Source organism: Phoca vitulina, unplaced genomic scaffold, assembly GCF_004348235.1.
Source record: "Phoca vitulina isolate PV1807 unplaced genomic scaffold, GSC_HSeal_1.0 scaffold56, whole genome shotgun sequence".
NCBI classification, from domain to species: domain Eukaryota; kingdom Metazoa; phylum Chordata; class Mammalia; order Carnivora; family Phocidae; genus Phoca; species Phoca vitulina.
The window spans coordinates 7,463,229-7,535,317 of record NW_022589759.1 but is presented as its reverse complement, the minus strand read 5'-3'; the positions used below and the strand labels follow the sequence as shown (position 1 = coordinate 7,535,317).

At 42.1% G+C, this 72,089-nt stretch overlaps 1 protein-coding gene across 1 annotated transcript; it reads left to right on the top strand.

The window, feature by feature from the left end:
- Positions 1-43,455: 43,455 nt before the first annotated feature.
- On the top strand, positions 43,456-50,674 carry DYNLRB2 (dynein light chain roadblock-type 2). The gene is made up of 4 exons (XM_032389776.1): positions 43,456-43,558; positions 45,768-45,843; positions 49,337-49,504; positions 50,370-50,674. Exons 1-4 carry the CDS (start codon positions 43,556-43,558, stop codon positions 50,411-50,413), a joined length of 291 nt encoding a protein of 96 aa, XP_032245667.1. The 5' UTR covers positions 43,456-43,555; the 3' UTR covers positions 50,414-50,674.
- The last annotated feature ends 21,415 nt before the right edge of the window (positions 50,675-72,089 follow it).

Genomic DNA, 72,089 nt, shown 5'->3' with positions numbered 1-72,089 from the left:
ACTTAATGGTTTGCAGCAAACAGCTCCTAGTCACGTGAGTTGTGGAAACACTTTGGGTTGTTGGCACAAGCAGAGATCTCCATTGTGTCAAGAGCAGGAATTCTGCCAACCAAAACTATAGTATGTATTTATTTTTTCTTAAAAATACTGATGCATGAAAAAGCCTCCCGAGATTTTTTTTTCTTCCTAAAATATTCTGGAAAGGAAATCAAACTTGTTCAGTAAACAAACCACTGAGAGGCAAGGAAGCCTACTGAAAGCACCCTAAAGTCAGATGGGTCTGGGTTCAAATCCAGGGCGACGATTAGCGGAGGGCCCTCCTTTCCCTCTTGCTCTGCCCACACAAGTCACTTGGATTGGTGGGGGTTCATTGTCCCTGCTGGATGACTGGGTAGTCAATCTACTGAAAGAGGCAAGCTCTGGGAATTCATATTCTCTTCTCTCCCTCCTCCTTTCCCTGTCCTTTTCCCTCACCTCCTTTCATTTTCTCTTTGATCCCAGATCAATGTGGGGCAGCAAACTGTTCTTTAATCCCTAATCTTCCCTTGAGTGGGCTCTCCCAACATCTTAACTCAGGAAAAGAGAAGGTGTCTACAAACCACATTTTTCATTCAGCTTTAAAGAACTAAAGGTAGTATTTTATCTTTATCTGTTTGACTCTTGTGTCTATCAATTAGTTCTGAATTTGTGAGAGCAAGAAAATATTGTTATTTATTGACCTGCTAAAAATCCCCAAACTTAACAGCTGTGTTACTTTGGATATTTTGCTTAATCTCTCTGAATTCTAGATTCCTCAACTGTCAAAGTGGTGATAGTAGAATACTTCTTTCATAGGGTTGTTGGAAGAATTACAATGCATTTTAGCCACTTAATACAGTAGCAGGTACCTAGTAAGTGCTCAGTACACAATTACTATTAATAGCATGTTCCCCACAAACTAGGGGAACAAAAAAGAACAGTGGAAGGTCCCAGATCTCAAGAAGTTCACAGTGTTACTTCCAAATGCAGAATGTTTTCATACTGATTATTCCACCAAAGTCTGCCCCTTAAGGGTAAGTGATATTGAAGATATAAACAGTTCATATTTCACATCTCCTTCATCTTTGCAGTGGTGTCCCTCTGCCCCATTTCCTGAGGCTGGAATGGGGTGGAGGCTCTGAGAAGGGACCACCTCTCTGCACTCAATGGAGAACTCACTGGGTATCAAGTCACAAAGGTAGGTTTTTGTCTAGGGAAGTTAGGCAGGGAGAGGACGAAGAGAAGACCTAAAGCCCATTAAAAATGGAAAAAAATGTTAGTATATTCAGGAGAGAGCGAGCTGGATGGGGTGAAGGGGCATGAGTAGCTATCCTATGAAGTCACTCCCAAAAGAAAAAAAAAAGAGAAGACTGGGACAGGGGATCTGACACATGCAGCAGCTTTAAACTGCCACAAGACTATCAGTGTCAGGGACAAGTAATTCTGTTCCAATAAAGTGCAGACATTATCGTAACTGGAGCTGACTTTTAGTGAGCTCTTACTATGCACTCCACATTACTTGTCTTGTTTAATATTTCTAACAACTGTCTGATGTGTGTTCTCTTTTATTGTACACGTTTTACATGAGGAAAGTAAGGACCAGAGAGGTTAAGCCTTTTGCCAAAGGTCACAGAGCTGGTAGGTAGAGAGGCCAGGGCTCTACAGTCAATCTATCTGACTCCTGGACCCCACGTTCTAAAGCAGATTCTGGATCATTGTGTGGAAAAACATTTTATGATGGATATTTAATCAGCTCATCAGTGGCTTTGTGACATAGTGAATTCCTAGTTACTGTCCAATAAAGAGGCTGGACCACCCAAGGGGTGAGGTGGTTACAAATGGCCCAAATAAAGTGAGGTTGGGGTTTTCCAAAACCTCAACTAAGTTCTCTTCCCACCCTGAGAGTCCATGACTCTAGGAGCATTCCTCATTTTTTCTCCCAAGAAAACCACAGACTTCACTGTTAGAGGTACAGTGCAGGGAATATAATCCCCCCAAAGGAAAATACTACCAAGAGCATCATGTCAATCATTAGGCAAGGAGACTGAATACTCTCTCACAGTGGAATATTATTCAGCCATCACAGATAATGCTGTAGACACATGAAAATTTACCTTCAATCTTAAGGGGAAAATTTATGATACAAAATAGAGTATTATATACATAGTATTTTATACACATTTATAGACTCACATACATATAGGAGGGAAGATGAACAAAGAGAAGGAAGGGAGGAAGAGAGAAAAAGACTCTATCAAGTTTATCATAGTGATTTATCTCTACAGAACAGAGTATTGGGGGGTTGTCTATCTATATTTTCTTTATTTTTATTACCTACATTTTCTGATTTTCTATAATTACCATGGATTTATTTACTAAGAAGGAGGGGGAAATTCTTAAGTTTCAAGATAGGCAATTTCTTATTCTAAGGATACAAAACAAGCCAGATTTGGAGCCTATTTTACTTAGTTTGACCACTTAGCCACCGTACCTTCCGCCATGTGATTTATTCTTCACACTTTGCAAACCAGGCTGTGGACACTTCACTGGTGACCGATGCCCAGGACTCCCTCCGGCAGCCAGTCTGACAATCATGCTGGATGCTGCACCTTGCCTTGCACTTGCCTTGCACTTGCCTGAGTGGGCCCACCTCCCTGAGGACAGCTACCCAAACTCACTCCTCTGGGGCTTTCTGTCCCAGGAGCCTCGAGGGTAGGTGCTGCTCCAATCTCCACTCTCCAAAAATGGTAGGAATCAGGGCTCAGACACCCCTCTGCAAATCCAATCCTCCGCATGTGGGGCCCTTTCCCTCAGATCTTCCAGAATCCTGCTGTCTGCAAGCCCTGTTCCGGAGCAGCCTAAGAGTATCTTCAGCCTTTTTGCTTTGCCAGCCCAATCCTTTCCCAGTTAAGATTCTTGCTGCTAGCCCGAAGCCCCTGCCCCCTCCCTCTTTGTTTTTGTCCCAGTCTTGCCTTTTGTTTGCCTCTTTGCTTTGGTTTGGGGTTTGCTTTGGTTTTGAAAGTTTCTTAACTCTGAACCTAACCCTTCCCCATGTGAAAGATGTGGAAAGGCTTCTATTGTTTACCTACAATGGGATGTTTGAGAAGAAACTATAACTAAGTCACGTGGAGAAACTCTAGGCAACATTAAGGATTAGGACAGCATTATGGGGCAAGTTGGAGAGAAAGCCCCCTCCCAAAGCAACACAGGGCCAACCGTGCAGGCTGACTGCGTGAACTTGCTCCAGCGGCCTGGGCTGGTGGTCAGAGTGGGGACATGGTTCCTACTGTCCCCAAATTGTATGGTTACTCCCTGGGCTGCTCTGCTGGGGCACCAGCACTGAAGCAACAAGAATGTTCTGACCAGAGAGCATCCCTGGACCCAATTCTGAAAGGCTACAGAAGCATCAGAGGAAGCCTGTCTGCCAGCATCTGTTCACAAAGCTCTCTTTCCCTCATTGCAACGTGGTGCTGCCTCTGCCACAGCTCCACACTGGCCAGGCAGAAGACCTCTACAGCAGGACAGGACCCACCCTCACCCCCTCGGAAATAGGCAAAGACAACCTGGGAGAGCAGTGGCTGTACAGCCATTTGCCCCGCCCTGCGGTCTGAACTTCTGGAAACTTCTTGACTTCAAACAAAGATCAATGCCCACACAATCTTCCCCATTGGCAGCCCACAACTTCTGGGAAGCATAGCAGATGTGCCTGGGCTGTTTCACGTCACAAAACTGTCACATGTGTTGGGTCAATTTTTTTTTTAACCCACAAGAAAACAACTTGATAGTTGTTATGAGTTTAAGAAACAAGCCTTATTAATGACATCAAGCTATTGAGCGGCACTCACCAACTGTCGATTTACACTATGTAATGGAATGTGAAGCTCGATTTCCTTGTGTCACATGTATAATGATTAAATTATCAGCAGATGGAAAGTCGTTCTGAGCTATAACAAGGTCCTATAAGGTGCTAATTAACTTGGCACCTTTCTAAAAAAAAAAAGAACTCTGTCACACTTTGATAGGAAATGTTGCCACTTGGGGATACTTTCTGGTCCTCATACTTAGGACCTATCTGGGATATTATTTTTCTTCCTTATTGTTAGTTCCTGAGAGGTATAATAATATCATAAATACTGATTCTCCCAGTTGGGTCCAAAATCCATACGGCAGCAAACCCTTTCGATTCTAAAATAGAAGAAATCACCTTTTATTAATGATACAATGATTACTAACAACTGGTGAGAGGGTCAAAAATTGCAGCCCAGCAAACATGACTACAAGTCTCCAGAAACTTTTAGCTCCCTGTAAGTAATCCTGTGGGGTGGAAATTCAGAAATACTATGTGGTCACTCCACGGACTTTACTTTTCTCCTTTTCATGATTTTAGAATTTGCCAAATTCTTTTAATCTGCAGACTGGGGTAGAGGCCAAGATCACAAAGTGCTCAGGCTTAGCAAGTCATAATTTCTCAGTCTGCAACGGCCCAGTAGTCAATCTCTACAATCTCTACCAGTTTGCCCTTTCCCCCATTCAAAATAATCGGCATATTTAAAATTATTTAAAAAATTTTTAAATGCGACCATTGCATTGTAGTTAGATTTCTACAAAGTGCCTTTAACATTTTTGAAATATACATAGTGAAATATTCATAGATGAAATGGCAAGATGTCTTGGACTTGTCCCTGAATCATCTAACAGTTAAGAGAAAATAGAAGATACAGATCAAACGAGATGGTCCATAAACTGGCAATTATTGAAGCTGGGTGTGGAGTACATGACACTTGGGCAGAAGAGATGAACAGACACTTCTCTGAAGAAGACATACAAATGGCTAACAGACACATGAAAAAATGTTCATCATCATTAGCCATCAGGGAAATTCAAATCAAAACCACATTGAGATACCACCTTACACCAGTTAGAATGGCCAAAATGGACAGGGAAAGAAACAACAAATGTTGGAGAGGTTGTGGAGAAAGGGGAACCCTCTTCCACTGTTGGTGGGAATGCAAGTTGGTACAGCCACTTTGGAAAACAGTGTGGAGGTTCCTCAAAAATTTAAAAATAGAGCTACCCTATGACCCAGCAATTGCACTCCTGGGTATTTACCCCAAAGTCAAAGATGTAGTGAAAAGAAGGGCCATATGCACCCCAATGTTCATAGCAGCAATGTCTGCAATAGCCAAACTGTGGAAAGAGCCGAGATGCCCTTCAACAGATGAATGGATAAAGAAGATGTGGTCCATATATACAATGGAATATTACTCAGCCATCAGAAAAGATGAATACCCAACTTTTACATCAACATGGATGGGACTGGAGGAGATTATGCTAAGCGAAATAAGTCAAGCAGAGAAAGTCAATTATCATATGGTTTCACTTATTTGTGGAACATAAGGAATAACATGGAGGACATTAAGAGAAGGAAGGGAAAAATGGGGGGGGGCGGGAATCGGAGGGAGAGATGAACCATGAGAGTCTATGGACTCTGAGAAACAAACTGAGGATTTTAGAGGGGAGGGGGGAGGGGAGATTAGTTAGCCCGGTGATGGGTATTAAGGAGGGCATGTACTGCATGAAGCACTGGGTGTTATACGAAAGCAATGGATCGTGGATCACCACATCAAAAACTAATGATGTATTGTATGGTAACTAACATAACATAATAAAATTTTTTTAAAAAGGTATTAGGCATATAAGACTCAATCTGGGGCAATCTTGATGTATTTGAGTAAAATAACTCAAGAGTTTATCTCAGGTGATGACTGACCAAAGATATTCTGAAATAGTCAAATGGTACCTACTGTTTGTGGACATCACATGTTCAGACAAAGTGGCAATAGGGCAGTGCGCTAAACTGAAGTGAACAGCCACCACCGGCTGGTATGGGAACAAGTGTGATCTATAGAGGAAAGCAAGCGACATGAGCAACAGAGGGATGCAGGGTCATAACCTGGCTTTGGATCTTCTTGCATCTCAGCTTGCAAAGACAAGAGAGAGAGAAAGATCACAACATCCCAATGAGGTAGGTATACACTAACATTCTAATTTTGCAGGTAGAGAAACTGGGGTTCAGGAAAGTGAAATCTTTTCCCAAACCCACAGAGTTAGTAAGAAATAGAGCTCCGTTTGTTCCTCACCCCACCCTTTCTACATCGCGACTCCTCGAGCTGCCAATTTTAAGGATGAAAGGAAGAAATGAACAGTCTTTCCAGGCATTTCCAAAAACAGGGACAGAAACCACTGTTCGTGAAATCAGCTTACAAGCCCAACTCTAACACACCATAAATAGAAGCTGAGGTAGGTGTGGTGAATTACTGTGTTTAAAACTATTCCTACATTCGAATATGATTGAAAGGGTTCAGCAGAAAAAAAAAGTTAGCCTCCTTCTGAGCTAAGGTTTGAGAGAAGAATCCATCTGGTAAGTGATGGAGGTTATAAAATTCAGCATTTAGTGAAATAAGTTCTTTCAATGTTAATTGCTGACTCATCCTAAATGAGAAGTAAGAACTGGAAGACCATGGCACACACCTCATTGTGTCTTGGGCCAAGCCAAGATTGTCTCTTATTATAAAATGAGAAGCTTGAGATATTCTGCCTCCCAAGTGAAACAGATATCTGGGAAGAAAAGATGTTTCTAGAAGTCATTTATCAAGCAACAACAGAAGAGTAACATATCTTCCTCTAGAAAACCAAGGAGTCCAGTATTCCGGAATAAAGTCTATGGAAAACAGGTTAAACAAGATAATATATGAAGCTATATACTATATCCTCCCTTGGAAGAATAATAGAAGCGTATTAAAGGCTCTGATAAGTCCTGCACTATACTTACTGAATTTAGACTATTTCATCTAATGCATGAAATAACCAAATATGTTTTGTCATAGAGCCATATTTCATAACACTTACTAGTATCCCATGAAACTACAATTCCTGGAGACATCTTTCATAAAAGGCAGAGGTATGTTGGTGGAATTCCTAGAGAGTTATATACAGAATCTACTTTGTAAACCAAAAAAAAAAAAAAAATGTCAGGAATGGGTATTAAGCTCCTTAGTCCCAGATGCTATATCCAAGTAGACCCATAACCCAAAGTCAAGTTGTAACTCCAATTAATTTCATAAAGAGACAATAAGTAGTATATAGACCAAGTGGTAAACCTAGACATGTATTCAGAAGAGGATGGGCTTGATTCTGTTGTAGTATTCAGAAACAACTACTTGAAGGAAATAGAATTTGAAATTAAGTATTAAAGGATAGGTTAATCTAGGTAGTAGGGGAAAGGAGGAGGAGACAAAGACTCATTTCAAGCGACAGAACGATACGCTCAGACTGCTTATGGCTTTACTCTCAATGAGCAAGCCATGTAGAGGACTCATTTTAATTATTAACTGTATTAAGTCTGGTAATTTTGTAAAATGGCAGAATTCAGGTGAAAACAATTCTGTTACTCAAAAGCAATTACAGAGAAACATCTTTTTCAGCCATGCAAAATGAAGAAGAGCATACAGTAAATGTGATTGATTTCCCCCAGCTTCTGTGAGTGTGCGCTAATAGATTAAATTGAACTTCTGATTAGGGGTATTTTCTTCTGTCACTTCTTCTGTGTCTATCACACTTATAACTTCATCCCAGAAGGCTGTTAAGTGATTCTTATGAGCTAGAACTTTCCCAGTAATTTTTGCTTTGTAGAGTTTACTCAGACGGCCACAGTCTTGTGGGTACTGTTTCCAAATTAATTCTGGCCACTCCAGGGCAGTATTTTTCCAATAGAAGAGCCTGGGCCAATCACAATGCCCACTGTATAGTTACTTTGCAGAGGTAGTTTCCTTAGAAATTGTCTCCACAAGCCTTTGTTTATATGTTCCTTCTGCCTGGAAAATCTTACCCACCTCAGCTGCCATCCCCATTTTACCTGATCAATTCCTATTCATCCATATGACTCAGCTCAGGCATTATATATTCTAGAAAGCCTTTGTACTTGCAGATAATAGAAATCTATCTTAAACTAACTTAGGGGGGAAAAGGTGGAGGAGGGAAGCAATTCATTGGGTCATATAATAAGATGGACAGGCTTAATGCCTAGCTTCAGGCATGGTTGGATCCAGGAGTTTGGATGATATTAGGCTTTGTCATTCCCTCCTTCTCCTGGGCCTGCTTTCCTCAGTTCTTTTGTTTCGTTCTTAGGCAGATGCCCCCATAGTTCCAGACAATGTCATCACTGGAACAGGACAGGAACATTCTAAAATTTAAGGGTGTATTTTCTGATTTTAATACAAATCTTTGTAGCCAAATTTTAATTACCTTCAATTGACTGGGGGATGGAGGCGTATCTCTTCAGCTGTCTTAATATATGTTCCATTCACTGACAAACTTTCTCCAAATGATAGAAAAGATGACCAGTGGCCACTCCAAATTTATACCCCATCAGATTATCAACCCTGAGAAAATGAATCTCTACCAATGGCTGTATGGGAAAATTCCTAGGGGAAACAATTATTTGTCTGGGTCACATGCCAGGGTTTGCTAAATCAGTCCCACGTGGAACAGGATTTATTCCCCTCTAGAAGGAGGGCTGTTACCTGCAGGGAGAGACACAAACAAAAGCTGTCCTTGATGCCTGTCCTGAACCACCTCACCTGGTACACAGCCTCTCTCCCCAGCTCTCACACAATCCTGCGCAGACCTCCCCTTGTGCAGCTAACACAAGACATTGCTGTTGCCTGTGTGTATCCAGCACTAAATGGTCGTGTAGCACATATTCGTAGAACGAATGCATGAATGAATAAATCCCACCCATGAAGCACCTGCCAAGCAGAGGAATCAGTAACCAGAGAAAGAGGGTGATGGCCCTGCTATAACAAGATGTGAGTCTGACAAAGAGATGGAGAGAGGGTGCTGTTGCTGGATGTGTTGAGTGTAAGAATGGAGGAGCCTCCACTAGTGCAAACCTTCTCTTACTTACATGCAGATGACTCTGTAGCATGGAAGCCACTTGCCTGTCCTTATCCAAATCCTGTCATAAATATGCTTTCTTACATCCCCCCCAAAATTAAAAATAGAACTACCCTACCACCAGCAATCACACTACTGGGTATTTAGCCAAAGAATACAAAAACATTGATTTAAAGGGATACATGCACCCCAATGTTTATAGCAGCACTATCTACAATAGCCAAACTAGGGAAGCAGCCCAAGTGTCCATCAACTGATGAACAGATAAAGAGGTGTTTTATATATATATATATATATATATATATATATACACACACACACACACACACACACATATATATACATATACAATGGAATATTACTCAGCCATAGAAAAGAATGAAATCTTGCCATTTGCAACAACATGGATGGAGCGAGAGAGTGTAATGCTAAGTGAAGTAAGTCAGAGTAAGACAAATACTATATGATCTCACTCATATGTGGAATTTAAGAAACAAAACAAATGAGCAAAGGGAGGAAAAGAGAGAGAAAAACAAACCAAGAAACAGACTCTTAACAACAGAGAACAAACTTATGGTTACCAGAGGGGAGGAGGGTGGGGAAAATGGGTAAGATAGGTGATGGGGATTAAGGAGTACATGTATCATAATGAGAAAAGTAAAATAATTTAAACGATGCTTTCCTACTGTCCCTGAAACTGCACTAATACATATCCGACCACGTATATAAATTCAAAGTTTAGAAAACACCATCCCCATGGCACTAGGCCCCCTCACTTTTGTTGCCACACAACCACACAACCGCTGGGTGACCTCTTACCACTTCCTTTCATGGACACGCAAATTATCAGGAGTACGTGACACCTTAAATTTCCTTCAGTATGCAGGCCCATCTTACAGGTAAGGAAATGGACTCAGAAAGTTCAGTCTGGCCATGGTTATACAGCGGCTTTCCTTTTGAAAGCTATTCTTGTTCCTTGTCCCTGTAAGTCACCATAATCACAACTATAGTGACTTAACCGTCAACTATAATTGAAGATTACCCACGTAAAAGAGGGGGGCTGTGCAGAAATGTAACAAGGGATCACATAGTTGACTGCCGCATCCTGTGCCTTAAAAGGTCCTTAATTCCACGAGCTCCAGGCTTTGTTCATGTGGTTCATCTTAAACATATATGGCATAATAACATTTAACTAGAAGGTAAATGTCATAAGGGCAGGACTTTTTGCCTATTTTTTTCACTGAGATGCCCCTAGAGCCTAGAATAGTACTTGCCACACAGTAGGTCCTCAAAAAAGTACCTGTTGAATGAATACTTACTGAGCACTGCTTTAAGTACTTTACATGGATGAATTAGTCCTCACAAACTGCCTTTTAAGATAAGTGCCAGTATCCTAATCTTACAGATTAAAAAACTGAGGCAGAGAGAATTAAAATAATTTACCTGAGATTACATAGTTACTAAGCCTTGGTGGCAGGACTCAAACCCAAGCAGCCTGGATCCAGAGCATACACTTGTAACTTGAGAGGAACCACAGATGACAGATTGACAGATGTACAAGTTACTCACTGCCGTGTAACCAAGCACTCCAAAAGTTAATGGCTTAAAACAACTATTTTATTTTGCTCACAGTTGTGTTGGCCAGGAATTCAGAAAGGGCTCAGCCAGGCAATTTGTCTCTGATTCATGGGGCCTTAGGTGGGACAACTGAGGCAAGAGGGATCTGCTTCCAAAATGGCTTCTTCTTTCCACATCTGGCATTGTGGCAAGAATGACTGGAAAGTGGGGCAGTGCTGGAGCCCTCTCTCTCTACATAGTTTTGAGCCAATCCGCATAAAAGTTAAGGATCCCAGAAGAAGATTTGAAGAGACAGGAAATGGAAACTGTCTTAGCCTAGGTCTGGAAGCTGGCACAGTATCACTTCGACCATATTCTATTGGTCTAAGGAGACAAAGAACCCATCCTCTCAATGGGCCCCTACCTCTCGCTGGGAAAAACGGTGAGAATTTGTGGCCATTTCTCATCCACCAAAACGGAAGTCCCACTAGTTTGGAGATAAGTGTCCACTAACTTCAATGAAGCATCGATGGTATCCATGTGTTAGAACGTTGTTTTGTGACCAGACTTCACTATTACAGAATCTAAAGAAGCATTTTCTGATCATAACACAAATCTTTGGAACCAAACTTTAATTACTTTGATTGAGAGGAGGGGGGTCTCTTCAGTCATTTTAATGTGTGTTTTATGTTTCCAGATGCTCTATCCTAGTTTTAGAAGGAAATGTTTCTCATTATCATAAAATTTACATGCTCATACATTTCACTGAAAGACTTATTCTTTCTAGGTGATAATAAACAATTCAGTAATTTGGAGGGAAAACGTCACAGAAATAATTGTGAAAAGGTACTACAGAAGTCTCCAGAAGAGAGGCAGCATGGTAAAGTAGAAAGAATGAAATTCAGTTCTGCTCCTAACACACCCAACTTAAGAAGTTCGTGCAGACTCTGGGGACCTAAGTAGAACTATATGTAAAAGACTTTTGTGCACAGAATCCTCCACTATGGCACAAAACTCCTATCTTGCTTCTAGTCCTAATTCTGCCAATAACTCATTCTGTAAACCTAAACAAAAGGTATTCGCCTCTTTGGATTTGATGATGATGATGATATTGGCAAAGGGAGACCACCATGGGTGACGCCATATTTCCCAAACTCTCCTGCAGTTAGGATATGGCCATGTAATTATTTCTGCCCAGCAGACCATGAGTAGAGGCAACAGTACCAACTTCCAGACCAAGGCAGAGGAGAAGCCAGGCCTATCTAAATTCAAAGCCCAAATTTTTAAATTCTTCCCACTATGGTTTCCTTCATTTCTTTATCTAGATAATTAGGAGTTTGTTTCAATTGATCTATAAAGCCCTATCAAAATCTAAAATATTTTGTTAACTATTATAGTTTTTCTGAACAAATCTGGAATTCTGAAATTGGTGTTCAATGTGTCAGAGGTTTACACTGACAATAGGTATAAGAGTAATTGGATTTATATTGATTAAAAAGAAATTACACATAATTTTTTTTTCCCAACACAACCATGTTCACTGAGCTTAGGATTTTTCTTTGCTGTTTGTTTGATTATTTAATTGATGATTATTAAGCACTCTTAGGTTCTATAGATTCCAAGGCAGTGAGTTTGAATTGAAGGAATCAGATGCAAATGATTCAGATTTGTTTCATCTTTGATCAAAATTCACTGTTCTTTATAGACACAGTTCCTACAGATTCAAACCTAAAATTCATGTGAATGATGTGAGGGTGACCCAACTCTTGGTTACTATTAAAATACCCACATTTGTTTTCCAGTATTTGTTGTGTTAACCAACTTGTTTGAATTTCAGATTGGTTAGTAAGCATGTGAGTATCTCTTGAAAAATTCTGAGTTTTGACCACTCTATCTCAGAAGAAGAGAAATCCAGTGAGGTTTGGAACTCATAAACATTAGGCCATAAATGAGGATAGGAAGGAAGAAAGCAGGATTAATTGAAGGTCTACACATGGAATAGTCAACTCCCCTCCCTCATGTTCAGAACATCACAAAGGTAAGTGTTTACCTGCAATGAAAACAGCCACACACACACACACACACACACACACAAGCAATAACAGCCACAAGGACTTTTCCTCTAAAAATACTGCATAAACAGAGAAAAACCAGGGCAGCTAGAATGAGTGTGGATGTGGACAGCACTCCACAAGCATTAGGAGGTACAAAGCAGGATGTCCAGATTCTTGCCCACTGTCTCAAAAGAAAAACCCCACAGTCAACCATCCCACCTATCCCATAGTTCCCAGTCTTCCTGTAGCCTCATTCTTACATATGAGTAAATGAGAACCAATATGCCTACAGCTTGCCTGGAAAAGATCAAGATAAATAAAAGAAATGTGGTAACAGAGAAAACAGAGATAGGTACCCCCAAAGAAAAACCCTGAACACTATCTTCAAAGACATTGGGAAAATATTTATATCCATAAAACAAGAATGGGATGTTCCACAAAAGGAATATTCCAAGAACATAAAAAGACAGAGTAGAGGAAATCCCTCAAAACAAAGTAACAAGTAGAGAAAATCTACTGGAGAAGCATCTACTGGTATCTATGCTTAAAAGTAAAGAGGCAAGTATCTTGAAAGATAACACACCTGAGAGTGAACTATGTGTCTCTGGAGAGAGGGACTGAATGAATTACCTAAGGGTATTTCATCTTTTTTTTTTTTTTTTCCCCAAGCAAACAGGCATTTGGGCAATTAGAATTGCAATTTGGGAGACACAGATTCAGGTAGAAACCTGAATTGTCTTCCAAGGAAGAGAAAGGGAGCAGACACATGAAGGTGAAAGGCCATGAGAGTGGTTCTCACTTAGGTCCTCCATGCAAAACAGGGATTGAGACTAGGTTAACTGGAATTTGCTGGGTTAAGAAGCAAACTTGTCAAATAGAGTTGGCTCCATTTTAAAAAAAATTATAGTTGACACACAATGTTACATTAGTTTCAGATAAGAGTACTTCAACTTTTATGTTATACATTTCTATACTATTTTATAAGCATTTATTAATTTGAATTAAAAATATAATCCTTGCATTAATTCAGCCTCATCAAACAACTTTTAAGAGACCGTTGCCACATAGACCTCTTAACAAAGCATAGAATATGGTGACCCTATAGAATAGACCTCTATTTCTGTTTATCAACTGGTCTTTCTGAGGACTCTATTAGACTGAATTAATGAGTCAGAGCAGAGCTTCTTGAAATAGGTTTGTTGGGTTTTCTTTAAAGATTTTATGTATTTATTTGAGAGAGAAAAAGAGGGAGGGAGGGAGAAGCAGACTCCCTGCGGAGCAGGGAGCCAGACGTGGGGCTTGATCCCAGGACCCCAGGATCATGACCTGAGCTGAAAGCAGATGCTCAACCGACTGAGCCATGTAGACACCCCTCGAAATTGGTTTTGTCTATACACTTATCATACCAGAATTCCTAAAGATGAGGCCCTGGAGACTGCATTTTAACAAGCCTCTCAGGTGATTCTGCGCACACCAAAGTTATGCAAACATCAGGGCCCAGTTCCGTCTGAGACAACTGCCAATACTGCACCAGCAAGGCACCGCCCTCCTCAGGAAGACAGCAGCCTCCCTGGTAGATACGTGCTGGAGCTTCAGACGGCAGCTCTGAAGCACAGATCAAGTTAATTATTGCTTGGCAGTATCACCAAATCTAGACGTGCGGACCTTGAACTCTAAAGGTATTGGGGGAATGAGGGACACTCAAACATGCACCCGATTTGGATTTTCCAGATGAGGAATATAGCAAAAGCATAATTATAATGTTCGAGATAGTTTTAACTCCAGGTGACCCAAGGTCCTCCCCTTGTGGCTGGACGGCTAAATCACAAACTTCCCTTCTCAAGATCGGCACCGTCACCTGACATTCTAACAGAAACAAAACAAGCTCCCCCAGCCAACCTAGCCTGGAATCCAAGCTCTTTAGATGCTGAGCTTTTGTTTACTCCGGAATAAATTCAATAAAGTGCAGTAACCATTATAATAAATGTAGATGTCACTAATTACAACACTAGATTTTAAGTGCAACACTAGTGTCTCAAGTGGCCTGTAAAACTGAGTAAAATCACAGCCAATTCAAATTTAATTAAAACTATCAGTTTAATTTAGTTTGCTTTTACAATAAAAACTACACTAACCCATTAACTGCATTCTCAATCTCCCATTACGCAGAACAACCAGCAGTGTGAGGGCCTCCACTTTGGTGAATGGTGCAATGCATTCATTTACCTTGTTATCCAGCAAAGTTTCAGTTGTTCTAGATCAAATAAACGACCAATTTTTGTCTTTGAAAATGAGGCTCTTAGATTCGTTTAGGTAATTCACCATGTGGTTTGAATGGGCTTTTGTCCAGCTTCTTGTGCTTTTGAAAATTCATCCCCAAGGCACCTTCTAAGGACTTGATCATGGTATCCAATCGTGAGGTGAACTTTCAGTGGCCAAGAAGGGGTCCTTGGAAACCAAATGAAAGAACATGGGGAACCTGGGCAATCGTGACCTGACCCTAGTCCTGTTTCTACAAGCTGAGTTTCCTTGGACAAACTTCCTCCCTTTCCAGAGCCTCCATTTCCTTTTGCTGGAGGAGATCAGAGCAGATTGGTGCTTTCAAAGATGCTACTTTCGTGATCTTTGTCACATCCAGGTAATACCTTCTGGGTAGCAGCAGGCAACAACAGGCTTGTCCTTACATGTTTTTGGTAAGGGCCTGCCTTCACTTGGTTTCTGCCCTGAGGGTCACATTAAATGAAGCAAATGCCCCAATATAGGCTTCACATTCACCAGGGTAAATTTGGGTGGAAGCCTTCAACATGCTTGAAATGAGGACATAAGTAATTCAGTTGAATACATAAATGATTCAAGCCAATTCCAGTAGTGTGTGTGCACATGCACAAGTTGTATGTATTATGTTGTATGTCATCTGCAATTCATATATACTGAGTACAGTATCTGCAATTCATATATACTGAGTACAGTAAGTTTCCAAGGTACCATCTGCTTCAGCCTCATCCTGAACAGTAATATTTATGAACTCATGCAGTTTCATGTACCATTTCTGCATTTTTTTCCAACAGAATTAAAGTAAACATATAACAACTAAAATTACTTAAAATGTTTAGCTAACATCATCCTACATACCCCAGGGGATTATGCATCACATTTGGAGAATATTAGCCTCCCTGACCCCTGAGATCCCTTCCTGCTCCAGGGATTTGCAAGTCTATGAAAAAGAATTTTATCACTTGACTCAGGTGAGCAAATGAACATGCACAAAAATGAACTGCTTACAGGGCTTGCCTGCTTCAGAGCAGAGAGGGTAGTTTCTGTTGAGAGAGAAGCACTGATCAGAAACAAAATTCAGAAGGTCATACATTTTATTTTAGAAGGAAAGAAAGGCTTCCAGTAGTTTAGCAAATTCATGACAAACTGTACAGTTTGGTTGAATGTTGAGAGAAAGATAAACCCCTAGGAAGGAAGAACTAAAGTATAAAGAAAAAGTAGGCCTGTATAAGGCTTTGCAATCTTTTAACCACACAGAAGAGAGAAGCCTGGGGCTCAGAGGAGCGCGAGCACATCTGTTTGGGCCTGAATAGAGATTTCCCCAGGTACTCTCCACTCTGGGTCATCCCGGCTCAAGGATGCCTCTTATGGTGATGAAAGTATAATGAGAAAAACTGATGCAAATGAGGTAAGGAACCATGGGAGAAGAATCCACACGTGACCTGGTTGGGTCTACCTCATGGGGAGATCTGGGAAGGAAGAACAGGGAATTATGCTGCCAAGAATGAGGTCATTAAGAGAAGAATTTGAGATTTATGCAGGAGGGTTGACTTAAGGCTGAGTTTTATAAGGCATTCAGAGACCTGGGCTGTGGCTTCTCCTGGCAACAGTGACTGAGTCAGTGTTGTGATAATCAGGTACTATAGATCCATTTTGAGCCACTGCATGGCTGCACACATAGAAAGGGAAATGCTCTCTGTCATGGTAGCCTGTGTGTGGTGGTCAGAGCGAAGCAGAGCATCATCCAAGATGTGGGTGAGCTAGGACAGAGAGTCAACAGTAACCTGTTGAGACTGAATATACAAATGACCTATAGCCGGACTATTCACCACAATGGAACTCCCACCCACAAGCTCTGCAGCAGTCAGCCCAGGAAGCCAAACCACAAACTGCAGCTCTCAATCCAAAACATACAGGGCTTGATCAATAACATCCAGCTTCCCTAATTCTTGTCTCCTAGTTGACTCAGGACCAACCAGAGAAAGCCAAATATGCTCTGGAAACCAATCACATAGGCTGCCCTGCTTTTAGCCCACCTCCAGCTTCCCCATGGGAACATCCTCCAATAAAGGCATACTTAAAACACTCTCTTGTTTTCACTATACAACCGTCCTTCTCCCGTGCCTGCTTGGGAGCCTCTGCCTATCACCAATTTGGGTTTCTGCTTGTTCTCATTTGGATGGGTCATTGTTTTAATTCTTCTGCCATCTGAAACTGCCTAAAATTTTGACATGGGCCCACATCCATTCAAAGTCCACTGGTTTAACTAGGAGATAGATTACTTGCCTTTGGTAATCAATCCACACATAATTTTTAGGTTGTCCTTTCATTCATGACATACAACATAATACATACAACTTGTGCATGTGCACACACACTACTGGAATTGGCTTGAATCATTTATGTATTCAACTGAATTACTTATGTCCTCATTTCAAGCATGTTGAAGGTTTCCACCCAAATTTACCCTGGTGAGTGTGAAGCCTATACTGGGGCATTTGCTTCACTTAATGTGACCCTCAGGGCAGAAACCAAGTGAAGGCAGGCCCTTACCAAAAACATGTAAGGACAAGCCTGTTGTTGCCTGCTGCTACCCAGAAACTGAATGACTGTGTTTATGTGGGACTCAACATACAAATGATTTTCTGAGACCAAGGATCAGTAAACTATGACTGTGTATTTGTCCCACTACCTGCTTTGTAAATAAAGCTTTATTGGCACACAGCCACACCTATTCATTTACTTACTATCTATGAATGCTTTTACCCTACAATGGCAGAGATGAATAGTTGCAACAAAGATGATATGGCCTACACCCAGATCCATTCTTTTCTGTCCTAATCTGTGCCTAGGAGCCCCCCCAGACAGCATCTCCCAGAGTCCCTTGCCTGCTAGCATCCAAGTGGGTTTGCTCAATGGGAAGTACCTGCAGGAAATCAGAGAGTAAAAGGAGAGAGAGGCCAGAGTATTTCTTCCCTGCTTTGCCAAGTCCACAATGGTATCTGTGTCTTTCCATGAACATAGTTCCTTCCAGATGGCTTCCCCTCTACATTGCTACACTGCCAGTTCTCATTAGCTTCCCATAATTTTATGTACATCCTAGGGGTTAAGTGATCTTCTTATTACTGCTAGTCAGTAGGGAACTCACTCATCATCCCTCATCCATTTTTGTAACCCTGCCCATATCTCAGTCCTTTTGTCCCTCCATTTGAATCATCTGGGAGCAACCCTGCCCATATCTTGATCAATAAAGTCCCACCATTGAACCTTCTGAACTCCATTTGAACCATGTATCTTGCTGGGACCCCGACGAATACACCTCTTGTCTATATTTCAATAACTCACTTAGTTAATCAACTAGCCTAACCCACTCAGGACATAAGGTCAAAACACATTCACCCAACACATGCATGAACACACAACATTGTATCAGAGAAGAGGCACTTAAAGCCTGACACTTATATTCATAAAAATATCTTTTAATCAGCCTTGCTCACTCCAATTCTGGTAATTTACTTTAAGGAGAAGCAGCTCTTTCCATGAGCAATCAGAGTTTATGTAAGACCGTCCATCCATATGAGCAGATGAACATCATTATAAGCCCGCTCTTGAGATTGCAATGTTCCCAAACATTATTGCTACGCAGTCAACAGTTATAATGAGTCAGGAGCTCACTGCTCACCAATAAGTGGCACTGGCCTTTTTGTTCTCTTCTGAGTCAATCTCTTTATTGTTTCACTCCTTTGGTAGAGATTGTTTTAATATGTCCCATTCCTGAGCAAATTCTCTCAGCTCATCTTCAAAATTCTGAAATTCCACTTGGGTTCCCACTGGGCTGTGTTTGTTTATAAGGTCACAAAAGGTTTCTTTAAGCTAAATCAAGCTGGGTAGCATTGCTGTGCCTGAAGTTTTCTGTAAGCAATATCTGTAGCAAGATGAAGTGGGTTTTAAATCATTTGTAAGAGATTGAGTTCCTTGTCCACACCGGCCCTAAGGACATTTCTTGCCTGGTTTTTTTTGGTTTTGTTTTTTTTTTTTTTTATGTTGAATGACATAATGGATGTGAAAGTTCTTTGTGAACCATAAAGACCTTTCTAATGTAAGGGATTATGACGATGATCTCAGAGTTTGGGAACATCCTGTCTCCTCGGGTTTATTTTATTCCCCATTTTTCAGGGGTCATCAGATTCTAAAGGAGACCAGAACTTTTTTCCAAGAGTTCCTTTTATATTTGGGATAGAGTAGAACCTAATTAATAATACAATTATTCACTTATTTATTTACAAAATGTTTATTGGATACCTTCGATGTGTCAAACGTTGGCCAGGGTGCTGGGGGTAAAATAGAGTAAATGACACAGTTCCTGTCCTTCAGGACTTTAACATTCATTTGGTTCTCACTCTGTGCCAGGCACAGTGCTAAATACTTCACTCACATTATCTCAATTAGCATTTATAACTATACTAAGTTAATTACATTACCCACATTTTACAAATAACACGTAATAACAAAAGCAATGATATCAATGATGAATGTTTATTGAGTGCTTACCATGTGTCAGGTAGTAAACTAAATGCTTCACAAGCATCTCAGTTAATATTCAAAATTCCCCTAAGAGTATTATATTGTCCCTATTTCCCAACTAACAACTAATATTTATTGACCACTTAATACTGGCAAGTATGATCTTAAGCACTTTACAAGAATTATCTCATTTAATTCTTTCAAGAACATCATGAAGGAGATACTACTACGATCCAAGTGCTTAAGGAACATGCCCTAGTTCATATGGTTGGAGGTGGTGGAACTAACATTCTAACTCAGCTCTTTAGAAAGCCCATGACCTTAACCATGACACTAAATTGGCTCTCAAGAACACATTATTCCCAGAATAACTGACTATCAGGGGGAAAACAAACAAAAAGATATTAAGGTACACATTACAGCAAACACTGAAGGAGAACGGTTGAGAAATAAATCTGAAAGCAGATGTTGTCTTTATTTACCTTATAGTCTTTTTTTGTTACATGATAGCTCCCAAATTTCAAAAAAGACTTCAATTTATCTTAGTTTACTATAGGATTTACACTATTAGTAAATATGGTCTCTGAAAAATCACTAGCAGAGAAACACAAAGGGCTTAAAACCTTTAATTCTCCTTAACTCACTGCTAGTATCAATGCTTTCGAGGTAAATCTTTATTCTGTAATAGTTCAGATTAATCTGAGATTTCCTCCTGAGTATTCCTAGAGAGGGGTGCAGGAAATATGGAATGTCTGTCAAGTATAATGATATTCTGAAAACTATTCCTCAAAGCACACGTGTGTGTGCATTGCCCCTCCACAAACACACACACACACACAAGAGCTTTTTTGGTAAACCCTTGCATCAAGCAAGAACTCAATACATGGCTATAGAACAGAATGGAATGAGATAGAAAGTAATAAAGAAGAATAATATAGAATAAAAAGTCATCAGGTCAAATGGAATGAAACAACATAGGCTAGAATGTCTAGTAATTAAATACAACAGAATAGACTGGAATGGAAAACAAAGGAAGAGAGGAGAAGGAAAGAAAACTGATGCCTGACATCGGATTGTTTGGGTATATTACCATTTTCGTATACTTGCAGAATCCAAAAGGAGGGCTTGACTCAATAGCAGGTCCCTGAGCGCCACAGCAGCTCATGCTGGACTGTAGATCCAAATAGGGCTACTCAACAGTGAAGGAGTCTCTCCTCCGCCTCAAACCCTCTGTTCAGAGCATCCAACACCAAGAATCTTCTTTTACTTCCAGGTAGGAGAGGAATTGGGAAATCCTAAATTAAACCTAGTTCCCTTTTAACCTCTGTCTTCCCTGGAGGTCAATAGCTTCCATGTTCAGGGTCCTTGCTGATGCTGGGCATGAGACACAACCAGAACAAATAGATTTTGTGGTAAAATCACATATAAAGAGTTTTGGCTTTGGGTAGTCTGTCTATAGCTTTCAGAAATCCTATGTTGAAGTACATAGATATTTGCTAAGAGGTTATGCAAATGTGTCTGGCTCTTAGTTGTCTAATACCCTCAGAGAAGGCACAAGCATGTCCAAAGAACATTATTTTAACAGCTCCCCTGGGTCAGCTTTGGTGCCAGGACTGGTATTCTCCCAAGAAGGGCTCTATCCTGCATCACCAAGGCATCCTTGGAGATCATGTCCTTAAACAGTAGGCTGTGAGCCTGGATATCAAGAAGGAAGACTGAGCCCAAGAAAGCTAATCTATTTAAGGGTGCTGGTGGGAATGACGAAGTCTCTGGTGATTAAGAGAGTCAAAGAGTCTCCATGACAGGACCACAGACATCTCACCAGCTCTCCCCTCATATAGATGTGTATGTATCAGTTCTGTTTCTCTAGAGAAGCTTGACTAATACACCATTGCTTTGGCCTTTCCCCTATTAATATATAATGTATTAATATTCCACCTATCAATTCATATATGAGTATGAGTGTGTATATGCACATTTTTAGAAAGTTTGTATAAACATGGGAAAAATTCTGGAAAGATACACAACAGATACAGTGGTTTCCTCCCCCTCCCTCCCCTAACCCCTCAGGGACTAGGGGGGAGTATTACAGTTTAGTGGAGAAGTTTGTTTTGTTTTGCTTTTTATAATAATCACTGAAAAACACAAAGTGCATTCTAAATGTTCAGAAAATGCTAGTGTGCTACATATACAATGTCAATTAATACACATAACAACCCTGCAAAAATGCTCACTCTATTTTGCAGGAACTCAAACCAAGGCCTTGGGAGGGTAAATAACTATCCCAAATATGTAAGACTTTAATGCTGCAGAGCCACAGTTCAATCCCAGGTCTGTCTGATCCAAAACTGTGTTCCGTCCATGATGTACTTTCTCCACAAAGAGATGATTTTAATATAAATAATATATATACCTATACATGCATATAAACATATATACATATATGTATAAAACACATACATGCATGTATATGTAAACATATATAAAATATACACATGTGTATATAGATATATACATACTATAATAAAAACATACATATACATATGTGTATAGATATAGAAAATATTTTTTTTCAATGTACCTATACTACTCCTACATTTTTTAAAGAATACCATGGAGGACATTAGGAGAAGGAAGGGAAAAATGAAGGGGGGGAAATCAGTGGGGGAGATGAACCTTGAGAGACTATGGACTCTGGGAAACAAACTGAGGGTTTAAGAGGGGAGGGGGGGAGGGGGATCGGTCAGCCTGGTGATGGGTATTAAGGAGGACACGTATTGCATGGAGCACTGGGTGTTATACACCAATAATGAATCATGGATCACTACATCAAAAACTAATGATGTACTGTATGGTGACTAACATAACATAATTAAAAAAAAAAAAAAAAGATTTTAGTATTTACTCCCAAACAATAAAATAAGTAAGATCTGGGAAAGGGAAAAAGAGAAATTCAGTGAGGAATAGTAGTTTCCTTTTTACTGTTTTAGTCTGCATTTCCCCAAACAGAAGAGCCTGAGACAAGGACTTGGGTACACATCACTTGTTTGTGAGGTGATCCAGGGAAATAGGAAAAGCCAAGATAAGGAAGCATGTTGGGGTCACTGTTGCAGACAACACAGTTCGATTCTGCCAGGATCTCTGAGAAGCAGATAAAGTGCCTCTCAGAACTGCCCACCTGAAGGAGAAGCTGGGTCATTTTCCACTGGCTTCTGCCCCGATTCGTGGAGGGTGGTCCCCAGGGGTGTTGCCTCCAGGCCTGGAGAAAAAGCTTGAGGTGGGATCTGCCACTTGAGGTGTGTCTCATCTGAGGCTGACATACAGGCAGGCAAGGGGATGTGACACAGGATACCAAAGGAATCTGTTACATGCACCATGTGAAGATTACCTCAAAGGGGGATCTTTTTTGTTTTGTTTAGATCATTTTTTGTTGTTTAGTTCATTTTGTTGCTTTTTTCTAAGGAAAAATACAGGAAGTAGCACAGACTATTCATCCGAGCCAACCCTGACCGGTAAGGTGTGGGCACAGTTCTGAATGGACATGGCTAGGGGAGGTGGGGCGCCCGGGCAGCAAACAAAGATGCAGGGGAAAGATGATCCACAAGAGAGCAGGGCTGCCTCGCAGTGAGGCCTTTCAGACCCTCGTGATGAACCTCACAAGCTCCCTTGCTCTGCAGTGATGCTCAGAGAAAGGAACAACCAGCAGGGAGAGTTTCACGTCAAATTGCATCTGAACTTTCAACTACATTCCTCCTAACAGCTGCCTGGGGTAAGGATCCTGGCAAGTGCTTGTAGATTTTTATTCATGTGCAGACAGGAGAGGAGGTGAGGAAACAATTCGGAGATGAAGAACTCCAAATTATGAGAAGAATGCCAACTGTCAATAATCAAAATAATTCTTCTCTGCATAATCAACACCACATCGGCACAGCTGCTGACAAAGAAACAATAAACTCCAAGTAAAAATAAAAATCTCTCTTTTTTTCATGCTACCTTACAAGGAAAATCTGTACTGGAGCAAGGCTTTGTGAAGTATTTCCTAAAGCATGCAATCAACATTTTCTTGAAATTACAGCTGGCATCTTGCATCTAGCAAATGTCTTTCTTTCCATATTATTATTTATTTATACCTTGTAGAGATGCTTTAACGCTCAATTGCTAAGCCATTTGCTTGACAATTGATTGTGTACTGCCTGATGGCACACCTCACACTGGAATGCTGAGAGTATGTTCTTACACGTATGTCGATGTTGTATGTGATTTGGATGGTGTGACACTTGGCCAGTGCTAGTTATGCAGGAGTCTCAACCTCGCTACACATTTCATAGCATGGCATCAATTGTTTTGTGGAGAGAGACAAACTCAAGATTCATAAACTGAACATCAGGGAATCCAGAGTCATTAGGGTGTAAAGTGTGGGCTCTGGAGTCAGACAGCTTGGGTTTGAATTATACTCTGCCATTTACTAGCATGTAACCTTGAGAACATCACTCGACTTCTCAAGGCCTCAATGTACTCACCTGTAGAAGGGGAATAAGAATGCTCCCTCAGATGTTTGTGGAAGGAATTAAGTAAAATAATGTGTGTGACAAGATCTGCACAACACATGGCCCATAGTAAGTGCACAGTCAATGTTAGCTGTTATAACTGCTCGGGAGTTGAGCCATATTTCATCCTTCTATCTTGAATTTCCTTCCATAAAATAGTAATGGCCTACTCTCTCTTTGTTCATGGAAGGATTTCTAATTCCTAGGATTTCTAATTTCTAATTTCCCCCCTAGTTATTCACTGGGTATTCAGTTGGTAATGAATTGCCAAAACAGCTATTAAAATCTGGGTCCTTCACGGCTTATGGGCAGAGACACAAGAGGTAAAGAGTGCCTTAGGGCAATGAACACACATCTCCCAGTTCATAGAATAAGCTTGCGCAGGCTGATTTATTCCCTCTTTTCTGAGCACATTCTCTTCATCTCCCTCACATATGATGCAGGTGACTTCAGTGTTGCGCAGAACAGGGCTGAAATTCAGAGATGATGGAGAGCTATTCCCCAAGGAAGAGGTTCTCTTGAACTCCATCAGCCTTGGTCCCTCTTACCCCTCATCTCCCCAAAAAATGCTTACAGATCGTGAAGTGCTCCCCTTCTTCAAAAATGCGTTAATGGCATTCCACTGCCCTAAAATAAAGCCTGATTTCACAAATATGGACTGGCTTCCATGGTATGCACTACTCTGTGAGGGCACACAGTGCTCAAAGAAGCAGAATCAGGCAAGAGTGGAGACAGATGTGAGCCCATGAAATGAACTAAAAATCTTATCCCTGGTATAATAATCCCACACATCCCTGAGAAGAACAGGCCACTCAGAAAGTGAAAAAGAAAAACAAGCCACATCACATCCAAGTCATGACCCCTCCGTTTCAGCCACATGCCCCAGCGGCATCACAGGGAATTGGTAAGAGGACTTGCTCTTTCTAACATCATGCACATCGAGGGGACAGACAGTCCTCCAGTATCCCCTGGGCTATTTAAGATCCTAGGCTCTGAGGCTGGTCAGTCCTGGCATGGATCCCAGCTCCTCAGGCAAGTTCACTTATCTCCATAAGCCTCGGTTGTTCCTCTGTACAATAGAGATATAAATAGCACCTGCTTCATAGGGTTTAGTGAGAATTTAAGACGACAGACAAAACAGTACTTAGAGCATCAATAAATATTAGTATTAATTCATACAAATATTATCATTTACTAATGGTCATTCATAAATTTCTTCTCATATTCTAAAAAATGATAAAAACCATACTACATATCCAGAACTAAGCACAGGGCCTCAAATCATATACAGAGGAATGAGGTGAGAGATGGAAGAGGGGTAACCAGGTTCATAGACTGATGCTTAAATACTTTATTCTCAGACAAGCACCTCAGCCTCAGTCACAGCTTATTTGTTCTTATTGTATGTGTTATTCTAACAGGCTTAATTATCTGGCTTCCAGCTCCAGAACCAATTCGAGGCAGCTACACCGATGGGAGTAGAGTACGGCTGCGAGCAGGCAAACCATCTGAAGACACATAAGATGCTCTATCCATACCTCCAGCCTCTGCTTCTCGTGGGTCTGCACCTCCATTCCCTTCAACGTCCCCCATACCATATGATTTCAGTTCTCTCCGTCACCTAACTCTCTCTTTTAAATCTACGCCATTCTCCATTTTTCATACCTCCTTAAATCAAAATTAAATGCAATGTTGCATGTGTGGCTTGACCAAAAATCGTTCAAGTCCAGGTTTTATGAGGAGGTCACAAATGCAAACACTTTCAGAGGCAGTGAGATAGAGTAAATGACTGAAGAAAGCAAGAATAAGACAAGAGGGCTCCTGGGTGGCTCAGTCGGTTAAGCGTCTGCCTTCGGCTTGGGTCATGATCTCAGGGTCCTGGGATCGAGCCCCACATCGGGCTCCTGGCTCAGCAGGGGAGTCTGCTTCTTCCTCTGCCCCTGCTCGTGTTCTCGCTCTCTCAAATAAATAAAATCTTAAAAAAAAAAAAAAAAAAAGAATAAGACGAGCAATGGTGTCTCTTCTGTGAGCAAATGAAAGTGCCTGGCCAAAGGCATTCCTGCATCCATCACAAGAATAGCCAATAGTCTGACCCAGGTGATTGTGAAAGCCAATTGGGACATGGCATTTGGGCCCAGTAAGACTGAAGGAAAGAAGGGATATTTCAAGTTTGCAGGACAGGTGTCTTCATCCCTCTTTCAGACACAAACAAGGAAACATGAGCCACAGACAAGGAAATGTGAGTCATCTTGCTCCTGGCTGCCATCTTACGACTGTGAGAGAAGCGGCCCACATGGAAAAAGTCAGGATGGAAAGAACCGGTGTCCCTGATGAAGGCATGAATTGCTGAACAACCGACCCTAGAGAGAGCACAGCCTATCTCTTGACTTAAGAGAATAAATGTTCCTACTGTTTAAGGTGGTGAGAGTCGAGGTTTCTCAACCTGCCCTTAATAGTGTCCTAGAAAATACAGAACTAATATTTTAACTTTTAAGTAATGTGATAACCCAATAGGATTGGGAGCTCCTTGGCTGGGAGCAATACAGAACTCTTGAACACTTGAAAAGTGAGATGTGCTCTAAGTACAAAATCAGAAAGACTTAGTACAAAAAGTACATGTCAACTATCTGATTAACAGACTTTATATTGTTTACATCTTGAAAAAATATTACTTTGGGTAGGTTGGGTTGAATATTTTTAATCATAAAGTTAATTGTATTTGTTTCTTTTTGCCTTTTTTTAAATGTGGCTACCAGAAAATTTGAAATTACGTCTGTTCTCATCTTGTATTTCCATCGGACAGTGCTGATCCAGTTGTTGTATTTCCTCCAATCAGCCTAAGGATATTAGGTCATACAACACTATTTACTCATATTTCACTTACTGTCAGCAAAAATGTCTGAACTTTTCCTACCTTTCTGTATGCTAAATCATTTTTCTCCATTCTTTCCTCTGTACAGTTATTTTCTTGGCCCAAGTGAGGAACTTACATTGATCCTACTTATAGCTTATCTGAAGTGCGTTGCAATAGCCCAATGGTTCACCAGAGGGCATGCTGGAAATTTGTGGGGGCCAGCTTGGGTTGTCACATACAGGGAGCAGCGCTACTATTATTTAGTGGGCAGGGGCTTGCATGTCTCTTAGCAGATAAGACAACTGTCCATTTTCCCCATGCCATGATGAAAAATGTGTTCATATATAACTGGCCAGAATCAAATTGCATTTTAGTTATAAATATGGGGGGAGGGGAGTTTGCATGGGGCTAATTTAAATGAATTTTCTAGGAAAACAACTGTGTAAATCAAGACAGAGGTCTACTTTGTTTTGTTCAGAACTTTAGAAGTTATTCACCATTTTAGAAAATCACATCATTTATAACAATGCCATTAATGGTGTCTGAGTCACTAGCACGGCTCAACTGCCCAGGTCCACATCGGAGCTGCTACAGTAAGGCAATTCTATGCGTATGTATTAATGTAGTTAGTTCACCTTTATTTCAAAATGTCCCACAGAAGAAAAAAAAAAATCAATCCTATTCAGTTGAAAATTGTCTTACTTCTCTTAAATCCCAACTAATTCATTAGATCAGAGGCAAGCATCTAAGTACAGTCAGTTCTGACATAACACAATATATGCATTCCTAAAATGCCAGCTCACTCCACAAATCACACAACTGAAACCACAGGGCCTATGGGGAAGGTGGAACGAGGGGCACAACACTCAGGAACTTTGATAGTGACATAAAGAAAGAATGTAATAAAAGCAGTTGCATGTTAAATGGTTAAGAAATACACAAGTACTACCTAAAACATGACACCTGACCTTGAAAAAGACCTGAGGTTTGCTTGTAGAAGTATGAGCAATGGAAGGGTTGTGGCTTTGGGTTGTTGGGAGGGGTGGGGAAGGGAAGCAGGGCTGTCTGAATCAGAGGGAAAGGTGTCCACCAGCCGTGGATGAGTGTAGCTCACCACACTGGTGAAATGAGGCAGCTGGTTGATGTTTGGGCTGTGCTCATATGAAGTTTTGTGTTTCCTATAAGCAAATTTAGGTACCTTTTTTCCTAATCTCTGCACCAGCATGGAAATTTATAAACTGTTGATCTGTTTGCATGCTGTATGTATATGTATATTCTATGCATAAACAGAATACTGTTTTTTGTCCCCCAAGAATGAATCTTTGCCCCCTTGGGGACACTATTGCCCCACCCCCGCCCGCTGAGAATGCATGCGATCAAGGTATAGAAAGAGGATGATAGGAGCACAGAGAGGGGGTGACTCACTGCCTGGGACAGTCAGGGAGGGCAGAAGAGGAAATGACATTTGAACTAGGTTTTGTAGGATGAGTAAGACTTGCCATCTGGGAAAAGGGATGGAAGTGGTTCTAGAAGGAACAGCTTCCAGGCATGTTTGCTAAATGTTTGCATAGTATGGTATGCTCTGAGATCTACACATCCACAGAAAGAGTGGGGAATTCAAAAATACAAATTTTAGTACAATTTTAGATACAAACTGACTCTCATGAGGTATCAAATCCTAGAAACCTTTTGGGGGCAGGTGCGTATAAGGAGCAGAAACTGGGAAAAACATTGAGTTATTAAAGGTAGGTATTAGGTTCCTTTAATTTCAGCCTATGTCTCAGATGGAAAGACTCCTGAGTAATAAATAATAGAGCACACTTTGGGCACAGTTCATTCACCACACTCCCAGACACATTTCGAATACCATTCAAAGCGAGTAGTGAAAGCTCTGATTAATATACAACACAGAGCTCTCTATATATACTCTCAAGGGTAAAAATACTGCTGAAAAGCCAGTTTTTTTAAAAGCTGAGCATCTAACACCATCTTGTGAATGATAATAAATGGCAAGCTAAGCCAGAAGGTAGACTGGCCCTCTGTCTGGGTCTGCAAGTTTTATATGCACAGAACTAACTACAGACCTATTCTTTGGCCAACAGAGCAGGATCGTCTTCCAGTGAGATAATATTTCCTATGAGACTCCTGGTATTTCCCAATTCTGACTTGGTCAAAAATAGCAACCCCAACTCCCATGGGTTGTTTTCCTTTTCTTTTTTTTCTTCATATTCCCCATTCAAGCTCCATTAGGAATGTGCATCCATTTGCTATTAAAATAATATGGCAGTCATTTTCCCTAAGGCCAGAGAAGTTTAAGATTTTTCCATAACATCGAGTCCCTCCCTGGCCTCATGGAGCTTGTCATCCACTCAGAGACAGGCACAAAACCACACAACTAATTTCAAATGTGATCGAAACAAGGGAGGATTAAGTAGGATCAGACACATGTGACAAATGTAACTTAGAACCCATAACTTCATGTGCAAATCAGGACACTTCATGCTGTGCAGGGCACCGTGACAAATACAAATGTATGTATGGGTGAGGAAAAAGAAAGAGCATGGCATCCTCATGAAAGAAATACAACTAGGTTTGCCCTCTCTAATTATTGTAATTAGAACTCCAGCCATCTGAGTGAGTACTGTCCAGCAGGAGATTTACTTACTGGTCATCATGGACCCAAAGAGAATTATGCAGGGACATTACAGCATTGTTGGTAGAAGAAAAAGTAATAATCTAAGTACCCAACAAAAGGAGATGAGTTACGTGCATGAGGCACTCTATACAGTATTCAAACAAATGGATGACAGCTACATACAGTAATGTGCAACTACATCCAGAAAATATTGTTGGGTAAAAAAAAAAAAGTAAAATGCAGAACGACATGTAGAGTGTACTTCCATCTGGGTGAAATTTAAGGAGAGACACACAGGTTCAAGTAAACTTCCCCATACACAAACTGTCTCCAGAAGAATACACAAAACATGATGACAGTGGTTGCCTCTGGAGGGGAACTGGGTGCATGAAGGTCTGGAGGGCTGAAGAGGCAGGTCACTCATTACACCTACTTTACTATTATTGGAAATTTGCCACATCTGATTAGAGAAAAATGATCTCAAACAGTATATGGAGAAAAGTCGTGTTAACCAACAAGAGAAACAATTCACTTTATCTGCCCTCCATCCCATGTGTTAGCTTAACAGAATTCTCTAAACATTTAGAAATAAGGTCAGAGGAATTAGATGGGTAGAGACCAAGGTTCAAATGTGATTGGGGGGAATCAGGAGAGTAAAGAAAGGGGGCAAAATTTCACATGAGCAACAGACAAAGATACATGGGCTGCTGATCACAAAAGCTAAAGGATGCACCTGGGCTGGGAAACATGATTTTAGGTGATAAATAGACACTGCTGGAGAAAATTGATTCACATAATGAGGAAATTATTCCCTTTTCCAATCTTTTTTTATTGCTCAGATATAATCAAAGAGGAAGTCTGAGTTTGGCACAAGTATGTCTTTATGACCTCTGGAGACTTTCCTGGAGTTAAAATTTGATAACGTGTTTTGATTTGACTGGATTTCTTTTCACTCCTATCCTTCTAAGAGAAAGCAACTCCGGTTTCCCATTTACGACTTTGAAACAAAGCCTCCTTCTAAAATAAGTGTATTTAATTTTGATGTTTTAAAATGAGCCATTTTAAAGGAAAACATTAAGTAACACAAGAGGTGCAGGGGGATGGCAAAATTTGTCAATGTGCTACATGAATGACAGAAGTTGAGCAAGTAGCGCCCCGAGAGAAAAACCCTTCTCAGTCTACGGCAGAGAAGCTGCACAATTGTGTGGTTTTGACTTGTTGATTTTTACTTTCATCCCACTGAACAACCACTGAATAAAAATGCGGGAGATTGTTCAGGAAGCTGCAGTTTTGTTCTCACTGCCGAGGGTACTTAACAAGAATATCATTAGTTTCCAAGAGCCGATTCCTTGGATGACTAAGAATACCGAGAACCAAAAACACAGGCACAAACTCCGAAGGCCTAATTAAAAGTGTGATTCTTGCCCCGGTGTGTAATGCGAGCCCTTTGGTTAGCATCCCAGGAGAGAAGAAACACCTCAACTGAAATCACATTTTTCCCCTTTCTTCCTCTCCAGTTCTACCATTTTTTCATTAGCTAATCCCAATTAGAGGGCTTTTTTACTAAAGCCATAAATCTCTGCCGTTCCCAATAAGCATAAATTATATGGTAAATAACCGTATTCTTTGTCTCTCCAGAAAAATAAACTCCCTTTCTTACTTTCTTTTTTTTGGCAGTTCATGAGACTGAATTGCTAAGTCAACATTCATGCTTTCTGATTTGGGATTTCACCCTGCTTCTCATCTGTCACTCGTCTATAAAAGCCACACTTCTTTTAGGAAGAAAACTACTACCAATGCACTTCTCTAAAATTCATCATAATAAAAGTACACTTTTTCTTCCTATTTCTGAGTGATTCCAGGTAGTGGGAAAAGCTTGATCGTTGTGTTAAAAGCTACCTCTGCCATTTCCTGGCTAAATGGACAGGGACACTCACGCTGACTCAAACCCAGGTCTGAATCATCAACTGAGGAGACCGGCTTCATAGAATTTTGTCCCAAAATAAATGAAGAACTTAATAGACAAGGTTTAGCACAGAGGCTAGCACAGAATATGTGCTCATTAATATTAGTCGTTCATATTGTACAAACCAACGTGGTGATTTTGTTGTTGTTGTTCCTTCTGTGGTCGGCAGTTGCTTAACCCAACATTTTCTGTGTTAAACTAATTAACAGAAACATACCTTATCCGTGATTGATTTTCAAACTCATTTATTACTCGTTTCTCTATGGTTTAATTTAATTAAATTGAGCAGCATATCAAATATTGATTTTAATAAAATCTTGATTAAGACTCGAGCAATTATCAAACCACAATTTTCATACCGTTCCTGCATTTCAATGGAGTCAACCTGAAAACCAATTTGCTTTTAAAATAAAGAAGTGATTTTATATACATACACACACACACACCCCTCAGGCCATTTTCAAAAATAAAGGAAAAAATGGCCTCCCACTCTTTTCATTAGCAAAGATAAGCAGCAATATCTGACTAGGGTTCTAAAAAGCTGAATCCAGCTAGTCATCTCATCTCCAATCAGGAGTGGAAGGGAAAAAACAAACTAGAGCCAATTCCTTTGATAAACATTAATTTAGCAACTACTACATACAAGCCACTATCCTACACTGTCCAACACAAGTAGAGGTAACCAAGAGCTAATCATATAGCCAGTTTTAATGTGTGTGGAAAAATCCATCAACACATGCAAGTCTTCAATTTTATTGAATAATAACCAGAGAAGTACGTGTATTTCAATTCTTGAAATTACTCTGTGTAATTTATTCTTAAGAGAATATAATGTAAATGTGATGGCATAAATTATCAACAGTATCATATTAGCAATTAACCATCAGTAAAAGACATTTAATAAGTTAAATATTTGGTTTGATAGTTAAGGGCTAAAAAAAAAATGTCTGGCCAATAGCTATCACAGCAGCACCACCTAGAGGATTCTGAGAAGTAGCACAGGGTCAATCCCCCCACTTGCCATTCTTCCTATTTAGGTGAAAAGAAAGGCAGCTACTGACTTTCATCATTTTATGTCATTTAAAGCACTTCAAATCTATCCACATCATTTAGCATCTTCTTAAATCTTGAAATTTTTATGCAATAACTAAATGAAATTGAATGTTCTCAAAATTACAGTGCAATTAGACAAAGGATCGCAACTGTCCTCCTGGGGAGGCGGTAGTGGGTGTGTGCTGGAGCATCTGGGGCCGGAAACACTATGACCTGAGCCATGGCTCTCCCCTCCCTCCAAAACACACACACCTCCTTATTCTATCTTGATCCCAGACACATCTATGTCAAAGACTGGACATTTGGTAACATTTCAAAATCATATTCCTGAGCTACTGGCCAGTGTTTATTTACAGGAGGTAAGAAAAAATTAACTTTCTATTGTTAAAACTGTTTATACTAGCACATCCACTTACTGATTCCCTTCCACTGTCCAAAGCTGAATCAATGTTCTGGGGTGGATGGACAGAAAAATAACAAAACACCTTTTTTTTTTTTTTTAAATAGTTCTCATTCTCCTATTATTTTTGTAATTTTTCTGAACCAGGGAGCTACTTTGGAGTCCTGTTAAAAGGCCTACAACTGAGATAATAAAATATGTCTGCTATTCATAGGAACTGGCACTCTCCTTACGTTATTTGGTTTCAGAACCTCAGCCAACTTCGCAGACCCTCAGCTGACTGCAGCCTCACAGGGGAATGGTGAAAATGCACATGCAGTGTGGCTGGGGCCAGGGAGGCACAGGAGGAATGCTTCATTTCCACTGGAGGGCACTGTCTACCTCAGTCAGAGGGAACTAATTCACAGTTTGCCAGGCAAATAGTAGACAGAAATCTGACCTAACCTGCACTCTGAAGTCAGGATTCTGAAATGAGCACACTAGTAAAGGGCAGATGGGGCAGTGGCTCATTTGTGGTGATTCTCTAAATTTCAGGTACATGTACTTCGGCCCAATTTACCAAAGGAATGTGAAGTTTTGCCTAGAGAAATCTTTTCCCCATTCTATATGCTAAAGCCATCACTAAAAGTCATACCAAGCTGCAGTAATTTTAGTTCTTTCAAATTTCTTTTCTTGTACATGTTTTACCCTCTATTCTACCTCCACACCTATCACCTCACAAGTGTCTGGTTCTCCTTTATGACTCAGCTTAGATATCACTAACTCCAGGAACCCTTCCAGGATTCCTTTACACTGGGTCAAGATGACCTCTGATGTGCCTCAACCTATACTTCTCCCATGAGGAAGATTGATATAATTACCTGTTTACTAACTATGTCCCCCATTAGGCTATAGGTGCCATTAAAGCTGGGGATATTTCTATCTTATTCACAGTTATATTCCCTGCATCCCAATGGTTCTGGCTCAAACCCTCCATCAATATTATTGAAGGAATGATTGCTCTATATGATTTATTTTGGGGAGGACTCTGATGTTCTGTCCACAGCCTCCATTTCTTTGCCTTCCAAATGTGTGCCTCAATACCCACTGTTATGCTTCCTCACTTACCTTGTTCTCTTGATCCCTACAGTGGTCAGAAAAAAGGCCCAAGATTCCACAAGGTAAACTGCTTCTTGCTATCAGGGATTATGGCAATTCTGCTTGGCCATCTCTTCACCATCTCCAGAACTTATTCGAGGATCCACAGACAACCCATCTCAATTCCTGAGTCAGCTGCAAGAGAAGTGGTCAACCAAGATATTTACAGTAGGGATCTTTCTGGGGTGCCTGGTGAGTCAGTTGGGAGGGAGATGAGATCCCCTCCTCTTTCCAAGCAGCTAACAAAGTCCTATTCTCTATTCTATGCAGTTGACATAATAGCAGAGAAGGAAAACAAGGAAGTTCAACTTTGTTTCTGGCTCAGCTACTTACTGTGTCCATGGAAGGACTCTATTTTCGAACTAGAAGAGCATAGAGCCATCCAGGTAACTTGAAGAGTACACAGTAGGGACCCAAATACAGAGTCATAGCCATCCCAGGAAGTTCCACACTGGTATGAAATAAGATTTACAATTCTGGACTTTATTCTGTCAGTTGACTTTTTTGCCTCAAAGTCTACTCAGGAAGTAAACCTGCCAAGCTCAATGGGTCACTGTGAGGGCAACTGAGACAGGGCATATCAAAGTGTTTGGAAAACTATACCCAGCCAACAAAAAGTGAGAGATTATTGTTAATAGAAAGACCACAGACTGCCCCATCATCCCATAGCCATTATCCTAGTTTTTAAAGATCTGCAGAGAATCTTTCACTGCTAACATCCTGACTTAGGTTTAATTGGAAAATAAAACTTACAGCCAAATTAGCCTAACATATATGAAATGATAATCAGTAGATCCTGAGAGATCATTTAGGGTACAATAAAGGGGGAAAAGTATATATAGTTGTGTTGTTTTGTTTACCTCCATACTTATAATTGCGTAGACAAGAATACACATGCTGAGTACCAGAAGTAAACATTTTTCAGCCAGTTCCCTTAGATAAAGCTCAAAGTCTCTAGTCATTCAAAAAAAAAGTTTTTTAAATTACTGGAAACTAGCAAAACACAAAATGAGAATTTTCCAAAACAGACAGGTTATTAAGCCAGTTTCAAGACTCAAAATGAACCCCTAGTGGGATAAATACAAAGAAAACCACACAAAATGAAACTTCAGTGTATGAGTGATCCCGTCTCTCAACATCCTCATTGACATTTGATGTCGTCTCTATTTTGTGTTTAAGCATTTTCATAGATGTGTAGTGCTATCTCATTGTGGTTTTAATTTGCATTTCCCTAATGGCTAACAATGTTGAACATCTTCTTATGTACTTAGTTGTCATCTTTATATCCTCTTCACTGAAATGTCTTTTGCCCACATTCTAACTGGATCATCTGCTTTTTTACTGTTGAGTTTTGAGAGTTCATTAATTCTTCATTCTTCATTATTTTAGACGCTAATTATCAGATACATGGTGTACAAACATTTGCTCCCAGTCTGTAGCTGGTCTTTCATTCTCTTAACAGGGTCTTCCCATAGTTACTAACTTTGATTAAATCCATCAGTTTTTCCTTCTATATATTGCACTTTTGGTGCTAAGTCCACAAGCTCTTCGCCTAACTCTGAAGTATTAAGATTTTCTCTTGTGTTGTTGTTTTTTTTTTTTCTGAAAGCTTTACAGTTTTGTATTTAAGTCTGTGATCCATTTTGAGTGAATCTGTATGTAAGGTGTGAGCCTTAAGTCAAGGACTTTGTTTTGATTTGGTTTGGTTGCTTGTTTTGTTTATAGATGTTGAATTTCTCCAGCACCATTTACTGAAAAATCTATCCTTCCTCCACTGAATGCTTTTGCACCCCTGTCAAAAAATCAGTTGGGTGCTTTTGTGTGAGACTATTTCAGAGCTCTCTATCCTGTTGTTCTGACCTGCTTGTTTATCCCTCCACCAATGCCACACGCTCTTGATTACTGTAACTACATTACGGGTCTTAAAATTGGGTACCGGGATTCCTCCAACTTTATTCTTTTTCAAAAATTGTTTCTCCCATTATATTTCCTGTGCTTTTCAATATAAATATTAGAATGATTTTCTCTATATCTGTAAAATATCTTGCTGGGATTTTGGCAGACACGGTGTTAAGCCTATATATCAATTTAGAGAGAACAGACCCCTCCCCCATTTATTTTGACCTTCATTTTCTTTAATCGGAAGTTTGTAGTGTTCAGCATACAAGTCTTACTCATGTTTTGTTAGCTTTATACATGCGAGTTTCATTTCTAGTTGTTTTTGTAAGTTCCTTGGCATTTTCTATATAGTCATTTCATGACATCTCCAAACGGGGACAGTTTTATTTCTTCATTTCCATGTTTGCCTTTTATTTCCTTTTCTTGCCTTATTGAACTGGCTAAAAGTTTCAGCCCTGTATTAAACAAGAGTAGTGAAAGAAGACTTGTTCCTGATTTTAGGAGGAAAGCATTCAGTCCTTCAACATTAGGTATATCATCTGTAGCTTTTTTGTGGATGCCCTTTATAAAATTATAAATGTCCTCTTTTATTCCTAATTTGCTGTTTTTTTTAAAAATCATGAGGGTTAAATTTTGTCAAATTCTTCAACTGACAAAATCATGTGGTTTTTTTTTTCTTCTTTAGCCTGTTAGTATAGTGGATTATGTTGACTGAGTTTTGAATGGTGAGTCTGCCTTGTATCCCTGGAATAAACTCCAGTTGGTAATGGTGTGTAATTTTTTTATACATTGCTAATGCTATTAGCTAATATTTTGTGAAGGATTTTGCATGTACATTCATGGAGGATATTTGTGCATAATTTTCTTTCCTTCTTTCCATTTACTTATTAGTTTTTGTATACTGTTCTGTCTGGTTTTAGGATCAGGGTAATGCAAACCTCATAAAAGGAACTGGGAAGTTTTCCCCCTTCTATTTTCTGAAAGATGTTGTGTATATATCATGTTAATTATTCTTCAAACATTTCAGAGAATTTTCTAGTGAATCTCCAGTGAAGATTTCTTTTGGGGAATTTTCAAATATGAATTCAATGTATTTAATAGTATGGGGCTACTCAAATTACCTATTTCATACTGGGTGAATTTTTGTGGTAGGTGGTGTTAAGGAACTGGTCCACTTCATCTAAGTCATCAACTGTATGCATGTGGAGCTGTTTACAGCATTCCCTCTTTTTTATATCTTCAGAGTATGTAGTGGCATCCCACGTTTCATTCCTGCTCATCTGTGTTTTCTCCCATTCTTATCTTTGACCACCTTGTTAGAAGTGTGTCTATTGATCTTTTCGAAAAACAAACTCTTTTTCTCTATTGTTTTTGTTTTAAATTTCATTGATTTCTGCTCTTATTTTTATGATTTACACTCTTCTGCTTACTTTGATTTTGCTCTTCTTTTCTAAGCCCTTCATGTGAGAGCTCGCATTATTAATTTGTTTCATCTTTCCTAATGTAAGCATTTAGTGCTATAACCTTCCCTCTCAACATTGCTTTAGCTGTATCCCACAATTTTGATATCCTGTATTTTCATTTTCATCTAGTTCACTGTTTGTTTATTTCTCATTAAGATCTCCTCTGTGACTCATGGATTATTTAGAAAGTATTGTTTATTTCCCAAGTGTTTGGATATCTTCCTAATATTCTGTTATTGATTTCTAGCCTGACTCCACTGTAGTTGGAGAACATACTCTGTATGAGCTCAATTCTTTCAAATTTGTTCAGGTGTGTCTTATAGCCCAGGATATGGTCTATCTTGGTATATGTTTTGCAGGCACTTGAAAAGAATATGGATTCTACTGACGTTGATTGTTCTATAAATGTCAACTTGATCTTATTTGTTGATGATGTTGACTTTTCTATCCCTGGTGATTTTCTGTCTGATTCTTCTATCAATTTTTGAGAAAGAGGTGTTAAAATCTTCAAATATCACTGAAGATATGCCAACTTCTCCTTTCAATTCTGCCACTTTTTGCTTTATACAGTTCACAGCTCAGCTGTTTGGTGCATACATTTTTAGATTTGCTATGTCTTCTTGGTGAAGTGACCATGTTAATCATTATTGGTCCTCTCTGTACCTGGTAAATTTCTTTGGTTTGAAGTCTGTTTATCTAATATTAGTATAACTACTCATGCTTTCTTTGGATTGTTTACATGACATATCTTTTTCCATCCTTTTATTTTCTATATGCCTATATTATTATATTTGAAGTCAGTGACTTGTAGACAGCATGTAGTTAGGTCATGTTTTTTAATCCACTCTGATGATCTATACCTTTTTATTAGTATATTTTGATTGTTTATATTTAATGTGATTATCATATGCTACGGTGGAGGTGGCAGTCCAGGCTCCCCAAATGGACTTCACTGAAACTGTTGCAAGGCATGGGGAGGTGCCTAATTAGTTAATACCAAGAAGGATGAAAGAACTGACTTCTTACTAAGCCTTCTCTGATATTATCTGGTGCAGGATGGGGGGAGTTACAGTAAAGTAAGAGTGGAAGTCTATACTCTCCACCTGGCCTTCCTAGTCTTTTTCTGTGGTGTTTAGCTGGACAAGTATGGTTATTTTCTATGACTTTCCATCTTGCTGGCTGGTCCTTTCCTGGTCCCTTGGCTAGAGAATAAACTTTTTTTAATTTTTTAATTTTAATTTTAAAATTAATTTAAAAAGCTTTTTAAAATTTCCATGTCTGTCAGATTTTTGGGTTACCAGCTTCTTCAGCTCCAAGTCCAGAATATATGTGGCAAAAAGAAAACCCAGGTAACTTATGATCGTGTCATTCCTTGGGTCCCAAATTCCCTTGGCAATCTAATTCTTTCCATATTCCAGAGTCTTCTTGTGTTTGTATAATTTCCAGGCATTTCGTTATATTTAGTAGGAGGAATAGGGAAAAGTACATCTACTCCAAATTTCCAGAAACACAAATCACTGATCTTTTTTTAAAATTAATTCTAACAATCTGTCTTTTAATTGATTGCATTCAATCACTGATATATCAGGATTTAATTCTACAATTATAATATTTGCTTTCTAATTGTTCCACTTGTTTTCCATTCCACTGTTTGCCCTTTTCCCTTTTAGATTATTTGAACAATTTTTAGTATTTCATTTTAACTTATCTATTATGATGTTTTGCTACATCTGTATGCTTTTTTACTGGTTGCTCTAGGAGCTATATACCTCATTTTTCAGTCTACTTAGAATCACTACTTAAATACTTCAAGTGGAATGTAAGATCCTTACCCTTAGATAAATCACTTTCCCTCCCCGACTTTCTACTGTAATTATTTTACATACTATATGTATATACTTTGAAAACTCTGAACAATGTTATAATTTTTTGTTTTCAACCACCAAACATATTTTGAAAACTAAAGAGAGAAGGAACAGACTATTACAGAGACTGGCAAATTTTTTCAGTAAAGGGACAGATAAATATTTTAGGCTTTTGAGGCCATACACTATGGATGTAATGATTGGAATTGGCCATGTGGATGCTTCTGGAATACAGACAGTGCTCTATTTCTTCACCTAGTTGAGAGTTACACAAGAGTTCATTTTTTAGTAACTCACCACCCTAACTTTTGTGCATCTAACTTTTTTTGTGTCGTACCTACCAAATTTAATAATTTTGACACTAAATAGATCAGAGAGCTTGAAAAAAACAGATGAAAGACTTTGGGAATGGATTATCAGAAAAAAAGAAGAGGTACATAAAGTATGTGGTATTTATTGCTCCCTTCAGCCCTTCCTTCTTTGAACAAAATTAACAGATGAGAAAATACTTAGTTTGCCCTCAACTCTGAGATACTGAGAATTTCTACTAAGTGCAATTCACTGAGTTGGGAACTGCTTACTGGAGCTAAAAGTTGAAAAGTAAGACTTATGGGAGCACCTGGCTGGCCCAGTTGGTAAAGCATGCAACTCTTGATCTTGGGGTTGTGAGTTCGAGTCCCACACTGGGCATAGAGATTACTTAAATAAATAAAAATAAAAATGGAGCTTGTGGGAAAATGAGATTAGGGGTCAATGAAGAATACATTCAATGTGAATAGCAGGAGAAAGGAAATAAGAGGGGTGCCTGGGTGGCTCAGTCGTTGGGCGTCTGCCTTTGGCTCAGGTCATGATCCCAGGGTGCTGGGATCGAGCCCCGCATCGGGCTCCCTGCTCCACGGGAAGCCTGCTTCTCCCTCTCCCACCCACCCCTGCTTGTGTTCCCTCTCTCACTGTGTCTCTCTCTGTCAAATAAATAAAATCTTTAAAAAAAAAAAAAAAAGGGAATAAGAGAAGAAAGGGAAAGATGTCCTTTAGTGAGAAAGTCAACAATATGAATTCTGGATATTTTTCCTAGGGAGGGCATGAAGGAAAAGGAGGTTGAAGAGAAGGTGGTTAAGAAGAGAGGAAAGAAACAGGGGACAGAAGTAGAGAGGAAGAGGCTAGAGAAAGAGATGAGATGGAGGGAGAGAGAAGAGAAAAGGAATGAAAGAGAAAAGGAAGGATGGACTAAAGAAAGGAAAAGACACAAGAAAGAAACGTGGCAAAATGATCCATATTGGGCATCTGGTACAAGCCAGGCATTTACCCGTATGATTTAAATCTCACATCAACTCCCTAAGGTCGATACTATCTTTCCTCTTTTATAAATGAGGAAATGAAAGCTCTGAGAATTTATTTTACTCAGGGAAACACACCTAGGAATATCAACCCCAGCTGCATGCAACTCCAAATTCTGTGCTCAAGGAAACCATTTAATTCCAACAGGGAGAATTCCTTTATGGCAAGTAAATGTTTATGTGACACTTGACTCCCGGAAAGAATTACCCTAGAGGGTGCCCTTGTCCTAATAAGTAGAAAATAGTTGACCTTCTGAAACCTTAACCTATAATTCTGCAAATCTCTGGCATCAGGTTGTATTATGTGCAATACTTATTGAGATCACTGACATCCTCTAATTCTGCCTTACTACTAGGGGGCATTTTCAAAGAATCTAATGAAAGAATCTAACATTTCACTTTCTGAAGTGAAATAAGTACTAGAAGTTCTGTTTAAGTTGACAAAGAATGTCTTATCTTATGAGAAAATGGGCACCAAATATATTCCATGGCCCAGTTTATAGTATTTGCCAACTAAACACGAATGCCAAAGATAGATAGATGTATGGGGTGGTAAAGAAAATTCCAAGAGACGACTCAAGATTATCAAATTACCTGGATTTCTTCAAGCTAAGCAAAGAGCACTAGCACCTACCAGTGGGAAAGAGAGACCCCAGAAAAAAATCACCTCATTTTGACAAAATTATTTGACAAAATTATGTGAAGAATAGTGGACTTTGTCTCTGTATGTACCACAAATTTGGGGGTCACTTCAGAGTACTTGAAAAAAAATACGCATTAATTCTTTCACTTAAGTTCAAAGTTACTTAGCACTTACTGTAGGTTAAAAGGAGGGGTAACGGGATGGCAGGAGGAGGAGAAGGGAAAGGGATAATTTACAAAAAGGCATAAAAATTAAACCAAGCTACCTCCAAGGAATAATTAGAAGTGAAAATCAATAAGGAGAAAATGGCTCATATTCTCCTCATTGATTTCCTGTGCACAGTGAGTCAAACTTGACTGTTGGTTAGAAGTCAGTTTGGCTACTTCTTACTACTTTTTCAGCAGTTGGGTACTCCTGTCAGTGCCTTTCATGCTGGAGTCTTTCTTTGCTCTAATCACAGCTGTCAGCTATTGAACGAGTTTGACACCTTGACTCCACAAACGAGGGGATTCACACTCTATGCATATGCAGTTGATTCCTTCATTAAAGCTGACTGACATAAAAGATATGGTGCACAGCCACTGATTTTTATAAGCAAAACAAATGGCTACACAATCAAGTAGGAATATCCTTGATCAGAAACACCCAGAAAGCCCTAGAATTGGTCTTTATAAAGTTCAGCCATTTTTATTACTGAAAATACCTATACTTTTACTATTTAAAATGCTAGATATAGGCAATCAGTCAAGAGCCAGATCTGTACACACACACCAGATTCCTCCCCTACAACCTTAGCTGTCCACGCCAAATAATCTTGGTTGGAGATCCAGGTGTTGGTCAAAAGGAGGATTACTTAGCTATTGTGATCTGGGTTTTTGAGAGGCATTTTTAAGTTTCTTGGAGGAAAAAGGACAGAATGACAGTGACCATTATCTCCTCCCCCAGCACCAAAAAAAGAAAGCAGAACTACAGCTTCTCACAGTATTGTCATAATGTCACGAAATGATAGACTCTTAAGTTGAAATGGACCAACTTCAAAATTGTTTCAGAGCATCCCTGACAGGGGCCCATTCAGATTCTAGTTGACATTCTTAACAATAAGTATGACTTGTTTGGCTGGAGGCTGCTTTTGGGAAATGGAACCACAAACCCCATCAGTAGCACAGGGAGTCCTTGCAGCATGGTCCAACGGGGATGAATTCCCAACCTGTAACTTGTATCTAGCAATCAGTGTTTGCCCTCTTCAAACCCCAAGACGTTATGACTCCAGCCACCACATGTTCCTGCTGCACTTCTGACAATGGTTAGTCTCTGCCTCCCAGGCCACAGAGACATTACCAATGCCCTTCAAAAGGTCAAGTGACTGCTGACCATCCCTAACCGACCTTTTCGTTTCCTCCATCAGTTCCTTAAATAGCTAGTGAAGTGCTCTTCTATGGCAATTTGTTGAGCCTCCAACACTACCACCTGCAATTTCTCAGCAACTCAGAACTGCTGACAGATAATGACCAAAAAAAACCAAAACATAAAACAAAACAAAACCCTAATGGATTAAACAAATACACTGGTGAGTAGAAACTCTTCAACTGAGTGAAGAGCAGTAAGGGGACACTATCACTTGAAGAGCGTCAAGATGTAGCTTACCCTACTGTCTGGGGGGGAAGGAGATATAAATCAACAAACATATATATATATATATATATGGTTGTACTATTCAATGCTGCGATATATTTTAAGGAAAAAAAAAAAAACTATCGGTGGGGGCGGGAAACAAAGAGGACAGTGCGAAAGTACCCTGAGCGTCGCAAGGCCGCTGAGTCTGTCACCAAACCTCTAAAGCGGCCCAAGCCCAGAGTCAGACGGCCCCATCCCCTGCTTATTGGCTCCAGAGCACGTATCACACTGGGACAGTGTTGCTTCGTGTGTCGCATGTGGTCTGTCTCCTCGGCCAGAGTGAACTCAGGCCCAGAGCGCCCAGCACGTGGCAGGGGCTCAAGAAAACGTTCTTGAATGAGGAAGTGGCTGTTACATTAAAGCGTACCTCAAGGAATGAATGACTGAATGGACGAACGAATGACCAGGCCTATGCCCGCTCGGCTCCTCAGGCCCACGGCCCCGCGGGCCCTGGTGCACCCAGGTAAGCGACCGGGGGCCACCGGCCTCAACCTCCGCCTACGGCGGCCGAAAGGCGTCAAGACCACTTCAGGGCGGAAGAGTCGCCCCCGGCTGCCGCTGGACCAGCGTACGCGCAGGCGCGGGCACCGACACTTCCGGGAGGTCACATCCTCCCCCGTCTCCTAGCAACGGCTGGAAGCGTTGCTGACTTCCCGGGCAGCGGTGGTGCCGGACTGAGTCGAGTCTCGCCGTCCGCACTATGGTAAATCTGGAGCCTCCGTCTGCGACCCGTCGCTTCAGGGGCGCCGACGTCGGGGGCCTTCCCTGTCCGGCCCCCGAGGCCGACCCTGGCCCGCCCGTCCCGGGGTCGCAGCGAGGGCTGGGGGCTCCAGAAGCTTCTTGGAGGGGCGACGGGGAGACCCGGGAGGAAGGAGAGGGCGACCTTAGAGGGGAGACGATACCTAGATGGGGGAAACTATCTTGAGGGATAGTTACCTATGGAGTTGATTCCGGGGGCTGGAATTTGCGGGGTGTAGATATCGAGAAAGAGAGAGATTGTGGGGGAGTGAAAGATGTTGAGGGGGTGAGAGACGTCGATAGTGAGGAAAAGTTTGAAAAGGAAAAGACGAGATGGAAAGGAGAAAAGTCAGATCCTGGGAAGGAAGAAAGATGCGACAGGGAGAGCAGGGGAATGGGGAGAGGGGAGACGGGGCGACACTGAGAAAGAAGAAAGGAAAATAAAGAGGAAAAGGAGGAGAGAGCAAAAAATGAAAAAGAAGAAGAAAAGGAAAGGGGAGACTGGGGATAGTTTGAAAAGGAGCAAGGTGAAAGAATTTTAAGAGGAATGAAAAGGGGATTGGAGATGGGGATTCAGAGATTGTATTGGGGGGGCGCAGAAATCACGAAAAAACAACTGGAAGAGGAGAGGGAAAGGCTGACAGCAGAGAGGTATTTGGGAGAGAAGTAAAAAAAAAAAAAAAGATAAATGGGTGTGAGTGGTTGTAAGGAGCTGTGGACATTGTCCTTAAAGACGGCAAAAATGTAATACATTTTGGATCCCCTGTATAACTATTTCGCTTTAGTGCAATGTTTCCCAAAGTGATATGCAAACTCTAGTTGCTATGTAAGATAGCTCGGAAATAACAAATAACACAGCGAATCACATCTGAAAAGTTATTCCTCTTCCCCCGCCCCAGCCTGTAGACTATATCCAGGAGAAAGCCCCCGGCGCTGTTAGGTCCTTAATACCACTGTCATTTGGTAATTTCCATTTTTCACCTGAATATCAGAGTTCAGGCTCAGACCTTTCTTTGGGGTAGAATTTAATCATATGCTCTCTCTTCATTTTGTTTGCTTTTATGGTTATTTCTGTTTATGACAAATAGTAGCAGATTTCCATTTAGTAGTGGTAGTGATGTATAGTTTCCCTGTAAAATGTGTTTAAGTTTTTGGTAGTGAGATAATTTAAACAGCATGCTAGGTAAATAATAGAGATGGTATTCATAATGGCAAAAAGTAAGAGTCCAGTACACAAATGCCTGAAATTCAGAAGTACCTGCTGTAGTGGTGGAAAAGAGGACGTAAGTGTCCCTGCCCACATCAAGTGCAAAAGAAAACTATCTTTTTGACTAAAGTAGGATAATGTTCACCTCTGTGATGTTGGAAGGAAAAAATAAATCACAAACCTTCATCAAGAAACTTCAGGATACTGTTTGAATTCAGAAAATCCAGTGACCACTCGGGAATAATATGCAAGTTTGAAAAAGATTATTTGTGATTTTAGCATTGGTAGAGGGGAATAAAACTGGTACAATATAGTCTGTGCATAAGATTAATTCAGAAAGCTGAGTTAATTAAGGGGTTCCAACATAATCATTTATGGTTGAACATTCAGCTTGCACTGAGACCCAGGCTCTCGTTACCAAGAGAATCCTGGAATATGTTGTGTTTACAGAATATCCTGAATTTAATCATCTGAACTCCCAAGTAGGTAACATTTAGGACTAAAAAGCAGATATCTCATGAACGGATACTTTTAGACAGAGGGAGGTAACCATATATCTCTATAACTATTTGAAGGACTATAATACAGAGAAGGAATTTTTCATATGAATACAGAAAGATCAATGAGCAAAGCATGAGTGGGAGAAGATTTCTGTCCAATTTAGAGAATGCTTTTCCAGCGAATAGAGACATTAAAAGTTGAGTGAACTCTTGTGAGGCAGTGAGCTTTCCACCCCTAGAAGAGTTCAGGCCAAGAGATGTGTCAGGGTTGTATGTAGGAGTCTTATATAGGCTTGGATACAGGACTTGACCATTTCAAAGCTCTCTTCCAGAGGTCTGAGATTATAGTATCCAGTATTTTAGGTTAAGGAGATTGGGGGGTAGGTGTCTCTCTAAACATTATTCACTTTAGGATTGGGGTTACCACAAAAACCCCCTTTGGTTAATTGCCTTCCTGATCTCTTCAGGCGGAGGTGGAGGAAACCCTAAAGAGGATCCAGAGCCATAAAGGGGTTATTGGAACTATGGTCGTAAATGCAGAAGGTAAATATATGACAGGATGCCTTCCTGACATGCATAAGCCAACCAAGAACCTGTTTGTTGTGCCAAGCCTAGGACAGACATCTTAGAATTTGAAATAAAAAGTATCCTAATCATAAATATATCCAGTCACACATACACACTTAAAATACATATGGAAGAAAAGGCAGCGATGTGTTACGGTGATCATCTCTGAGTGTTGGAATTACAATTGATTTTTGCTTTACTTTCCTGAAGTTTCTCAATATTTTTCTTATCCAAAGGCAACAAAATATCATTTTTAATACCAATTAACTTCGCCTAATTAACCCCTACTAGGATAAGATTTTATTAGGATTCAGGGCACTCGTCTGAAAGCCAAATTAATTTTTTCCCAAAAATATAAACGAAAGGTTTATTTTTATGGTCAGATTCTTAACAACCAGAGTGTATAACAAGCATGTTTATTAATAGCATATGGTATAAGTTGTGTGATCAGAATTCATAAGATATTCCATTTCAGCAGCCTACTCAATTTTAGATGAAAGTACCATTTATTATAGCGCAGCTTTGCCGCTTTCAGAAGACCCCTGAACCTTAATACTGAAAATATTTAACTAAGATGGTGTTCATGTGTTCTTGTTTACTACTAGTGGTTTTAGTGTCATTTTCAGCAAATCATTTTAACATATCTTCAGGTTTTATTCATGATGAGGTAGGCCTTCTACCACATTTATACATTTAGATCTCCTCATATGATGTGTTAACCAGAGTCCTTTGGTTTCACTGTCACTGAAACATAAGCATCCTATCCATGATGATAAGGTAGACTTACCGGTTTTGCCCACTGCTGAGTGGTACAGGTTTTTATTAGAATAGATTCTTTGTTAATGTTGGTTTCTCATTTATAAAACCATTCATTGTTTACAATACTGCAGCACTGACTGTTGAATTAGATACTGGTGAATATACATATTTGTTTCCCAGGCAGTCATAACTATTATATATTCTTATGTATATATAAGCCTGATTTCTGTTGGCTCTTAATTTTAAGTGTTCTTGACATCTCTAACAATCCATCATTTGAATTTCACTAGATTTTATTAGCCATCCAGCCAATTCCTTATACTTTTGAAATACAATCAACCAAAATACAAATGTACAGTCGAAGACTACCAGCTTACTGGGATCATAGAGAGTCCTATTTTAAAGTACTACCATAAATTCAGCAATATCAAATTCATATTCGTTGTTCTGGAAGTTCCATCGTAGGGATTTATCCTACCCCTAGACACAAATGTGAAATGGCATGCACACAGACATATTCTGTAGCCTTGCTTATAAAAGTCAAAGATTGGGAACAGCCTAAATGCCCGTCAGGAGGATTTATTAGTTACATGTTCATAAGGCATCCATTCAACAATCATGTTATGCAGTCACAAACCTGAGTGGCCCAGCCTTATGTGTACTGAATGGAATCATTTTCCAAGTCTTGAAATGAAAATAAAAGTACAGAATAGAGAACAATACAATTAAGGAATGAAGAACGCAAACACAAACATACTTGAACACACTTAGAATGTCTCTGCAAGGTTACCAAAGAAACCAATGACTACTTCTCAGAAGGAGACGTAGGTGAATTTTCTACCATGGGCTAAAATTGCTTTCTTAATAAATTATTTTTTAATTACCTCACATGGTACCAAGAAAGAGCTCAATAAATATTTGTTGATTGATTTTTTTCAAGCGGACTGTAGTGGATATGAACAACTCCAAGGGTTTCCACGGCGTGCACTTATTATTCAGAAAGGCTGTTTTATTTACTGACTTGGATCATGAATAGACTAACTAAATAGGCCTGAGCACTGGATTCATAATCTTGTCATCTATATTTTAAATAATTTATTCTGGTTGTATTTCTTGTTTTGACACTGAGCAGTGCAGACTTTGTAGGTAGTCACTCTTCAGGATGCAAAATAAAACTAGTCCACAGGATGTGCTTTCAAAAGGTGGAGTGCTTGCTACATTTCAGTCTGCTGCTTGTTAAAGACACAGGCCTTGCCATGTTTCATCAGCTGTGAATGACATAACTGACTTCAGGGTACAGTGGCCAACAAATAATTATATAGAAATGAACACATCTGATATAAAACCTTATTTATTGAACAGGTTTTCCTGTAAATATTGTCCTTGTCTTGTTTGGCAAGACCCATTCCAGAGGTAACGGTTTTCTTAAAAGAGAAAAGCAAGTAGTCTGTTTCATGGTCAGAATGGATGTTCTCAAAGAATATGAAAAACTGGGAAAATCCTTAGTTTGTAATTACTGTTCCACACCTGAAGTCCTCTCTTGTGTAACAGTTTCTGGAATTGCATTCTCTGAGGGAAAGCCCAGAGCTATGTTCGCCTCTTTCACTGCTTGGCCTTAATTCAGGTACTTGTAGAATCTGAGCAACCCCAAACTCACCTTTATATGTCCCCCTAAATTAAAGGCAAGTTGGCAAAACAAATCCTTGCGATTCCCTGGCTATCCGGTAGTTCTCAAAATCATCTAAAGGCCCTCTCAGATTCAACACAACATATGTAAAGTCCCTAGCAGAGCACCTGTTCAAAAATAAGCCCCAAGCACCAAGCGAACTGAATTGAGCTAGATTGATTTGAACGGAATTGAATTATACTTGCATATTTGTCTGGCTAGATTTTCCCAGTTAAATTAATAGGTTCAGATTTAAATGCACATAATGGAACAATAGAGCACACAAGCAACTAAATTTAATAATGCTTAAGCCAAGAATGAGCACAAACCAAGGAATGCCCAGCAAAACCAGAGTGCCCTCGCTGCTGTGTCCTCTACTATAAAATTTAAGGTATGCAAAATACTGTATGAGGAGATACAAAGAAATGTTTAAAATCCCTTTTTGATATACTCTTCAACATGGGCTGTGATATCCCTTTCTATTTCTGGCCTTAGGGGAGGAAACTAGCACCAGGTCACAGACCAAGCATTTCAAAGCACAATGGTTGTAGACCGGCCGCTTGGAGGTACATTTTGTAGAGTAATATGTTACCTTAGTTCTGAAGTAATCAATTCACAGCTTCCAAAAAACGTATGCACCAAAACGTTCATCACACCATTAGCTACAACAACAGTAACAACAAAAACAGTTCCTAACAATCTAACAATGGGGGATTGGTTATATTATGTTTATAAAATAGTGGACAGCCATTAAAAATAATTTGATGGCATTATCACTGACAAGAACAGCTTGTATATGCTATCATTTAAATGAAGAAAAAAGCAAGAGTCAATTTTGTTATGATAGTTTGACCAAGTATATTTTAAAACCCACGTAAAGACAAAAAGATTGGCAAGGAGTAAGCTAAAATTGTTACCAGTGACTAATCTCGGCCATAACTTTTTCTTCCACTTTACAATCACCAGTATTTTCCAGTGTTTCCACCGTGTGCATATTCCTTTGATAGTCAAAAAATATTAACCCAAAAGTGAATCTCGTAACAGGTATTCCTATCCGAACAACGTTGGACAACTCGACAACGGTTCAATATGCAGGTCTTCTTCACCAGCTGACGATGAAAGCCAGGAGCACGGTCCGTGACATTGATCCTCAGAACGATCTCACTTTTCTTAGGATCAGATCAAAGAAACATGAAATCATGGTAGCCCCAGGTAATGTGGCATTTTGTTTCATATTTAAAACATCTTTCTGCTTTACCGGATAGAAGCTTTGTTTCAATGAACTGGAAGTATAGATTTTAACATGCAACATGGCTCATAATGTTCTTCAATTACAAAATGAAGATGTTTGAATCTGAAAAATCCAACCTGGAAATTTTGTGAAATTAGGGACAAATGTAACCTTTGAAGAAGCTGAAATTTTTGCCCATTTGCATTTATCAGAAATCAAAATTTTTAGGAGATGTAGGTCCCACATTAGGTGAATTTAGGACACCGAGACTTTCAGGAGAGTGGAGAAATGTCCCCTGTCCAAAGGATAAAATAGGGAGTGGATCAAAGGCCTGTAGGGTCTCACACCTTCCCTGGGAGAGAACCCATTCACTTGGTCTATGGACAGACAGCAGCCATAGAAATACTTCTTTCCCTGAAGGAATTACATGCACAGTATTAGCCAATGTCTGTATAAAACAGGACTCATGCTCCAAAATCTAGTCTAGAACAAACTTCTCTATAGAACATCTATAAAATCAGAATGACCCACAAACTGAAGCTTTTTCTCCACCTGTGTCCTCACCCTGGCTACACATGAAAAGCACTTGGAGAGCTTTACAAAAACAATTACTGATACCTGAGGCCTCGCCCCAGGCCAATGAAATCAGGTGCTCTGGAACTGGGCCCCAGGTCATGGTAGCTTTTGAAAGCTGGACGGGTGATTCCAAAGTGCAATGAGGATGGGAAACCATTGGTCTATAGAAAGTCCAAGTGATGTTTTGAAGAGAAAAGCAGGTTAGCTGAAGTATTCATTTATTAAATTTAATTTTTCGGGTGGGTTAATTTTGTCCACCTCTCTCCACAGATAAGGAATATCTTTTGATTGTCATTCAGAATCCATGCGAATAGCCTTGCTACGGCCCAGCTTGTCCTGTGACTCCCGGCCGAAAATGCTTTACTCTTTATTACTAAAATTATATTCCAATCGAACTGACCTTTTGGACATTGTTTTCTCTTTTTACATTTAAACTACTGTGCACGTCTCATTTAGTCCCTTTCGAATGTATTGTAAAGTTGTGATTTAACTATGTAATAAATGAATTCTGGTATGTGGGTCTCTCTTTTTCCTCTACAACACAAAACTGAAGGATTCTCGTGAGAAGACAGGCTTCCTTGCGACAGTCTTTGCAGTCTAGAGATACACCAAGAAGCAGCGGGGCTGTGTCCTTTTGCCCATTTCCTTAGCATGTGGGGAGATCCGGTGGAGCACAGCAGGAGCGACCAGGGAAGTAGGAAGTCCTGACCCTCTGGGGGCACTAGATGCTTTCCCAGGTTAAACAAGGGAAGTAAAAAGTCGGAGGCATGGTTCTGGGCAGGGTCAGCCCCAAGGCTGAGCGCCTCCTCCCACCTGCCCAGCAGACTCCTCAGAGCACAGCCTGCGGGACCAGCAGTGGGTCTGGGGCCAGGTGCACACTTGGAGGGCTGACCAGAAAACTCCAGAGGGTGTATTTTTACTAGGCATTTCAAACATTCAGAAAATAATGAAACTAATAATAGAACAAATATAACAGATTTCCAAGCCCCATTAGAACAGATGTTAATATTTTGCCATATTTGCCTTCTATCCTCTCTTTTCTCAATCAAGCCTTTTATTTTTGAGATAACTGGGGAGTCACATGAAATTGTAAGTAATAACACAAAGATCCTGTGTACCCTTTACCCAGTTCCCTAAACTATAGCACGTATCTGACTTTCAAGTCATTTTCCCACACTTTTTATTTTAAAAGACTTCAAACTTGCAGAAGTGTGGGAAGTATAGTACAGTCAACTCCCACATAAGCTTCACTCACATTCACCAACTCCTAATATTCTACATTTGTTTCATCTCTCTCTCTAGATAGTCTATCTATTAGATATATACATAACCAGAACCCCAGTTTCACATTTAAGACAGTTAATATTGATATAATATCATCTAATACACAATCATATATTCAAATTTCCCCAATGGTCCCAATAATGTCCTTTATAGCTTTTTCTTTTAAATCCAGGATTTTTTTTTATTATGTTAGTCACCATACAGTACATCATTAGTTTTTGATGTAGTGATCCACGATCCATTGTTTCCGTATAACCCCCAGTGCTCCATGCAGTACATGCCCTCCTTAATACCCATCACCGAGCTAAACCATCCGCCCACCCCACTCCCCTCTAAAACCCTCAGTTTGTTTCTCAAAGTCTATAGTCTCTCATGGTTCATCTCCCCCTCCAATTCCCCCCCTTCATTTTTCCCTTCCTTCGCCTAGTGTCCTCCATGCTATTCCTTATGTTCCACAAATAAGTGAAACCATATGATAATTGACTTTCTCTGCTTGACTTATTTCACTTAACATAATCTCCTCCAGGCCCATCCATGTTGATGTAAGAGTTGGCTATTCATCCTTTCTGATGGCTGAGTAATATTCCATTGTATATATGGACCACATCTTTTTTATCCATTCGTCTGTTGAAGGGCATCTCAGCTCTTTTCACAGTTTGGCTATTGTGGACATTGCTGCTATGAACACTGGGGTGCATATGGTCCTTCTTTTCACTACATCTGTGTATTTGGGGTAAATACCCAGGAGTGCAATTGCTGGGTCATAGGGTAGCTCTATTTTTAATTTTTTGAGGAACCTCCACACTGTTTTCCAAAGTGGCTGTACCAACTTGCATTCCCACCAACAGTGGAAGAGGGTTCCCCTTTCTCCACAACCTCTCCAACATTTGTTGTTTCTTGCCTTGTCCATTTTTGCCATTCTAACTGGTGTAAGGTGGTATTTCAATGTGGTTTTTATTTGAATTTCCCTGATGGCTAATGATGATGAACATTTTCTCATGTGTCTGTTAGCCATTTGTATGTCTTCTTTGGAGAAGTGTCTGTTCATGTCTTCTGCCCATTTATTGACTTGATATTTGTTTTTTGGGTGTTGAGTTTGAGGAGTTCTTTATAGATCTTGGATATCAGCCCTTTGTCTGTAGTGTCATTTGCAAAAATCTTCTCCCATTCCGTGGGTTGACCCTTTGTTTTGCTGACTGTTTCCTTTGCTGTGCAGAAGCTTTTTATCTTGATGAAGTCCCAAAAGTTCATTTTTGCTTTTGTTTCCCTTGCCTTTGGGGACGTATCTTGAAATCCAGGATTCTATCAAGGGTCACATGCTGCATTTGTTTGCTGTGTCTCTTAATTTTTAGCTGTTTTTAGAACCCTGTTCTCTTTTTTCCACCTCTAGGTGGGATCAAATTTGTATTTCCTCTCCACAGAGTCCCCAGTGCAACCTGCTCCCCACCCTGTAGCCCCTCCCAGTTGGACCCAGATGCAGCCTGTAAGTAGAGGAAATTCAGCCCAAGAGAAGGTCTCAGTCACAGGCTTTCCCTTCCTTCCATGCCATGACTTGGAGACCAGATATACCACCTTGGACCCAACCTCATCCTTCAGCCCAGTGAGGTGTGGATACCATAACTCACTCACCCAGGGACAGCTTCAGCATCCGCTGGCAGTTCCAAACATAAACAAGGCCTTGTTAGAATCTAAATGGCAAGAAAATGCTTTATTGAGGGAAAGGACCACAGAGATGATCTATCCAACCCCTCAATTTTACAGGTGAGGATTTCACCTGAAACATGGGTCAGGTGTCTTCCAGGAATTGGGTATATGGGCTCATATCGGACTGATCTTGCCTATGGAATTGGTGCTTATCATCTCTTCAGAGGGCTTATGCTCTTGTGAGACCTGCTCCACACTTCCCCCCAAAAAAGTGTTTTTAGGAAGTAAAAATTAGCTATTTGTTATAAAATGTGCCAGAGGTAACATTTGATTCCAATACCTAAATCTGTCATCTCCCCATAGCTTCCCAGCCCACCCAGAGCTCATCAGCAGGTGCATGGCTGAGTGGTAAAGCCACTTCCTTCCTTCTGGCCCAGCCAGAAATTTCAAGCCCCATTTGAGATGTAGCAGTGGGAAATCTCTGGCAGGTGCAGATGACACCATTGCAAGTGCCAGGGCTCTGTGTGGGCTCTTCCTGGGAAGAAGACTCTTCCGTCTTACTGGGCAGGGAACTCTGGCTGCACTTCTGCATCCAGAGGACACCATAACCCTTTGTTGGAGACAGAGACCATGGCAACAAAAAGTAGAACTGGCCAATACCAATTGCAACGAAGGGGGCTATGATCTTGGGGAATTTTTACCACCCCTCTCTGCCTTCCAGCACACAGACATTCACATTCCCCCCTTGGATTCATAACAGCATAGTTAATTAGCCCTATTGAAAAGATGCCTGAACCCATAGACTAAAGAGCAACAGCCATACAAAACCATTGCCAAAGCTTTCGTTTCCTATGAGAAGTACAAGCCTGGACACATTGGGGCCTCCCCTTAGACCAACTTGCTACAAATTTTACCCAAACAATAGGAGAGCTATTTGCAGACTCTCTGGAGGAACATATCCCAGCCATAAATATTAATGATAATGAACCTGGAAAGGCCAGCTTAATAAAATAGCTGAAAATGCATTTACACATCACTAGCGTTACAAACTCCCAAATCTTCATCACTGAAGAACAGGACCATCCCCGTAGAGAATGGGTGGGAGCCTGTCCAAAGCTCCAGCAGGTACTGCCTCTCTCAGTCCCTTTTGCAGGGTACATTCTGGCTTTTGAGCTAGATTGCCTATCATCTTTAAAATCGAAAATTACCATAGACTAAGACTCGGATTTCCGCCCTCTTTCTTAGTCTTCGACAGATTACAATTATCCCTAGTATGTCTTTGACATGGGGCAAAATATTCTTACTTTTCTGACATTAGAAAAGAATGTATTGCCCTTATATAGGACACTACAGCATGTTTAGGTGAAATGGCCAAAGATATTCAATCAACCAATATTTGGTCTTATATTCCATTTCTTTAAAAAAAAAAAAAAAAAGTAGATCATGTTTGGGGCCAAAACTGAGCTTTCAGAATGGTGCTAACATCTCCAATCAGAAGCCTTACAAATGATAAACTGGTAACTGAAATCCCGGGAATCATGGGGCTAAAAGTGCTCCCATAGTAGGAAATCATCTCTAGTAATGGAAACTCAGGCATCTGCATGGCAGTTTGGAATATTCTTAATATCTTGAATATTTAAGGTTAGTAACACGTTAATGTATATTTCTTATGAAAATTTGGTATAGAAGGTTGAGTTAGCCATGTACCCAGCCATTCCTTGAACACAGAGAAAAGAAGACTGAACCCCTTCCTTTCTCCTGGGTTCTTCCTCTGGGAAACCTCCACGCCTTGTTTCCCTTCACCATATGACCTCAGGACTCGCTCTCTGGAGGTCGCCAACCTTCAACATTCCTGCTGCATGCAGAAATGATTTTAAAATTCTCCTTCTTATGTGGTATATGTATACAATTGAATATTATGCAGCCATCAAAAGGAATGAAAGTTTGCCATTTGCAACGACGTGGATGAAACTGGAGGGTATTATGCTGAGCGAAATAAGTCAGTCAGAGAAAGACATGTATCATATGATTTCACTGATATGAGGAATTCTTAATCTCAGGAAACAAACTGAGGGTTGCTGGAGTGGTGGGAGGTGGGAGGGATGGGGTGGCTGGGTGATAGACATTGGGGAGGGTATGTGCTATGGTGAGCACTGTGAATTGTGTAAGACTGTTGAATCACAGAACTGTACCTCTGAAACAAATAATACATTATATGTTAAAAAAAAAAAAAGAAGAAGATAGTAGGAAGGGAAAAATGAAGGAGGGGGAAAATCGGAGGGGGAGACGAACCATGAGAGACTATGGACTCTGAGAAACAAACTGAGGGTTCTAGAGGGGAGGGGGTGGTGGGATGGGTTAGCCTGGTGATGGGTATTAAAGCGGGCACGTACTGAATGGAGCACTGGGTGTTATACACAAATAATGAATCATGGAACACTACATCAAAAACTAATGATGTAATGTATGGTGATTAACATAACATAATAAAATAAAAAAATAATTCTCCTTCTTTGGTCAACCTTACAACATGAGGTGCAATACGGTGCAGTTGAAAGAGCATGAGGCCTAGAGTCTGACTTTACTACTTACTGGTTAGCAGGATCCACACCTCTCTGGACCTGAGTTTACTGGCCCACAAATGTGCCCACCTGCTGTGGCCTAGCACTCCAGACTACAACACAGCATAGATGCCAATTATTATTATGAATAATAGCAATATCAGAAAATAAACCAACTTTACCAGAACACGAGCCATTTAATACATCTCACTGTGGCCTCTTCTAATATTTAGCCACATGCATAAATAGATTTAAAGAGTTGTAATGCTATTAAGGACACAATTCTGTCAAATTCCTTTATTTATCATTTAGTAAGGATTTCCACATTCCTACGTACGGGTTTTTCTTAATATCTCTATGCAATTCTATCAAGTTTGTCAGTGGTGACCGGGCCCAGAGGAGGCCAATGAGAGACGCTCCCTTGGTATTTAGATTTGGAAAAGAGTCAGAGAGGAAGTCCCCATGTGGCTGGACTGATGCACAGGTGTTGGGGGTGCCCCTATTTCCAGCAGAGAGAGCCAGTTCTCAGGAGCGAGGAATGCATCTGCCACGCTTTATAACACAGATTCCCTGCAAATGTTCCAGGTCCTCAACTACAGTTTCGCCTTGGAGTTTATGAAGCACCTCCAAAGACTGCTAGTAAGTTTCCCTCTTTTGTGTACACTACCAGAGGGGGTTTCATCTGTTGCCTGAAACCAAAGCATCCTTACCTAACCACTAAACTATATCTGGGTCACCCCTGGCCGCTTTCATCAGACTCAGTCCAGGAGCCCAGTGGCTCCCTAGGAAGTGTATACTCATCAGAGGCCCTGAACAGATGGATTGTGGTCACCCATTCCCTTGCTTCAACACACAGCCCGTGGCTTTAGTTAGACAGGAGGAGAAGCCGTTGCTGGACTCTTCAGGAGGCAAAGCTGTGGCAGGAAAGAGGTACTGAGACATCCCTCTCATGAGGTGCAGAGTCTCTACTTCATTTCCACCTGGTGAGTGGCCTCTGCCTCTGAGGTTGGCTACAAAGAGAAGTGGCCACCTGGATTCCGGGCAGATGCATTCTCCAAGCACCACTCCGGGTGGCCCCGGGTGTCTGGGGTGGCAGAGAGCCATATGGGAGACAGAAGGGATAAAGAAATACAGCCCAGACCCACCTGACAACCAACTATCCCCTTGGGCCCAGAACTCAGTGTGGAGTCGAGGAAAGGACATTGTTTTGTAGCCAGACACTTCTTTGACTCCCAGCCCTGCCACCAATAATAATAATATTAATAATAAGAAGTTATTATTATTTTTGGAAGAAGAAAAAGAGGAGAAGGAAGGGGAGGAGGAGGAAAAGAAAAAAGAAAAAGGACAGGAGTAGCAGAGGTCAACGTTTGTTCCTCACTTACTACGTAAGAGGCATGTTGGGTTGGCACAACAGACAGGAACAGCAAGGCTGAGAGAGGTCTCACAGCTTGCCCGAGGTCAGTCAAGCTTTTAGGCGTCAGAGGAAGCACTGCAAACCCAAAAGCTGACTCAGGCACACACTCCTAACCACTCCCTTCCATCGCTGACTCACCAGACCTGTGCCAAGGAAATTAAAATTGCTGAGCCTTAGGATCCTTATGTGTATAGTATGGACCATAAAGAAAAAAATAATATAAAGCACCTGGCACTGAGTAGATGTTCAACAAAGGGTCGTGGCAATTATCACCATCACCCTCATCAATACCACATCATCATCATCACCCTCATCAGTACTACCTGGAGAAGCACTGAGTGCTGGGAGATGCCCACCACAGCTGTTATGTTATCATTATAAGTGTAATCAGTGTCACAATGTGGACATTTGACAATATTCTATGGAGGTCATCAGATAGAGTAGTTGCTCCTAATCCTTTCATCAATCCCCTCAAATCCCCAGTGATCAACCATCCATCTGGGTCTAGAGGATGTCAGACCACCATCCCCTTCATGGAATGTCATCAGATCCAGAACAGCTCAGGGGACTAATCTCATCAATAGTGCATCTTCTGTTGTGTGTGTTCACCAAGCCTATGCTTTATCTGCCCCCCACATTCTGTCTACACTTGTAACCAGTTTGAACCATTCCTTCCTTCCCCCTCCCCACTCTGCCTACACATATAACCAGCTTTTCTATTTAGCCTGGATTGGTAAGTCAATTCAATCCATAAGACTGATTTTCTGGAAAGTATTCACTGGCTGCATTCACTCAACAATCCATTCAAGAGAAGCTATGCATTTGACAGTCTGTGGGGCTTAAGAACACAAACTCTGTCTTATTCTTACACTCCCCCAGCCTCTGACCTCAATGCCTGGGAGAAAATCTGACACAGGGTCTGTGGGGTAAATAGTCAATATCTATCCCTACCCAACCCCATCTTAGAAACACTGTTCCCTGGATCACGGGATTGGTTGCAAAGGGGTTCACCAAGTTAATGAGCACCTTTGAAGTAGACATAATTAGCTACATCCCCCAAGAATACTCAAGATGGGATTCTGACCAAGTAGAAGTTTTAGAACTTCTCAATTCAGATCGCAAAATGAATTAAGGCAGGTCACTGACTCTCGTGGGCCTCCTTCTGCATCTGGTCCTGGACAACCTCCTGCTTCCTGACTAGCCCCAAGGAGCTCTCTGGGGCCTCCCCATCAATGCCAGGGGAGCAGAAGGCCTGGCTCCTCACAATATGTTCCAGCACTCACAGCTGCACCCTCTGTGGGGCAGGAATGGGAGGCTTGTATGGGCAAGTCCCACACCTCTGGGGAATGGGCTGGCGCCAGCGTCACCACATTACAATGGCCCAAAGGGTGCTGTCAGCCAGCTCCTTTATCCAACATGACCTTCAAGTTGTTCACAAACTCTGAACCTTTCAGTGGGCATTTGATCACATCTCAGGGAAGTGGGGAGAAAGTGAATGTCTAATGTCTCTAAGGGAGAAAAAAAAAAAAAAGCACAACACCATCAGTGATGTCAGGAGGATGGGAAAGAGGATATTATTTGAACATGTTTACCTGCCCTTGCCAAGCCCAGCAATTTCCGGGAGATGCAAGCAGAGATTAATAACCTTTTATGAAATCTCAAATTAATAAAAATACAGGCTCCATTTGAGAATTTAGAGAAGGTGTGCTTCTTATTCAGGGAAGCATTAACCAGGTAGTGCCCATTTTGCAAGCATTGAACCAGGAATTACTTTATGCTCGGCACACTCTGTGCCCAGAAGCAGACATGGGTGATGTCATCCTGCTCCCCAAAAGCTCCTGGTCTAAAATGGAGATATGAGTGCAGAATACATTTTCAATACAGTGAGATAATAGGAATCAGCGTAGCATGTGTAAGGGACGTGATAACGCAGTACAGATAAGGGGCTGATAACGGCTTGGTGTTTAAGGAAGGCTGCCTTCAGGCAGACATACCTGAGCTGGATGTTAAAGGCAGAATAGGAGTTTATAATGCTAAGAAGAGGGCAGGAGTGATCTGGGCAGAAGGAACTGCAGAGCGAGGCTTCTTCTAGGCCTGCGGTTTTCAAACCTTGCTTTAGGAACAGCAATCTTCATTCCCACACAGCCTGAATCAGAGGCGAGCAAAGCTGTTCCCTCCCCATAAAGCACGGCGGGATCCCCTTCCAGTCTGTCCTCTTCTCCTGCCCTTCACCACCCCACACATCCACACAATGCTCCTTAGGGGGCTGAGCCCCGACCTGCTGCTGAATCGGGATCTGCATTTAGGAAGATTCCCAGCAGACTCCTGTCCTCATTAAAGTTTGAGAAGTGCCTGCTCCAGGATGCAGAAATCTGTTTCCCCCAACAAGTACCCCCGGGGGAGAGGGGCTATGACTGGGCAGGCTTAGGAACACTCCCGCTCTACTATCTTTCTCTTCTTGAAATTTTCCTCCATTGCCAAGCCCAAGCCACTCAAAGCCACCGCTAAGGACAACTAGTGAAGAAGTACAATGGTGTCACCCCAATCCTGACTAAAAGAAAGAAACAGGAGACGCTCTGTAAAATCCAACCAAAGCTGATTCCCCAGTCTGGTTTCCCCCTCCAAGCATTTGGGGATCCCCAGGGTACCTTGGCCTTCCAATAAGCCAGTCCAGCTAGTTTCCATGTGGCATCTCCATGATCATTACCTTCACCTGCTCCAAACTTCTTCCCTTGGCACTGCCATGTCCACAGGACGATGGGGCTCCTATGGGAACCACTGATACCTCTGGGAACCACCACCTGGTGGGCACTACCCCCTCATCTGCCACCACCATCTCCTCCCATGCCAGGCATAATGCCCCACCCAAGCGGTCTACTCAGAAGTAGCGGAAGGAAATGCCTCACTCCCCTTTCTGGAGTCCTTCTGCTTGGGCTCCGGGTGAGGTCAGCCTTTCAGTTTTTACAGACAAAGACCTTACCTGGGTCCAGACCCCGTTCAATAATCAGATAGTTCTTCCACACAGAGAAGTGAGTCTCCCCTGGCAGATTTTACTATCCCCATTTTCCTGATAAGAAAAATGAGGCTACCGTGAAGGCGGTATCTTGCCCAGAGTCACACTACTCAACTCAAACCCCCGTGAGGTCAGAACCCAAGGGTAATTTATCACCACAAGCCCGTGCATGAGTCAGAGTCAGCATTTAGTCTATACGTGGCTTAGAAAGCCTAGATGGAGAATACACGGATTGTGTGTGGTGTAATCCACACTGTCGGTTTGGAGGGGCACATGGGGGCACACACTTTAAATCCATAAGGGCAGATTTATCACTGGACCCTCCACCTCCCAGATGCGTGAAACATCTACAGTCTCTCTCAGACCTCTTCCTTCCCAGCACCTGCCTGAATATCAATTCCTAACTTGGGGTTGCAATTATTATTTCTGTTGCTGTCAGTACCGAAAACAGGCTGTTCTACTCTCAAGATGAGGATAATCGGCTCCAACACAGCCAGAAATTCTGTCGCATGTGTTTGTGTATGTGTGCACACACGCATGGAAAGATCTTGAGAAATACACACCAGGCATCAACAAGGATGATTTCTCAGTGGGCAGGATTATGCTTTATTCTATTGTCTCCCTTTTGCCCTTCTTTATCTTCTGTTTCTTTCACTTTTTTCTGTAACTTCAATTTTTACTGAAGCATGCATGATATGCATATAAAAAGCACACATATCAGAAGGACCTAGTTTGACGAATTTTCACAAACTGACCACACCCATGTAACGAGCACCCCCCCCCCAAAATAAACTAAATGCAACCATCCCTTCCTTCAGGTCTCTAATGCACCCAAGGAGCACTAAGAGCCTGGCTTTTGTCACCAAAGGTTAGCTTTTTCTCTTTGTGTACTTTATATACATGGACTCTGACTCTTTTGTGTCCAGCTTCTCCTGACCATCCATGGTGAGACTCATCTGTGCCGTGTGTGAGTGGTAAATCACTCATTAACATTGCTTGTTCCTTTTCTCAAGCATAGAAAAAATTACTTAAATATTTTTTTTCCCTTTGGTGGCAGGAGGGAGTCAGAAGGGTGGAGCCAGTTCTCTCCTCCTTGCAGGAAGTAGGTCTGGGAAACCAGGGCAGGAGTATCTGAGAGCAATGGTAAAAAGAAGCAAGAAAGGTCAACGCTTGCAGCCATGGATTCCCAGGCACCAACAGGTATCACCGTGTCATGGAAAGAACATCCACGTTGAAAGCCTAGGTTCAAATCCTGACCCAGCCACTAACCTCTCCAGGGAGTGCCAGTTCACTCTCTGAGCCTCAGTTTGGTCATCTGTACAATGGGAGATCTTAATTGTTCCCTGTAGAAGATACTGTTGGCTCCCACCCAGATCCCCTTGAATACTTTATTATAATTTCTATGTACTCTTCTGCTGGCCTGCGAGGTGGGGTTTGCTCCTGCCTGCCCTGGGGTTCCCGAAGCCACTTTGTAAGCACAGAGAAAGAACCCTCAGTGTCTGGGCATTTGCTCATGCTGACCCTCAAGGCCCTCAGCCAGCGAGTGCTGGGTGCAGGGGTGTGCAAGTCCAGCCCCTGCGCACCCAGGGGAGGTACACTTCGCCCTCCAGAGGCCCCTGCAGCAGACTGCAGCCCCCCGCCAAAAGGTCTTGGCCTGAAATCCCACCTTTGCTGGGCAACTTCTCCTTCCCACCCAGCTCCCTCTCTCCTGGCTGGTTTCCTATGAGCTCCTCCTGAATTCATCACATGCACAGGAATCCTTGCAGAGGGCCCACTTCTAGGGCACCTGCCTTAAGACACGCTAAGGGATGTTGTGAGGTCTACGTGGATAATTGTGTATGAAGCACCTGGCCAACGAGAGTTACTGGCACCTGTTAAATCTCTTCCTCATGTCAGCTGCCGGCTGGCCTGGCTGTGTGGCTGCACGCTTTGAATCCTAAAATCCCTGGGGTTAGAAGGAACCATAAACATCCAGGACTCCTAGAGTCCTGAATTACCTTTAATCACTGCCATCTCTCCCTGAAGAGTATTACAGTAGCCTCTAAATGCAATAACCAGGGACAGCAGAACCACCCCCCTCCATAACGCCTGCTTTATTGTGCTACAATCAGCATGGCCATCTTGAGTGGAGATAAAGCTGTGGAGAGCGGATATTAAAGCCCCCGGCGGCTGAGCGTCCCCAGATCGGAGGCCAGATTCCCCACCAAGTGCTCCACAGCATCTGCACCCCCTTGACCCTATGCGGGCTGGCAGGGAAGGCGGCTCTGTCCTTGGGCAGTGGTGGGCAGCCCCGTGTGTTAGCATTCACTCCTCCCAAGAAGGGGATCTTTCTGTACCATAAGCTAAGAAGTGCAAAAGGATATCAAAAAGAGAGAGAGAAAACATGGCATGCATGGAATTATCCTCTCTTTCGAAAAGAAAATTCGTTGCTTTTGAATAATCCATGGCATTGATCTCTATTCGGGGAATATTTTAGAGTCACCGCCCACCCCCCAACAGGATGGGACCATGGGAGCCAGAAACTGACAAGGGGTAGGTGTTTCATGTCAACAGTGGCCGTTTCTGTGCCAGGCACTCCTTTAAATATTTAACTGTCTTTTTTTTTTTAACATATAATGTATTATTGATTTCAAGGGTACGGGTCTGTGATTCATCAGTCACACAATTCACAGTGCTCACCATAGCACTCCCCAATCCATTACCCAGCCACCCCATCCCTCCCACCCCCCTCCACTCCAGCAACCCTCAGTTTGTTTCCTGAGATTAAGAGTCTCTTATGGTTTGTCTCCCTCTCTGATTTCATCTTGTTTCATTTTTCCCTCCCTTCCCCTATGACTCTCTGTCTTCTCAAATTCCTCATATCAGTGAGATCATATGATAATTGTCTTTCTCTGATTGACTTATTTTGCTCAGCATAATACCCTCTAGTTCCATCCACGTCGTTGCAAATGGCAAGATTTCATTTTTTTGATGGCTGCATAATATTCCATTGTATATATATACCACATCTTCTTTATCCATTCATCTGTTGATGGACATCTAGGCTCTTTCCACAGTTTGGCTATTATGGACATTGCTGCTATAAACATTGGGGTGCATATGCCCCTTTGAATCACTACATTTGTATCTTTGGGGTAAATACCCAGTAGTGCAATTTCTGGGTTGTAGGGTAGCTCTATTTTCAACTTTTTGAGGAATCTCCATACTGTTTTCCAGAGGGGCTGCACCAGCTTGCATTCCCACCAACAGTGTAGGAGGGTTCCCCTTTCTCCACATGCTCTGTTTAACGGTCTTTGAAGGAGGTATGTTCACCTGGGATTTACAGATGAGGAAACAGAGACCTCAAAAAGGGAAATGGCCTATCCCGACCCCCACAGCCGGTGGTGATAGAGCTGAGGAGCCTCCAAGGCTAGGTTTTCCAGCAAAGCTACTGGCAGGAGCTTAGGCACAAAGGACGTTTTAGTTTCCTAGGACTGTTGTAATAAACACCACAAACTGGGTGGCTTAAGACAACAGAAGTTATTCTCTTGCAGCTCTGGAGGCTAAAGTCCTCCTTTGTCTCCTCCTAGCTTCTGGTGGTGGCTGGCAATCTTGGGCGTTCCTGAGTTTGTAGCTATGTCACTCCGATCTCTGCCTCTGCCATCCTGTGGCCTTCTTCCCTGTGTGTGACTCTGTCTCTGCCTTCTTCTGTCCCTCCTACGACAAGCCATATACCACTCTTCTTTAAAGGACATCTGTCACACCAGATGAAGGGCGCACGCTGCTCCAGTATGCCCTCATCCTAGCTAATTACATCTGCAATGACCCTTTGTCCAAAGAAGGTCACATTCTTAGGTCCTAAGGGTTAGTACTCCACTGTATCTCTTGGGGGGACAAAATTCAATGCACAGCAGAGGACAAGCAGGCAGAAACTCAGTTTCTAAACAAGGAGATTCTGACAGAGTGAGGAGAGGCTTGGCCTTCTCCTCTACCCAGGGACCCCAGGATGGACACTCAGTGCCTTTGACCTCGAGTCAACATCTCCATTTGGTCCCCCTGCTACTAAGGAGATGGCCCCAGAGGAAAAGACAAGCTCACCACCGCAAGGCAGCAGGAAGGAGTAAGAACATCAGGAGGGAGAGCGGATCTCTTAAAACGCGGCGCTCTCTCTCAGGCAAGACCTCTATGAACCTGCCCTGGCTAAGACTCTACTCTTATGAAACACTTCACATTAAACGGAGACAAGGCTTCTCAACTGCAAGCATAGAAACAAACTCTGGATGATTTTAGCTAAGAGGGGATCTATTTTCAGGATAGGGTCTGGCTCACATGACAGCTGGGAAGGCTGGAGGACCCGGCGGAAACCAGGGTCAGGAACGAGGGAGTCTAAGAGGTAGCCAGGACTGCATTCAGAATCAGACCCAGGCCAGTGAGGACACAGGTGGCACTGAGCATGGCTCTACTGAACGGACCCACCGCCAATGGCCTGGGACATCACTGCTGAGGCCCCCACAGCTACCGGCCAAGATTCTCTACTGTCCTTGCTTCTGGGGGGCCACTAGCTCCAGATTCAAAGTCATTGGTTGAGCTAGCTCACACATCTGAGGTCTAGCTGCAAGGGACTCTGGGAAAGCACATTTCTAGCTTTTTGCTTTTTTTTTTCCTTTAGCTTTAAAAGAGAGAGATGGTCTCTCCCTCCTACGACAAGCCATATACCAAGGAATTCCACAAATACGAGAAGGACGTTCAAATGGTGGGCAAACAATGGAATGTAGCTTTAGGTAAGATGAAAACTGCTTCTTGAGAAAGCAAAGGAAAGATGGGATGGCAGGGCCAAAGCGGTTAGAAATGGAGCTCATGGCTCACAGACTTGAGATACTGGTGCCAGAAGTTTCTGAGGGGCCACAGACACAGAAAATAGAATCACGATTGCCACGGGCTGTAGACGGGGTATGGGGAGTGGCTGCTCATGGGCACAGGGTTTCTTTTCCAGGTGAGCAAAATGTTCTGGAATTAGTGGTGATCATCACACAACCAAACTGTATACTTTAATAGGGTGTATTTTATGTTATGTGAATTATATCTCAATTAAAAAAAAAAGGAGTCTCAGAGAGCGATCCAGGCCCTTCAAATTTGCAGGAGGAAGAGGTCTCCTGGATATAGAAAAATAGTGGGATGGGCATTGAGGCATGTGTATATGGGGAGAGGTGCATTCCCTCAAATTTTCCCATGATGGTAACACAATCTGATAGACAGGTGTTGGTCTGGGGGAATGGAGCAGAGTGGGCCAAATATGTCAGTGGTCCCAAACATCCCATTTTCTTCTTGGAAAATATTCCACCTCTCTGCTCATTGGATCACCATGAACACACACATTCCTGCTATTTCTGCTCAGGATTACAGAAACATAAAGCCCAGTGGTGATGGTTTTCTATTTGAGATGGAAACTTTTTCTCTAACAAACTCATTTGGGAGCAGTCAAACGTAGGTCATACACTACTAGAATATGGATTATACCATAAATGGCCTAGATCGTGTGTCAGGTCACCCCACTGAATCCTCTCCCCAATTTTGCAAGGGGTGGGGGGGTTATTCTCTCCCTTTTGCAGATGCAGAAAAGTGAGCCACAGACAAACTAGATGATTGGTATCTCGGTTTAAAGCCCTACTTCCGTCACCAGCATGGCTTTCTTGAGTATATTTAGACAAGGATACAAACTTCCATGAGGGTAGCTGAGGTTGGGGGCAGCCAAGGCACCAAGAAAAGGGGGCAAAAGAGTAGCTACAGGAGACAACAAATGACTTTTAACAACAGGAGTGTTTAATTTTCAACATTTTACTTTATGGGCTGTGCCTCCCCAACCTTTAGCCAAGTTTGCTGTACAAATGTCCTGGGTGAGCATGGACTTTTTTTTTTTTTTTTTGGCAAGGACTGGTTGACCGGTCGATAAAAGAAGATGTTTTCCATTTGGATCCATGCTGGCAGAAATAAAGCAACAGAGATAAGATTTAGAGATGGGGACTTCCCAACAGAAGCCAGAAATCTGATCGAAATTTGAACTTGAGGTTGGAAAACTGCCTTGGAACTAACAGGCATTGCAGCTGACTATAACCAGATCTTAGGGGACAGGGAGCCCCATTTGTTATGATTTCACACTTCTTAACTCTCATATTAGACTCTGAGCCCTTTCAAGGTAAGATCAAAATCTGAATTGACCTTTGTAGTGCCACTGTCTAGCACATGGTAGGGACTCAATAAAAGTTTGTGGAATTAATATGTTTGGGGATAAGGCCCCAAGTGAACAGATCACTATATAAGTCAGAAACTATATTTGCCTACAAGCAAAAGAAGCTGATTTCAGTGTTTAAATGGGTAGGAAGTCTGAAGGTGAGCAGATGCAGTCTAATGTCACGATGCCACAAATGTGCTTCTAGTGTTCTGTTCTTGCATCTTTATCATACACCTTCATGGTCGCAAGGTGGCTGCTGTGCCTCCAGACATCATGACCTCGTCCAGAGGAAGAACAGGGGTGTGACCAGTTGTTTTCCCTGAGCCAGGCTCTAGTTGAGACGGGAAGCTTTTTCCAGGAACTCCTGTCTACATTTCACTTGCCAGAACTGCCTACAAGAGGTGCTGGGAATTTAAATAGAAGAGAGTTAAATAAATAGATGATGAGAGCCAGATACAGTTTCGGCGGGTGATGGTAGGGGGGTAGGTATCTCCCTTCTCATTCTTTCCAACCGAATTGGGAATCTATTTGGAATTCGAGCACTGTTCACATCACTCCGAGAGTGATAATTGCCATGAAAGAGAATGGCAGAGGCCTGCACACAAGAAGATCTTGGCCTGCACAGATGAAGTTGCTTGAAGGTGCACAGCTGGGGCTCAAAACCAACTCCAGGGCACTTAGAAGCTCCCTGTCTTTCTGTCCCCTCCCCGGGCCAGGCCCATGGGATTCTCAGGGCCCTGGGAGAGGGTGGCCCGGGAGGGAGACATAAGCAGGCCCTCGTTCCCTTGTTGGCTTGTCCTCCAGGCTCTGTCCTGTGAGATCCGTGCGTGCGCTTCCTCAGGGGCCAGGCCAATCCAGGCCTTGCTGGCATCGTGCACCGTCTGGTAGAGAAGTCTTACATCAAACAAGTTCAAGGCCTCTCAGCTCTGCACCCCGCTCGTGCCTTGCAGCCAGAGATGGAGGGATGCTGCTGGGGCCACCAGGACTCTGACTCATCACTGGGGGCTGGCAGCACGGAGCCCTGCTGCAAATTCCACAGGGGCAGCCCAAGCTCTCAGGGAGCACGGTCTGGACCGGGCCGGAGCCAGAGGTACGGAGGACTCTCGGGACCTCCCCCTCAGCCCTGCCATGGTGGCTCGGGCATGGTTCACAATACTGCTTTATGAGAAAGCGGACGGCACTCAGAGAGTGGGGGACTGCCTCTCCTGTGACTCATTCCCGGACCCAGCGTCAGCAGGAGAGGGGGCGGAGGTGAACGCAAGGGCAGCCTTTCCAACCTTGTCTGGGCTCTGTGTGACCAGCCACCAGAACGACATCGCAGCCTGGCACACCCACCTATGGATATGCATCGCAGCCTGGCACACCCACCTATGGATATGCATACAAAATGGAAACAAATCTGCAGGAAGCCTTGTTACCTTTACTACGTGCAATACCCTGTGCTTTATTTTATTCTATCCTGGTTTTTCCTTCCTTTCTTTCTTCTTTCTTTCTTTCTTTTTTTCATACTTTCTTTCTTTCCTTCCTCCCTCCCTTCCTTCCTTCCTTCTTTCTTTCTTTCTTCTTTTTTTTTGCAAATGTTGGTTCTGACCCACAGAAATGCTGTCAAGAATCCATGAGGGGGAAACCTGCAGTTGGAATTTCGGTGCCTTAGTACAAGGGCTTCGCAAGACAACTGAACTGGGTTTGAACTTGCTGGCGTGTGAATCCAGCCAAGTGACTTAGCCTCTGGCATCCGGCCACTTTTCTTAACCGCTAACACCAGGATCCAAGTTCCTGGCCTTCCTTCTGGACCACAGCATGGCTTCCTGATGGGTCTCCCTAAAATGCATCCTGAAACCCCCTCCTCACACATTCCATGTGTAGCCTGTGGCATATTTCTAAGTGCGGGCATGCCAGCCCTTACTCAATGCCTTCATGCTTTCCCTTTGATCTCTCAGTGAAGACAAAGCTCCTACCTTGGCTGACAAGCCAACAAAGCCTGAGCGGTTTGGCTCCTGCCCACCTGTTCCATCCCCCACCTCTCCCACCCCTCCCCACCTTAGTCACACCCTACCCTACTCTCCCTCCCCCTTCTCACATCCCCTTCCAACCCATTCTCTGGCTCCAGCTACACCGATTCCTCCTGAGGGCCTTGTCAATGTCCTCACTATGCTGCCTCTTGCCACAGGGCCTTTGCATGTGCTTTTTCCTCCTCTTTCCCTGGTTCACTCCTACCTATCTGTCCTTCAGATCTCAACTCAAAGTCACTTTCAGTGAGAAGCCTTCACTGACTTTCTAAGCTAAGTCAAACCCCCCAGATATCCCTTCTGGATGCTACTCCCCACCCCCAGAGTGGTTATCAAGGTTGCAGTTTTACACTATTTAGAGAGTCATTAGGTTAACCCATTGGACCCCCATTAGACCCCCAGACCCCACCTCAGTCCCACTGGTCATTAGAATCAACCACAGCCATTTCAAACAGCACAGAGGCCTGCCTCCCCCAACTCTATCATAACACCAACCCCCGCCCCATTCCAACTCAGTCGCTCTGGGACATGACTGGACATCTGCACTTTCTACCAGCAAAGAGAACCACTGGGCTTGACCTTCAATTGCATGATGGCGGGGACAAGGTCATCTTTTCACCCCGCTGTATGCCCCAGTGCCTCCCTCTGCTTCTGTGTTTGTGGAAGGAAAGGAGGGAGAGGAGAAAAGAGAGGGGAAGGAATTGTGCGAGTTCGAATGCAAAGAAGCAGTGGCTTTGCTCTTCTCAGTACCAGCCCCTGGAAGATTCTAAGGGCCTGTTGAGGAATGGAGCGGGCTGACACCATGAGGACCTGTGCTCTTGATGTCCCAGTTCACCAGCCCTGCAGCCTCCCCCAAAGCAGAGAGGGTGCCCCCACAGGTGGTTGGACAATGCAGGTTGAGGGGAGATGGGGGAGGGTACAGAGCTTGGAGCAGCTGGAGGAGAGGATGGGATTTCGCCTCTGTCCCCCTCTGACCTGACTCTGTGTCGGGTCCTGCCCAGGAGAACTGCCGGGTAGGGGCAGAGCCAGTCCCTCAGCGAGGGGTGCTGGGGGGGAGAGCACGACAGTCCTTGACATGACAGACTTTGTCCTCCCCAGGCTTGTAGTATGGTGGGGAAGGAACACGTCAAAACGTTTATGATAACCAATGAATTAAACATTACAACTGTGCAAAAAAAAAAAAAAAAAAAGCTGTGCGGAGCGAAGAGTAAGGAGCACGGGCCTTGGAGCCACTCAGACCTGGGCCTGCAGCACACCTGCGAGCTACGGGAAGCTTGGCCGGGTGGACCCCCTTCCCAGCCCCAGATTTCCTAACTCTAAGATGGAGATAATATGTCCGCATCCAGTTGTTTGTGGGGCCGAAACGGGATCACGTGTCTAAAGCATTTAGCACTCTGCCTGGCCTGGAGTGAGCGCCCCATTGCCGTGAGGCAACAGCTCCATTCCCAAGGGGAGATGTGGAAACTAAGGCCCAGAGAATGGGGGTGTGCCTGGGCATTGGGGCGGCATGGTCAGCTCTGTGGTTTAGGAGCATTGTTCTTTGGCTGGTTTCTCCTTCTCTGCTGCATCTTTAAAAGCCCATTACCTTCTTTTTTTTAATTTAAATTCAATTAGCCAACATACAGTACATCATTAGTTTTTGATGTAGTGTTCAACGATTCATTAGTTGTGTAAAACACCCAGTGCTCATCACACCACGTGCCCTCCTTCATGCCCATCACCCATTTACCCCATCCCCCCACCCACCTCCCTTTCCACAACCCTGTTTGTTTCCTGGAGTAAAGAGTCTCTCATGGTTTTTCTACCTCTCTGATTTCTTCCCATTCATTTTCCTTCCCTTCCCCGATGATCCTCCATGCTATTCCTTATATTCCACATATGAGTGAAACCATATGATAATTTACTTTCTCTGCTTGACTTATTTCACTCAGCATAATCCCCTCCAGTTCCATCCATGTCGATGCAAATGGTGGGCATTCATCCTTTCTGATGGCTGAGTAATATTCCATTGTATATATGGACCACATCTTTATCCATTCATCTGCTGAAGGACATCTTGGCCCCTTCCACAGTTTGGCTATTGTGAACATTGTTGCTATGAATATTGGGATGCATCTGTCCCTTCTTTTCACTACATCTGTATCTTTGGGGTAAATACCCAGCAGTGCAATTGCTGGGTTAGAGGGTAGTTCTATTTTTAACTTCTTGAGGAACGAGCGCTGTACCAGCTTGCATTCCCACCAACAGTGTGAGAGAGTTCCCCTTTCTCCACAACCTCGCCAACTTTTGTTGTTTCCTGTCTTGTTAATTTTAGCCATTCTAACCGGTGTAAGGTGGTATCTCATTGTGGTTTTGAATTGTATTTCCCTGATGGCTAGTGATGTGGAACATTTTTTCATGTCTGTTGACCATCTGTATGTCTTCTTTGGAGAAGTGTCTTTTCATGTCTTCTGCCCACTTCTTGATGGGATTATTTGCTTTTTGGGTGTTGAGTTTGATAAATTGTTTATAAAAGCCCATTACCTTCTGCTCTTCTTGAAACTTTACTCATAGGGGGTCTCATCCCATCCCATGGTTAAATTCCGTCTATAAGCTGGTGACTCCCACATTTATATCACCAACCCTGGCCTCCATCCTCAATGCTAGGCTCATCCTGCTGACTACTTGATATTTCCACTCGGCTGTCTAGTGGGCATCTCAAAACAGACACGGCCAAGAGAACTGCCCGGTTGGCCCCCACCCCAAGGCTGCTGCCTTCCCATTTCAGGAAAGGACCTCCTTGATTCCTTGCTTTTCTTTGCAGTCCACAGCCCATCCATCAATGAGCCCTATTGGTTCTGCCTCAGAAAGACCCCCAATCTGCTCACTTCTCCTCACCCCACTGGCACCATCCTGGCCTCCATCATGGCTCATTTCCTGTGGTCAGCAGGGTAATGGCCTCCAGAGATGCCCACGTCCAAATCCCGGGAGCCTGTGGATGTGTCACCTGACATGGCCAAAGGGACTGTGCAGATGTGATGCAGTTAGGGATCCTGGGATGGGGGGGTATGGCCCTGGATTGTTTGGGTGGGTCCCATGTAATCAGGAGGGCCCTTACAAGAGGGAGGCACGAGGGAGGGTCAGAGTCAAAAAAGGAAATATCAGGGGAGAGACTGAAGATGCTACAGTGCTAGCTTTCAAGACACCAAAGGGGCCCGAAGCCAGCAAATGTGGGTGGTTTCCAGAAGCTGGGAAAGAAAGGCAAGGGACAGGTTCTCCTCGAAAGCCTCCAGAGGAACCAGCCCTGCCTTCACCTTGATTTTACCCAGTGAGACACATTTGGGACCTCTGACCTCCAGACAGTGGGATAACAAATTTGTGGTGTTTGTTACAGCAGCAAGAGGACCCCACCCACCTCCTTACTGCCCCCACTAACAGGTGTCCCAGGTTCCCTCTGCTTCCTTCCGTCCACTCTCTGCTGGGCAGCCAGCCTGGGCTGTAACGTGCATGCAGCACATCGCACCATCCGGGACGTCATGCCCCCAGTGGTGCCCGCTGTACTTAGAATAGAATTTCACCTCTTAGAAGAACAATTAAAAAAAAAAAAAAAAAAAAAAAAAAGAATTTCACCTCTTTACCGTAGGCCAAGAAGCCCTTCAGTTCCTGGCCCCTGCCAGTCTCTCTGGCCACCTCCTCCTTCCTGGGACCCCCGGCGCCCCCCCCCCCGCCAGCTCCTCCAGGTTCTACTTTGCCCCGAACACCTTTCTGTTCCTTGAGTAATTCAAACTTGTTGCCACCTCCAGGCATTTGCTCTGCTGCTTCTTCTCCAAGAATACTTTTGTCATTTTGTCATTAAGGGCTTGTCCCAGGGTCTTCTC

Coding starts and splice junctions, on each gene's coding strand:
- DYNLRB2 (XM_032389776.1), top strand. Junction 45,844..49,336: donor TATGGTCGTAAATGCAGAAG/GTAAATATATGA, acceptor ATCTCGTAACAG/GTATTCCTATCCGAACAACG. Junction 49,505..50,369: donor TGAAATCATGGTAGCCCCAG/GTAATGTGGCAT, acceptor CTCTCTCCACAG/ATAAGGAATATCTTTTGATT.